The sequence below is a fragment of the Magnolia sinica genome, chromosome 6, assembly GCF_029962835.1.
Source record: "Magnolia sinica isolate HGM2019 chromosome 6, MsV1, whole genome shotgun sequence".
NCBI classification, from domain to species: Eukaryota; Viridiplantae; Streptophyta; class Magnoliopsida; order Magnoliales; family Magnoliaceae; genus Magnolia; species Magnolia sinica.
In genome coordinates this window covers 27,786,371-27,858,459 of record NC_080578.1, presented here as the reverse complement: position 1 = coordinate 27,858,459, position 72,089 = coordinate 27,786,371, and the positions used below count along the sequence as shown (strand labels likewise).

The 72,089-nt window shown below is 39.7% G+C and overlaps 1 protein-coding gene and 1 long non-coding RNA gene across 2 annotated transcripts; one reads left to right on the top strand and one right to left on the bottom strand.

Moving 5' to 3' along the window:
• The first annotated feature begins 40,551 nt into the window (after nucleotides 1-40,551).
• Nucleotides 40,552-41,379, top strand: LOC131249934 (uncharacterized). The gene is made up of 2 exons (XR_009172912.1): nucleotides 40,552-41,093; nucleotides 41,220-41,379. It is a non-coding gene; the product is annotated as an uncharacterized LOC131249934 (long non-coding RNA).
• A 3,030-nt stretch (nucleotides 41,380-44,409) lies between these two features.
• LOC131248603 (rho GTPase-activating protein 3-like) lies at nucleotides 44,410-58,962 on the bottom strand. Its single transcript, XM_058248954.1, has 5 exons — nucleotides 58,364-58,962; nucleotides 48,616-48,736; nucleotides 48,404-48,523; nucleotides 45,570-45,800; nucleotides 44,410-45,168 (listed from the first exon to the last, which is right to left on the bottom strand). The coding sequence occupies exons 1-5, from the start codon at nucleotides 58,789-58,791 to the stop codon at nucleotides 44,599-44,601; spliced, it is 1,470 nt and encodes a 489-aa protein (XP_058104937.1). The 5' UTR covers nucleotides 58,792-58,962; the 3' UTR covers nucleotides 44,410-44,598.
• Between the last annotated feature and the right edge of the window lie 13,127 nt (nucleotides 58,963-72,089).

The window sequence follows — 72,089 nt, the reverse complement described above, 5'->3', positions numbered from 1 at the left end:
GTGTCCCATACCACCATGTCCGGCTCATGAGTCTTAGCGGATCAAGGTACAACGATTAATAGGATGTCATCGGTAAGTTTGGTACCCTAGATTCAAACAATAACGTCCATACATAGTGAACATACATCGGACAATCGGGTTACTGACGAACTCGACTAGCATGAGCGCACGTTGGGTTGAACGACATAGAGTGCGCAAATACTCCGTGTGGCCAAACCACTGCCGACAACTCTAATACAACTCGGGTTCGTTAAATCACGTCCTTTGTGGCGAAAGTAGCCTCAGCCACAATCTCAAGGCCGATTACCGATTTCCTGAACTATTCCATAGTCCCAAACACATTCCACCACATCAGATGTTCATATCGACAATTTAGAATAGTAATGGAACAACAACTCAAATCATGTGGTATGTAAGCATTTGAAGAATATCAACTTAACATGGATTTTCACATAAGTAATACTTGAAATTAAACAACAAGGAATGTAACTTGCATGAAGGAAATCATACACACTAATAGGAGAGTTGAGAATCGCTTCTCAATGCCCATACTAGGTTGATATATTACACACCAGATCATTCAGACATTTCTACAAACACTTAGAATACATAGGTCAACATACATGACGTATGTTGGAATACACACATCTGGACAATTCCTTTTGCCAAGGAGTTGACACACATACATCTTGCATAAATACACGACAAATAATCATGGCAATCATATGAGCATATTTTATACGTATACGGTACTTCCTACATACACATAGAATACACAAATCTCAATATAACACATGCATATCAGGAACGCAAAATAAACATAACATTTAGCATGTAAAATCTCATCCATAACAAGAATAAATCATTTACTGGCATTAAAAGCCTTGAAAACCATAACCTATACGATTAAAGTCCGCACCTTAATCCAAAAATAGAGCACCGAACTGATTCAAACGATATGTCTTCGTCAACGACGACTAGACAACCTAAAGCAAGAATAAAAATGAGATACAACAACACATAAACTATTCTAAGCTCTAAAACATATTAGGGTTAGGTTAACTTACCCAAGGATGAACTTAGAATCGCCGGAATAACGATTCAAAAGTGAAGGTTTAAGGATGAAGAAGAACAGGAAAGAATCTAAGATGATTCACCAACTTTCTCTCTCACTTTCTCTCTCTTTCTTAGTTAGGGTTAGGAAATTCGCATGGAAAAGAAAGTTAGGGTTTTAAGGTCTATATATAGGCCTAACATTGATGAAAATAGCCCCAGGGCCAAGGTATAATTAGGTTATAACCAAAACAGGCCTCTCTCGATCCAACGGAACACTTTCGGTGGGTCTTTTTCCACGAGAGGTCGGACTTAAGCTCACTGACCATGGATCTAGGTCAGACTGAGTTTTCGTACGGATCGGATTTATAGATCAGCCGTGGTGGACCACACTTAATTCAACGGTCACCGAAACTCGATCAGGTCCACAAGCACAATGACATGCCTGGGCCACCTTCCCTGATCAGAGGGTGAAATTGGGTCAGAATCCAACGGTTAGATTGCTTAAAATCATTGCGCAAGCAACACAACTCAGATTTCATAAAATCACCTTTTAATTTTCACCATTCTCACACTCTACACTCCGGACTCAAATAACTCGACCTAGAACATCATCTGGACTTGATTTTTGAGGTGATGGTCAAGTCCAACATGGTGACCAAAACAGCCTAAGATCATCGCTATCGGACTTTCGACGCACGGTCCAGGACTGATCCAAAACTTTTAAAAATTCCCAAGAGCAACTGGATTTAGCGATGAATCCCAGATTTCAGAGTAACCTAGCGCTAATGATACTACAGGTTTTGAGTCATGCAGATCAAATTTAAAGTGATTGATGTAAATTTCACAAGCAATCAAATTTGGCACTAAGTAACCCACAAATAACTTCTAAGGCAAATAGAGGTAGTACTCGGGTCTTGGCACAAAATTTTTCGGGTCATTACACATCTGCAGCTAAAACAGAGTCTGGTTAGTGTTTTAAAACACCGTCCCAAAGTGGGAGTGAGTGATCAACTCAGTGGTACTATAAGGCAAAGGTTAACATGTTATCAATTCAATCAAGCAGTAATGATAAAGCAGTATAACAATCATGTCATGAGTACTCTTGTTAATGCAAGGATGATATGTGGTAATGATGCATGCCCTCGCCTGCACTCCCTCAGCGATACCATCTCACGATCGTACATGCTACTCCCACTATGCCTTCATCGCCAAAGCACATGCAATGTGGTGTATGATCGTGTTAGCCAAGTATTTTATTATTAGGCATATTCATACAGCAGATTCAGGAAGCTAAGGTACCTCCTTTTATATTATTTACCCAAACGATGATCCATTTAGGGTCGTCAATCCTAGCTAATCACATACGATAGGCAAGTTATAGGGTAACATCACCACTGATTTGAAAAGCAGTGGATAGGCAAGTTCAGGTCGCTATAGGAGGCTCGTCACCTCAACATAGGCCTAGTTTATACTCAAGGTCACTACAAAAAGTGTCACGCCCCAGACTCGGTAACTGGGTTCATAAGGAACGCGATAGTCGGTTCTCGCCGCAACAACTTCCATAGTACCCCATTCTCGGCTCCTGAAACAGGTTCCGATCCTAGGATCCTATAAGGAGGATTTTCATGACAGTATAATAATTACCAATACGAGCATACCCAAGATCATAGCAAGTATATCTAAGAATAACAAAGGCACAAATCACAAAATCCACTATGAATTTGAACTTTTACAAGTATCCATAAGGTCTAAAAGGACATATATAAGATGATAGAAAAAGAAAATGAAGGTCTGCAACACTGGGGTCCTCAAGCTCAAATCTACTCCATGCTCTGCCACTACGATGCCTACTTAGGATTTCCTGCACGCATCAATCGTGCATAAGCTTATATAAGCTTAGAGGTTAGTGAAGCTGTGTAATAATAGTGCACAGAAGAATAATAAGGGATACAAGAAGGAAACATGATCAAAGCCAACACCACCAGCCTTACTAGGGCTGTCATGAATACAAGAAGCTATACCAAGGCAGTACAATAATGCAGGAAGTCATACCAAGGCTATATAATGCAATGAGCACTGTAATGCAATGAGTACTGGGTGTCATGCCAAGGCTTAACATGAATACTATGTAATATGAGACTTACACAGCCGATGCAAATGCAATACGAAGTAATGTCAGTGCGCATATCCAATCCACATATCAAGTACATTTCCATCATGAGAAAATCATCGGGGTCAATTACACTACTAGATGACAACCACTCTACAGACCCCACACACTCAAACGAATGTAAGAGACCTCACTACCCGCCTGTGGACAGTCAATCACCAGTAAGGCCTGACAGTAGCGGACCCATTCACAAGCTGGTCAGACTCAGCCTAGCAATGCCTCCTTACATCAGGTGAGTAAGGCCACACCTCTATCCAACCGACTACACGATAATGGGAGTCACGGCCTAACGATATAAGGCCCTCGTGCGCTCATATATTCCACCTGGTCATGGCGTTGGAGCAGATCCTTGGTACCATGGAAGTTTTGAAATTTTCACCCATTGGCATCCTATACACCCGGTATGCTCAAGTAACATTTCTGGTGTCCAAAGATGACCATCCATGATGTATCTATGGAGGCTACAGCCCTGATGAAGTAAGGGCGATAATGTTCATATGTTATGCAATGCCAGATGCATAAATCACACAATTAACCATGCACCAATTCCAAGCATCCAACATGCTCAAGAGGAAATACTACGTCCCTCAGAGAAGGTAACACGTAATGCTCATTGGCACAATATGACCACACACACACACACAGTGTCAACCAAGCATACAATGATGTACATGGGTCATGAGGATGAATTTAATCACACTATATGGCGATATACAATGTATATTACATTCCTCCTATCCAAGAAGGAACCAAGACTACATACTTAAACAATATCCTTAAGGAATTCAACTTCTAGTGGGGGCCCATTTACCTGGGGTAGCCCACAAGGCTAAGTATACAAGCTACAGGTCTAAGTAATATAGAAATGAGCCTAGAGTCTAAGATGATTATCCAATCACTCTTAAATACAACCAGGCCTAGAGGGGTCCACAATGAGGACATTTAATCGTCATTCCCCAAAAAAATATATCAACCATGAACTATATGGATAAAAGGCTCAAGGCCTATATTTAAGATTTTAAAAAAATGAAGGTAACCACATACATATATTCCTCATAATAGGCCATAAAAAGATATAATACCACTTTTAACAACATGGGCTCCAAGAGGGAAATTAAGGCCTAAGGCTCAATTCCTAATGGCCATAGAATCCATGCATTAAGTTGGACTTGGTGGGCAGCCCGCGTACACAATATACGGCCCAAAAAAAAGTTTAAGTTTAAATAAAATGGGCTCAACTACATCAGCCCAATAACTAGCAATTTAAGTAGGCAACTAAGGGGCCCATTACTATCCTTATCCTAGCCCACAAGTTCATCAAAATGGTAGAAGTCGGCCCAATATATGGTTGGGCCAAGCTGGGACGTCCCAACCTACTCGGGCCCATGGGATGCCCCAAAAATCTGATCTAAGATGGGGTCTTCGTGAGATCACTAAAGGTGACCCAAAAGAATGCACTGATTAAGCCCAAAGATTATAAGAAAACATAAGCATGTAACACGTACACAAGTTGTCAATATGGAGGGCCCCACGGTCAAATAAAGTTTTAACCATAAAATTGTACATCTAAGGCCCTTTGATAAACTTTTGGCCCGTTTGACTTCCTAAACCTATTAAGGTCCAGAAATTAGTTAACTGTGTGGAAATAATCTTATGAAGGCCAACTATACTCACTGGGGGACCTCACCAGATGGAGATTGTGTATATATCATGAAAAGATCAAGTGGACCTGCTACTGGATTGTGCATCCAGTAGCAACCCAAGGAGAGAGTGCTTCCATGATCAGGCAATCCAAGGCTTGAATGGCCTGGACCAACACACGTTGAGGTAGGCTCCACATACATCCATATTCAGCCTCAAATAAATAGCCTAGGGTCTATGGTGGACCTTTAACCATCATAGAGAAACTAATGGGCCTACCTTAGGATCACCGAGGAGGATATCCAACCTCAACTGGGTCCCAAAAGGTAGCCCGTTACGCAAATAAAGTAAGGTCTAAGGCCCAAGCAATGTATGGCCTAATGGGCTATACACAAGCCCAATTCAAAGGCAAAATGGTGGGCCCTCAAGCAAGGTTTGGACCCAACCATCAAGGTCATAAATCCATATATTGTGGTGGGCTTCATGGGCAGCCCAGTAGTTCATCCATATGGGCAAATTTCACATTTAACACAAGTGAGTTGAGCCTCACTTTTTATCTCAAGTACAGGGTCAATTTAGTGGGCAGCCAAGGGCTCAACTACTTACATATTATAGCCCCTAACCCATCACAATAGGTAGGAGAGTATAAACCCAAGATCAATGGGCCTATCTAAAAGGATTTAGTCCACAAGGCCTAAGGAACTAGTCTTTCAATCACATGCAACATTCCATTAAAACTCACTTGGGTGGGCCTCATATGGGCCCTAATTACACTCAATAATACTATAGAAAAATGGTAAGATAATTGATTTAAATTCTCCTCAAATCTAGTGGGTCATACTGCCCCAAAACAAACATTTATAGGCAACAATTATCGGGCTCATTGCCAAATTCTAGCCCACCCATTTTCTGGGTTGGTTGGAATCTAACAACAAAATTATTTTATAGTATATGAAATTTCTGATGGCCCACATACATAATAGTGGGTCCCACCAGATTAGAGGGGGACATAAAACTCATATATCAAGTGGGCAGTGCCAATGGAGTGCAGACCCAACAGCAACCCAAGATAGGGATGCCTCATGTGTACGCAGCCCTATGGGCCCGGGTATTTAGCCCAAAAATCATCTAAATGGGCTCCAATTGAAAACACCAAAGGAAAATATGATCAAATCCCCTAAGTACCCCACATGGATGGGTGATGGGATATACAACACATCTTGCTGGGCCCACAAAGCAGGCTGGACGCCCCAGCCTAGGCGTCACTGCCCGGTAGGCCACTCCAGGCCACACCGAGGGCAGTACAAGGGCCCGATGGCTCTAAAATTTTGTAAGGTGATATTAACATAGGTGGGACACATCTCCATAAAATTTTATAGTTTTTGGATACTCAGAAGTATTTTAATTTATTTATGGAAAACAGTCTATCCAAAAATTCAAATCATCCTGTACGTCCCAACGTGGTGGGCCAGTCCGGCCCTTGCCACGGTGTACACAAGGGTCCATTGGCCCCAAAAAATTTTAAGTGGGTCTCACCATGGGTGGGACACCTCCTGTAAATTTTCATAATATTTTTTTACTCAAAAGTATTTTAATAAATTTCAGAATTACAATATGTCCAGGGTAAAATGTTGCTGAAAATATAATTGTCCTGAATTTGGGCCATCCAAATGGGTGGGTTCTGGGCCTCCAAAATTCCTGAAATTTGGACATGAGGTCCCTCATCAAGACTAAAATAAGGTGGGACCCAGAAATATGGCCCACCTTCTGAGAAAATATTTTTATAATTTTTTTATGGGACTAGGCTGCTGGACTGCACAGCAAAAATTTCTAACAGTCCACTATGTTGGCCCACCCTTTTGGATGCCCAAATGGGGTCCATTGGCCCTAAAATTTTGTAGATAGGTCCTACCATGGGTGGGACACCTTTTTGAAAAATTTTAGAATTTTTGAGGTAGTATAAGTATTTTATTTAATTCATACAAATTATGGACAACAAGGTGTGTCTGAAAAATCTACTGCTGAAATTGTTGTTGTCCTCATCTTTGGTACCTCATGGGGTGGGCTTAGGCCTACCAAACCAAGGGAAAAATAGGTGAATTGTATGCTCCCATGTATGAGCAGAAAGTGGAGTCCACTAGAGTGGACCACTTTCCCCAATACCAAACTGTAATAGGTCCATTTCTAACATGCAATCCTGCTGGACTATCCAGAAATTTCTGGACGTCCAGCCCTCTTTAGCCCATCACATAGGTCTCAATCAGGGGATAGAGGGTGTGGGCTCTATCCTACATCAAAGTGGGGTTCACACCTCAAAAAAACCGTAAAGAAATTAGGGAGAAATGCTCCACAAGCTGACCTAAAACAATACCCAAAAACTATGCAACAAATGAGTCTGAAATATGGACAACAACACATGTTGTCCATTTTCAGCCCATAGAAAAATATCTAGAGGGATTTATACCTAAATAATACAAGTGGGGTCCACCTAGATGACCATAAAAATTTCGGACCCATCACCTTGCACAGATCTCCAAGAAATTCAAGGTTTAAGGGCCATCCAACCCATGCATGTCAGGGTGGGCCGAGACGTCCATTGGGTGGGCCTAAACGTCCCCAAAAATTCTGGTGGATCTAGGATTTTCTGATCACATCAATGGGCCACCAGCATTAGTAGTAAAATAGGAAAAAAATAGAGAGAAAATTAAGGAGAGAGAGAGAGAGATCACAGCCAAAGGGAAGGGTTTCGATACTATGAACCCTCTACCAACACATCCACACCACACATCTACATAGATCATGCATGCATGTAATCTATACAAATTCAAGAAATTCTGAGGTAGGGATGCCATCCCCACCATGCATCTCAGGTTTAAATAACCCAAATAATCTAGATTCAAAGAGGAAATCCATTATGCTAGGTCCATGGAGAATGGCCCACCACGGAAACATGCATGCATGTAGTGGGCCTTTGGCCTCACTTCATGGAGCCATGTAGGAACTCCACCATTGAATGGTGGGTCCTACATACTCCCAAGTATGATAGAAAAGAGATGTAAAATGGAAATAAGAGAGAAACTTCAATAGGTAACACCCACCTTAAGATCACTCTTTCCTTCTCCAAGGACTAACTCCAAAGCTTCAAGGGAAGGCCTCTAATGGTGGTGATGAGGATTAGAAGGTGGGATTAGGAGAGAAAAGAGAGAAGAGAGAGAAGTTGCTGAAAAATGGGGAAGATGGTGGACGTCCCACCTTGCAAGAGAGGGAAATGAGAGAAATGAAAGGGGAGAGAGAGGGAGGGAGAGTTGTAAAGGGGTAATCATGATCTCTCTTGCCCTGGGTAGGAAAACTCATCATGTTAAGTAGGGTGATATAAACAAAGTTGTAGACTTATAGGTTTGGGTGGTGTCTAGAATGGATTGTGTTTGTTCCATGAAATTTGTAGTGTGTGTGGGTGGTGTGCATGGGAACTTGCATCATGAGAGTGGTCCATATGCTTTTGTACAAAAAGTGGGCCACATGATGAAACGCTCATAACTTTTGATCTATAAGTCAGATGAACGCACAAGATGCGTCGTTGGAACGGTTACGACGATACGAATGAGATGGCATAGGTCTAGGTTCGATCCAAGTCGGGTCTACGTGACAGGACTCATGGATGACTACAAACACAATCCGAGGGTCACGGATCGCCAAAATTTGTCCGGTAGGACAACGGGACTAAAATGAACGAGATGCATACTCACACACACATATGCATACATGCGAACTTGGGTCGGGTCTCATAATCCTCCCCACCAATAAAGAAATTTCATTCTCAAAATTAACAAAACCGGAATAATAAAATGTGTAAACATCATATATATATATATATATATATATATCTCAATCATTAATCACAAGAGAAAGCAATACAAGTAATATAAGTAATCAATAGCCTCTGACATTTGCTGCACAAGCTCGGGACCTAAAAGACGACGCTCTCCAACATCGGTCCAACAACTAGGAGATCTGCATGGTCTACCATAAAGTGCCTCAAAAGGAGTCATGCCGATAGTCACCTAATAGCTGTTGTTGTACGCGAACTCAGCGAGGCGCATATGATCATCCCAACTACCAGCAAAGTCAATCACATAAGCTTTAAGCATATACTCAAGAATCTAGTTGACCCTTTCGGTCTGCCCATCCGTCTATGGATGATAAGCGGTACTGAGACATAAAGTGACCCCTAGCGCCTGCTGGAAACTCCTCCAAAATTGAGACGTAAATCTGGAGTCTCGGTTTGAAATGATCGAAATTGGGATGTCATGCAGTCTCACTATCTCCTCAATGAACACCTTATAAGCTGGTCCATAGACCAAGAGGAACGTACTGGAATGAAATGAGTCTACTTCGTCAGACGATCGACAACAACCAAGATGGTATCATGACCACACTGAGTCCTCAGCAAACCTGTGATAAAGTCCATCGATATGTGCTCCCACTTCCACTCTGGAGCACTCAACGGCTATAAGGGACCAGGGGTCTCTGGTGATCGGCCTTGACATGCTGGCATGTGTCACACTCTGCCACAAAAATAGCAATCTGGTGCTTCATCCCCTACCAGAAGTACTGCCTTGTTAACAAAGCAAGCCAACAAGCTCAACATTAGCAATACAAAACTATTCAGCGGGCAAGAACATCTCACCAACTAAAACGGAACACGATAATATCATCGACCTAACAGAACGATCTTCCCAAAAATGTCAATACTAACAATCCGTTACGGCAGATTCTAATAACAATCTAAGTAAACAAAAGCCCTTGGATACAAAAAAGGGTGCGATGCACCAAAACACAAGACTTACATACGGAGACAGGGAGAATACCCATAACGACTCTCCTAATAACTAAGGGTCCTGCTGAGTCACGTAAAATCAAGCCTGAGGTGGCTAGGGAGGTGTCTGTCTCCTCTGCATCTACGGTCTCTTCTGCTACTACGGTCACTATGAAGGTCATCCTGCTAATGGGAACACTCACGCCTACAGTGTCCCGTCTGCCCACAATCAAAAACTCCGGTGAATGGTCTAGGAGAAGGGACTGCTGGCTATGCCGATGATGAAGCTAACTAGGTAGATGATGGCACTGGTTGTGCCGCTGGCAGTCGAAACCCTAAACATCTCATACATCAACGATACTGACGCTGATAGTAGCCACTGGAATGCACCTTCCTCTTTCGGCCTTCTCCCTGAAGTAAATACACCATCATCGGGGCTCGCTATGAAGTCAAATCTCACAAAAGGGGGCTTACACGCTCCTGCTCTGCCTGTCCGGGTGCCTCAGGAACGGGTAGACGGGTCTGAAGAACATCAGTGACGACCTGCATCAACTGCTAGAGATGCTCAGCTCCAATAGGAATCGTTAGATAAGCGGGCGCAGCACTAGCCTCTGACGGAGGCACAAGTGCGGCGGGAGCCTCAGGAATAGGTACGGCAGGCTCTTAAGGGGAAAAAGGAATCTCATATGGTGGAGCAAAAGTCACTCGGATCGCTGGAGCGGAATGAGAACCATGTCCATGGGCACCATGGCCACGAACATCACAATCATGGGCACCTCGATTATACGGCATGGTCTATAGAAAGAACAAAGGTGATGGACACCTATGAATTAGAATTCTTGAAGGCTCAAATAGAACGAGGGAAATGCACTCGGGACACTACTTGTCCTAAGCTCGCAGCAAATATGTGATACTATCCCAAGTTATTCTGAAATTACTTGCTATGCTCTAATACTAACTCCTGTTATGCCCCAAACTCAGTAACCGGGTTCACAAGGAACCCGATAGCTAGTTCTGGCCACAACAGCCTCCGTAGTGCAACATTCTCGGCTCCTAAAGCAGGTTCCGATCCTAGGATCCTACAAGGAGAATTTTCATGATAGTATAATCATTACCAATACGAGCATACCCAAGATCACAGTAAGTATATCTGAGAAAAATAAAGGCACACATCACAAAATTCAATATGAATTTGAACTTTTACAAGTATCCATAAGGTCTAAAAGGACATACATAAGATGATAAAAAAAGAAAAGGAAGGTCTGCAACACGGGGGTCCTCAAGCTCAACTCTATTCTACACTCTGCCACTAAGATACCTGCCTAGGATCTCCCGCACACATCAATCATGCATAAGCTTATAGAAGCTTAGAGGGTGGTGAAGGTGTGTGATGATAGTGCACAGAAGAATAATAAGGGATAAAGGAAGGAAACATGATCAAAGCCAACACCACCAGCCTTACCAGGGCTGTCATGAATGCGAGAAGCTATACCAAGGCAGTACAATAATGTAGGAAGCCATACCAAAGCTATATAATGTAATGAGTATTGGGCACCATGCCAAGGCTTAACATGAATACTATGCAATATGAGACTTACACAGTCGATGCAAATGCAATACGAAGTAATACCAGTGCTCATATCTAATCCATATATCAAGTACATTTCTATCATAAGGAAATCACCGGGGTCCATTACACTGCTGGATGATTGCCGCTCTACAGACCCCACACAGTCAAATAAGCGTAAGAGACCTCACTACCCTCCTGTGGAGAGCCAATCACCAGCAAGGCCTAACAGTAGCAAACTCATTCACGAGCTGGTCAGACTCAACCTAACAATGCCTCCTTACATCAGGCGAGTAAGGCCACAACCCTACCCAACCGACTATACGAGAATGGGAGTCGTGGCCTAACGATATAAGGCCCTCGTGCGCTCATATATTCCACCCGGTCATGGTATTGGAGAAGATCCTTAGTACCATGGAAGTTTTGAAAATTTCACCCATGGGCATCCTATACACCCGGTATCCTCAAGTAACATTTTCAGTGTCCAAACATAGCCATCCACAATGTATCTGTGGAGGCCACAGCCCTGATGAAGTAAGGGCGATAATGCTCATATGTTATGCAATGCCAGATGCATGAATCACACAATCAACCATACATCAATTACAAGCATCCAACATGCTCAAGAGGGAATGCTACGTCCCTCGAAGAAGGTAACATGCAATGCCCAATAACACAATATGACCACACACACAGTGTCAACCAAGCATACAATGATGTACATGGGTCATGAGGATGAATTTAATCACACTATATGGCGATATACAATGTATATTACATTCCTCCTATCCAAGAAGGAACCAAGACTAGGTACTTAGACAATATCCTTAAGGAATCCAACTTCTAGTGGGGGCCCATTTACCTGGGGTAGCCCACGAGGCTAAGTATACAAGCTACGGGTCTAAGTAATATAGAAATGATCCTAGCAAGAGTCTAAGATGATTATCTAATCACTCTTAAATACAACCGGGCCTAGAGGGGTCCATAATGGGAACATTTAACCGTCATTCCCCAAAAAAACATATCAACCATGAACTATATGGATAGAAAGCCCAAGGCCTACATTTAAGCTAAAAAAAAATAAAGGTAACTACATACATATATTCCTCATAATAGGCCATAAAAAGATATAATACCACTTTTAACAACATGGGCTCCAATAGGAAAATTAAGGCCCAAGGCTCAATTCGTAATGGCCATAGAATCCATGCATTAAGTTGGACTTGGTGGGCAGCTCGCGTACACAATATATGGCCCAAAATAAAATAAGTTTAAGTTTGGATGAAACGGGCTCAACTACATCAGCCCAATAACTAACAATTTAAGTGGGCAACCAAGGGGCCTAATACTATCCTTATCTCAGCCCACAAGTCCATCAAAATGGTGGAAGTCAGCCCAATATATGTTGGGCTAAGCTGGGATGTCCCAACCCACTCTAGGCTCATGGGATGCCCCAAAAATCTGATCTAAGATGGGGTCCTCATGTGATCACTAAAGGTGACCTAAAAGAATGCACTAATTAAGCCCAAAGATTATAAGAAAACATAAGCATGTAACACGTACACAAGTTCTCAATATGGTGGGGCCCATATCTAAATAAAGTTTTAACCATAAAATTGTACATCTAAGGCTCTTTGATAAACTTTTGGCCCGTTTGATCTCCTGGACCTGAAAATTAGTTAACTATGTGGAAATAATCTCATGAAGGCCAACTATACTCACTAGGGGACCCCACCAGATGAAGAGTGTGTATATATCATGAAAAGATCAAGTGGACCAGCTACTGGATTGTGAGTCTAGTAACAACCCAAGGCAGAGAGTGCTTCTATGATCAGGCGATCCAAGGCATGAATGGCTTGGACCAACATACGTTGAAGTAGGCTCCACATACATCCATATTTAGCCTCAAATAAACGGCCCAGGGTCTATGGTGAGCCTTTAACCATCCATAGAGAAACCCATGGGCCTACCTTAGGATTAAACAGGAGGACATTCAACCTCAACTCGGTCCCAAAAGGTAACCCGCTACGTAAATAAAGCAAAGTATAAGGCCCAAACAATGTATGGCCTAATGGCCTATACACAAGCCCAGTTCATAGGCAAAATAGTAGGCCCTCAAGAAAGGTTTGGGCCCAACCGTAAAGTTCATAAATTCATATATTATGGTGGGCTTAATGGGCAGCCTAGTAGTTCATCCATATGGGCAAATTTCACATTTAACATAAGTGAGTTGGGCCTCACTTTTTGTTCCAAGTATAGGGTCAATTTAGTGGGCGGCCAAGGGCCCAAGTACTTGCATATTATAGCCCCTAACCCATCACAATAGGTAGGAGAGTATAGGCCCAAGATCAATGGGCCTATCTAAAATGATTTAGTCCACAAGGCCTAGGCAACAATTATAGGGCTCATTGCCAAATTCCAGCCCACCCATTTTCTGGGTTGGTTGGAATCCAACAACAAAATTTATTTTATAGTATATGAAATTTCTGATGGCCCACATACATAACAGTGGGTCCCACCAGATTATAGGAGGACATACAACTCATATATCAAGTGGGTCGGGCAGTTGGAGTGCAAGCCCAGCAGCAGCCCAAGACAGGGATGCCTCATGTGTAGGCAGCCCTGTAGGCCCGGGTATTTAGCCCAAATCTCATCCAAATGGGCCCCAATTAGAAACCACCGAATGGTAAGATGATCAAGTCCCCTAAGGACTCTACATGGATGGATGATGGGATATACAACACATCTTGGTGGGCCCACAAAGCAGGCTGGACGCCCCAGCCTAGGCATCCCTACCCAGTGGGCCACTCCAAGCCACACCGTAGACAATACAAGGGCCCGATGGCTCTGAAATGTTTCTAAGAGATACTTCCATAGGTGGTCCATATGTTCATAAAATTTTATGATTTTTGGAAACTCATAAGTATTTTAATTTATTTATGGAAAATAGTCTGCCCAAAAATTCTAATCATCCTGGACATCCCAATGTGGTGGGCCAATCTAGCCCTTTCCATGGTGTGCAAAAGGGTCCATTGGCCCCAAAAAAAATTTAGGTGGGTCCCACCATGGGTAATCCACCTTCTTACAAATTTTCATAATTTTAAAATATTCAAAATTATTTTAATAAATTTAGGAATTACAATATGTCTAGGGTGAAATGTTGCTGGAAATATAACTGTCCTAAATTTGGGCCATCCAAATGGGTGAGTTCTGGGCCTCCAAAATTTTTGAAATTTGGCCCTAAGGTCCCTTATCAATCCTACAATAAGGTGGGACCTAGAAATATTACCCAATTTCTGAGAAAATATTTTTATAATTTTGTTTTTATGGGACTAGGTTGCTGGACTGCACAGCAGAAATTTCTGACAATCCACTATGTTGGCCCACCCTTTTGGATGGTCAAATGGGATCCATTGGCCTTGAAATTTTGCAGGTAGGTCCTAACATGGGTGGGACACCTCTTTGAAAACTTTTAGAATTTTTTAGGTAGTATAAGTATTTTATTTAATTCATACAAATTATGGACAACAAGGTGTTTCTGAAAAATCTGCTCCTGAAATTGTTGTTGTCCCCATCTTTGGTACCTCATGGGGTGGGCTTAGGCCTGCCAAACCAAGGGGAAAATAGGTGGATTTGATGCTTCCACGTATGGACAGCAAGTGGAGTCTAGTAGAGTGGCCCACTTTCTCCAAAATCAAAGTGTAATAGGTCCATTTCTAACATGCAACCCTGCTAGACTATCCAGAAAATTCTGGACATCCAGCCTTCTTTGGCCCATCTCATAGGTCTCAATCAGGAGATAGAAGGTGTGGGCTCCATCCTACATCAATTTGGGGTCCACACCTTAGAAAACCCCCAAAGAAATTAGGGAGAAAAGTTCCACAAGATGGCCCAAAACTATGCAGCAAATGGGCCTGAAATATGGATAGCAACATATGCTGTCTATTTTCAGCCTATAGAAAAATATTCAGAGGGATTTATGTCCAAATAATACAAGTGGGGTCCACCTAAATGGACAATAAAAATTTCAAACCCATCACCTTACAAAGATCTCCAAGAAATTCAAGGTTTAAGGGCCATCCAACCCATGCATGTCAGGGTGGGCCAAGACGTCCATCGGGTGGGCCTGGACGTCCCCAAAAATTCTAGTGGATCTAGGATTTTCTGATCACATCAGTGGGCCACCAACATCAGTAGCAAAAGAGGAAGAAATATAGAGAAAAATAGGGAGGGAGAGAGAGAGAGAGAGAGAGAGAGAGAGAGAGAGAGAGAGATCACGGCCAAAGGGGAGGGTTTCGATACTATGAACGCTCCACCAACACATCCACACCACACATCTACATAGATCATGCATGCATGTAATCTATACAAATCTAAGAAATTTTGAGGTGGGGATGTCATCCCCACCATGCATCTCAGGTCTAAATGACCCAAATAATCTAGATTCAAAGAGGAAATCCATTATGCTGGATCCATGGAGAATGGCCCACCATGGAAACGTGCATGCATGTAGTGGGCCTTTGGCCTCACTTCATGGAGCCATGTAGGACCTCCACCATTGATTGGTGGGTTCTACATACTCCCAAGTATGATAAAAAAGAGATGTAAAATGGAAATAAGAGAGAAGCATCAATAGGTAACACCCACCTTAAGATCACTCCTTCCTTCTTCAAGGACTAACTCCAAAGCTTCAAGGGAAGGCCTCTAATGGTAGTGATGAGGATTAGAAGGTGGGATTGGGAGAGAGAAGAGAGAGAAGTTGCCGAAAAATGGGGAAGATGGTGGACGTCCCACCTTGCAAGAGAGGGAAATGAGAGAAATGAAAGAGGAGAGAAAGGAAGAGTTGTAGAGGGGTAATCATGAGCTCTCTTGCCTTGGGTAGGAAAACTCATCATGACAAGTAGGGTGATATAAAAAAAGTTGTAAACTTATAAGTTTGGGTGGTGTCTAGAATGGGTGGTGTTTGTTCCATGAAATTTTTAGTGTATGAGAGTGGTGTGCATGGGAACTTGCGCCATGGGAGTGGTCCATATGCTTTTGCACAAAAAGTGGGCCACATGATGAAACACTCATAAATTTAATCTATAAGTAGGATGAAAGCACAATATGCGTCGTTGGAACTGCAACGACGATACGAACGAGATAGCATATGTCTAGGGTTGATCCGAGTTGGGTCTATGTGACCGGACTCAAGGATGACCGCAAACATAATCCGACGATCACGGATCGCTGAAATTTGACCAGTAAGACCATGAGACCAAAATGAACAAGATACATACTCACACACACATACACACATGCGAACTCGGGTCGAGTCTCATAGAAAGGCTGTTCACCTTAGTGTAGGCCGACAGCTTGATTACAGTGTCCCATACCACCGTATTCGGCTTACAAGTTTGGGTTGCTCACTGGTCACTACGGGGAGGCTCATCACCCAAGCATAGGCTGATAGCTCGACCACGGTGTCCCATACCACCATGCCTGGCTCATGAGTCTTAGCAGATTGGTACCATGGTTGAAACGGGCTTTACATTGGTAAGTGGTACCTTAGATTCAAGCAGTAGCGTCTATACAAGTTAAGCATATAATAGGCCAATCAGGTTATTTAACAAGTTCGATTGGTACGAGCATATACTGAATTAATCAATATGGAGTACGTAAACACTCCTTGTGACCTAGCCACTATCGACAATCAATGTACGACTCAGATTCATCGAACGTATCCAACGTGGCAAAACTAATTCGGCCACTTAAACGGGAATCGTTACCGATTGCCTAGACTAGGTAGTAGTCCCCAGACATACTCAATTTCAATAAATAAACACATGTGATAATCATAACAATATTTGACAAACAATTCAAATAAGATAATCATTTGAGCATTTTATCAAAACACAGAATATGTTATCATACATAGGCACGTTATACATGAATCATTTAATAATGATTGACAATACATGAAGAAAGCTTATTCATATGACTAAAGAAACTAAGAATCCCGTCTTAATACAATTAATAAGTACAAGCCATCAACAAAATCTCATTTGAGCATTTTTACAAACACTTAGACTACACATTTCAAGTATATGAACTGGACTTATCATGACATAAATTATAACAATTCATTTTACGACAATTGTTATATGGTATATAACATACAGGTATCTAAGATTAGAAATCATAAAAATACAAATCAAAATTTTACATTCATTCAAACATTTCAACAAACACATAGAATCCATGTTATATTCATATAATTCACACACATATATAATTTATTGAATACATCGTAACCAAGGTCATATGGTAGCAATCAAGTCAGACATAAATCATTCCTGACATTGAAAGCCTTGAAAACCATAACCTAAACATTTATAGTCTGTACCTTTCGTTGGTACGCTCGTTACGAACTCAGTTCCTACACCACGCCTTTGTTTACGGCACAACGGCTACCTAAATCATGAAATAGGTTAACTATTTCACCGATTCCTCTATTTGAATTTCTAAAAAGGGATTAGGGTTAGGATTTCTTACCCAAATCGAAGCTAGAATTGTTGGTGTAGCAACGGTGGAGTGGTGATTCAACACGAGGAGCAGTGGGAATGAATCCCAGTAACAATCTCCTGAACTCTCTCTCTCTCTTCTCCTCACTCTTTTCTCCTCTTTTCTCTCTTCTCTCTCCTAGGGTTAGGAAAATTCTTATGGAATGAGAGGGGTGGATTAAGGTCCTTATATATGCTCAAAACTGGTCCAAATGGCCCCAGGGTCAAGGTATACTTAGGTTATAGCCAAAAGGCGTCTGTTTCAAGCCAACAGAGCTCATCTGGAGGTCCATTGCTCACATACGGTCTGAAAAAAGTTCCCTGACAATGGATCTAGGTCAGGTTATGATTTCGGTCCGATCGGATTAGTCGATCAACCGTGGAGGACCTGTTTCAGTTCGACGGTCAACGTCACTCGATCAAGGCCACAAGTATACCAATGGGTGCAAGAAAATTTTCCTGATCCAAGGGTGTAGTTGGGTCAGAATTTGACCGCATGAAACCTTAAATTTGGCCTGTAAGTGAACGACCCAATTCACTTAAATTTGAGTTCATTTTCTAAAGATATTCGCATCTCTCACACACTTCGCTCTAGGCTCAAGTTGTGCGTTTCTGGATACTATTTAGACTCGATTCTCGTGATGGTTGTCAAGCACAGTAAGGCAGTCATAACCTTATAATTTCGCAGTCATTGGACTTTCGACGTGCGGTCCAGGTCCGATACGGAGTTTCAATGCGCTCCCGAGAACAACTGGGTTTTGAGACTGATCCTAGGTTTTTAGGGAATGTTAAGTTAGTGGTTCGAGCTAATTCACCAATTAATTCAGTTTAGTACTTAATTAATTCTTGTCTAATTTCTAAAAGATTCGGTCCTTAGTGATTTCTGCCTGAGGTGGTACTTGGGTCTTTGTACGGATTTTTTCGAGACGTTACAATTAGCTCCATGAATTCAAATCCAATTACTTTACTACCACCAATTCTCTTCTCATGACTCCCACTATAAATTTATTATAATTTTCAAATAAATTTATCTAAAAAATAAACTCTAATGAAAATAGTCATCCATGTAATTTTCTTTCACTGCTCCTTCATTTTATAAACCTGTAAGAGTTATCCAATATTGTTGAGCTAAAAATCTAATGAGATTATATCCACCATAATTAAAATTCCAAGAGATAAACCATATAGAACGCTTCGATAATAGACAGAAATCAAACAAGATATCAACATAACAATGTCATGAATGAAATTCATACAAATCTGTTATGAATGAACCATGATACCATAATGCCATGAATGTAATAGGGTATGTAAATGTATATTCCATCACAACCAAATTTAATTAACTAGTTTTTCATGAACTCAAATAGTTGTACACATTAGGAGTCTTTTACAAACCAAACATACTCACCTAATTGGTCCAATAAGGCATATACTTAAATTCACCTTTCAACAATCTCACACGATTGTAGATGTTAAGAACATTCTGCAAATCAATCATGCTCACCTAACTAGTCCAGTGAGATGCGTACTTAAATTCACATATATTAGGATCTAATGTGGCTCTAGACGTTAGAAACCTTTTGCAAATCAACCATGCTCATCTAACCTATTTAACGATGTGGCAAATCAACTATTTACACCGATGAATAAATTAATCATATTCATCTATCCAACTGAGAAAATTAACCATGCTCAACAATCCAATGAAGCAATAAGATTTATATAGCTCTAACATTAAAACCTTTTATAAATTAGTCATTTTTACCTAACAAGTCCAGTGAGGTGACAAATCAACTATGCACGCTGATACAAAAATCAATCATACTCACCAATCTGTCGTCCAACCAAAATTCAATTATAAATATCCATAGTTTTCAATTATAATATCCAAAGTAAATAACATGTATTACATGATGATGTAATCAATCAATTCTCAAGCAATCGTAATGCAATTAATAGTTCAAATTTAAGCACATCATGATGATGCATGTAATATCCATGAATAAACAAACTTATCAATTAATCATTACTTAACAATTATTCAAATAAGGAATTATGAACGCATCAAATTGCTATAACGTGAGATTGCAAAATAATCTAACGAGATTCCAATGTAAGAATTGCCAAAGAGAATCACACCACAAGTTCTAAATTTAAAATAGTCAAAAATAAGGTTGACTGCAAAATAAATAAATAATATAAGGAACAAACTCAAATATTAAAAATCATGTAAAGGAAACTAAAGGAATCTCATAAATCAAGAAGAAAAGAAAATGGTTATTCCTTCAAGTGAAAGGATTAAACCTAAAGTAAAAGTGAATCACATGTACATCAAAATCCAACTCATGAAAGAGACAAGAAAAAGATCACATTATATATCTTAAACACGCAATCAGGGAAAATAAAGAAGAAACTATTTTGAATTTTAAAATTAAATAAAAGTAAATGAACTTAGATATACGTGAAAGGAAGTCAATAAGGGAAGATCACTCACCTGTCTGGACACTGTCGAATAAGCCCAAGATCTAACTCGACTCAATTTGAGTTAGGGAGTCGACTCAATTATGTCAATTATATCTCTTGTTACTCTCTCTTTTTCTTCTTCTTCTTCTCAACTACATCTAGGGTTAAACTCAATCGATCTTGAATTTGGCTCGACTTAACGGAGTTTGGAAGAGTCAGCAACTCACCCATTATTCTTCTTCTTCTTCTTCTCAGCTACATCTAAGGTTAGACTCAATCAATCTTGAATTCAGCTCTACTTAATAGAGTTTAGGAGAGTCAGCAACTCACCCATTATTATTATTATTATTATTATTATTATTATTATTATTATTATTATTCTTCCTCTCTCTCTCTCTCTCAATGGGTGTGTGGCTTTCCTTCTTGTCGAGAGCGATTTTATAGCACCATTAGCACTTCAAAGTCCCAATCATAAGAGGACACCTTTGCATATAGCTATTCTTGTGTGAGAAGGTTTTCAACATTGTTTTGGTTTGATTTACTGTGCATAACCGCTTAGTTGGTTCTTAGTGAGAGAACAATGATCATTCATTGATCATGTGGGACCCATAATGATCATTTTAGATCTCGAATCAATGGTCATATATAAAGTTGTGGTGGAGTTTGTTTAACAGAGAAGATGATGCATGGGTCATTAAAGGCATATTTCCATATGATGAGTTTTTTATGCCGATCCTTTTGGACGATGTCGATTAGTCTAGGGGACTTTGTGGATACAATCAAACCAAGCTCTTTGTTGGTTTTCTTGATGAGCTCCAGTTTCGACTACCTTATGTCGTTTGCAAGCTTGTGGACATGATCAAACCAAGCTCTTTGTTGGTTTCGTGGTGAGTTCTAGTTTCAACAGGTTTCGTTTACCTCACATCATTTATAAGAAAATTAATAGAAATTGCATATTTGGCTAGTTTTCTCTAATGGACATTGATGTTAAAGTGATGTAACGGCTCCTAAAATATTAACTATGTAGATTTCTTGCATATCTGAAACTTTTGATGCTGAAGTTTCTCTCGACCACTGCTCAACACTGAAAAAATGGAATGACAATGTTGCAGTTTTCTTGGATCCTAACTGGGATTTGGAGACCCCCAAATGTTGATCGCATGGTTTGGAATTATCGAAGATAGATATCTTGAATTGTAAAAAGATTGTATTTCTAGATAAAGAGAATGCTAGTGGGAAAATGGATGTTTTTAAACCTTTCATGCACATGCAAGTTCTAATGTATTTTAGCTTCCCTCACACGTGTGATCAATCAATAGTTGGGTTGAACATTGCTCAAGTTCTTAGTGTTCAACAACCCACCAGATGTATGGCTTGGATTGTGGAAAAGTGATTTCATTCAACTATTAAGTCGGATGGCTATAAGAAGTCAAATTTACAATTAACGGTCGGACCATCTTAAAATTGCAGCTCATGTGTCCTATGAGGTTCTTTGGGGTGTCTAAGTGTAGATGTACAGTTGATCTTTCATATTAATAGTTAGATTTGGGTCTTATGGGTGGAGGTGCACAGTGTAGGGTGTGTATGTGGTTACTGAATTCTTATTGAATTTTAGGAGCTATATATTTTTTTTTGAATTCCTCTTGGAGGATCTAGAAACTCTAAAAATAGTCTCAGACATAGTACGATGTGAAAAGTGAATCAATAGATTTGTTGGGGGTCATTTGAGGGACGCAATAGTGGTCCTTGTCTGATTTTCAGGCTGGTCATCTAATTGATATAATAAAAATTCTAATGGACAGTTGATCTTATGAATTTGACACCAATATTAAAAATGTACATGTCAATTGAGTTAGATATGTATATTAAATTTTCATCATGATCAAATATGTTTTTTGAAAAATAGTGTAGGGTAAGAACATGTATATCATAGAAAACTTTAAATGATCATTAGTACATTTATAGCCATCGGAATTGGAGTTTAAGGGTGTAAATTATACATTGGTATATTAAGATCTAGATGATAGATATTGAATCGATGATAATCAAATGTAACTAGCTTAAACAGATTCTTTATTTATGTCATGATGATGTAGTAGTCCATATTGAACGTGGACGGTTACATTAGCAAATTTTCCTATAGAGAGTCTTCTTAACAGTTAAATTAGTATATGATCAAGTGAGATATAAAATATAAACTTGGGATGTATAAAAGAATGTATATGTATATGTACTCATGAATAAGTTTCTTAGATCGTGATTATAATGGTTGGTTAAGCATATACATAAAGTGACAGATAAAATGAACAGATTAGAATCTCGACTAGATGTGTATATAAATGGATTTGGTGATCTTGTAGTTAATTTATTATTATCAGATGGTCTAAAAGTGAATTGGAAGATCATATATCTTAAATTAATGAAGAATAATTATTTATAGGGTTGGTTAGATGAACTGTCGAGGATACTAAGATTTAAGAGAGTACGAAGATTATTCTTAAGTATATGTGTGTATAAAGGCATGTATATATATGCACAAATCTATATATCTTTATAAATATATATATATATATATATATATATATATATATATATATATATATATATATATATATATATATATATATATAATCTATCCATTAAAACACACATATGGAAGAGCATTCATGTAACTACTCGTGCGCGAAACTTTTTGGATTATTACAAAGGCTCTCTTTCGTCATTGAACCATAAGTTGTAACATGATCATTGAGTCAAAAAATTTTATTTTATATCTATCTTTAATCAGCCTTGATCACTTTGATTTTCAACACTTGGTATCTCATCTAAATACTATTCATCAGCTTCTTTTTTTAATGATATTATTAATTTATTGACCTTCAATATTGTTTAAAGATAAAACTTGGAATATTGTTTATGTGAGACCCGACCCGAGTTCGCATGTGTGTAAATGTGTGTGTGTGTAAGTATGCATTCCGTCCATCTTGATCCCGCGGTCCTACCGGTCGAATCTCGGTGACCCGTGACCCTTGAATAGTGTTTGCGGTCATCAGTGAGCCTAGTCATGAAAACCTGACTCGGATCGAGTTGAGACCTATACCATTGTGACCGCATTGTCGCCGCGGTTCCAACGGCGCGTCTTGTGCATCCATCCGATGTGTAGATCGTAAGTTGGGTGCATTTCATTTTCTAAGCCCTTGATCATGATCATGCGGCCCACCTAGGGGTGGTGTGCATGGATTTCTAGGTAGGTCCCATCTTTTGGAACTATTTTCAACACACACTACACTATTTCCAACATACACTATACACACACACTACCTAGGCCCTATCCCTACACCACCCATCTCTAAAACACCACCCACTAAATAAAAAGTCTACTAACCCTACAACATTGTTTCTAACTCCCTATTACCATGATTTCTCTTCTTTATCCTAGGTAAGAAACTCATGATTACTTAGCTTAAAAGAGATTTTTCTCTTTCCCTCTCATTTCTCTCTCTCTCTTCTCTTCTTCCCTAGCAACATTCCTCCAAAAAATTTCAAATTCTCTAGTCCCTTCTCCTCCTTTTTCCTCTTAATCCATCCATTAAAAACCCATCTCATCCATCTATCTTGGTTCCTTGGAGCATTTGGAGCTTGGTGATCCAAGTTTTGGTGAAGATATTTAGGTGGGTGCTTCTTTATTCCATGCAATATCCCTTCCATAGTGTAGATCTTCTTCTTCTTTCATTCGGAAAGTATAGGACCTACCAATCAATGGTGGAGATCTTACACAATTCCTTGGATGTGGCCAAATGGTCCATCTTATGTATGCATGTCCCATGCATGGGGTTTCCTCTTGATTGACCCCATCATGGAGGGTTCTCCACATTTCATAACTTGATGGGTCATCTAGACCCTTACATCATGGTTGAGATGGTATCTCATCCATTCATCTCAAGTGTAGATTATGCATGATGAAGATCCATGGTGAAATATAGATGGAAATGCAATGTATGGGTGTGATTGTGTTGGGGAAGGCTCAATAGTGACGGAGCCTTCTCCCAATGGCTGGAATGTTTTTATTTCTCTTATTCTACCTTTCCTATGATTGCTGATGATGTGTGTGGTCCACTTGGTGGGCCTGGACAGTTCAGAAAAGTTCAGCTAGGGTGGGACATCCATACCCACCTACACTATGGTTGGGTGTCCCATTTGCTGACCTTTATTGATGCATGCAAGTGTGGTAACCTTGAAATTTATTTTGGACATTTGTGGGGCCCACTAGGGAGGGCCATAGCACCTAGTTCTTGGAGTATTCCCCTTTTTATTTAGCTTATATAATTAATTTTATCCAAGTACATGTTGCTGTCCAGAATTTTCTGGACAGTTTCTGGTTGATTTTGGACCAGATTTTGGGACTGTTTGGGGAACTATTCATAACCACCAAATATAATTTTCTAAAAGGTGGGGATCTTGATGTCTCCCAAATTTCAGCCCAATCTGACATTCATAGGGGTCCCAAAGGTGTGGTCCAAGTGAGGTGGACAGTCTGGATTTTCTGCACTGTTCCAGCAGCAATCCACCCTGGACAGGTTAGAATTCCAAAATTTATTAAAATAGTTTTGGGTGTGAAAAAATTATAAAAATTTACATAAAGGTGGACCACCCATGGTAGGACCCACGTACAAAATTTTGAGGCCAATGGACACCTATACATACCATAGTGATGGCTGGACCGGCCCATTATAACATGGCGTTCAGATCAGTCCGATTTTCATGACAGATGGATTTCTTTAAATGAATTAAAATATTTACAGATGTGTAAAAAATTTTAAATTTTGTGGGAGTGTGTCCCACCTATGTTAGTGTCACTTTGTAAAATTTCAACTCCAACGGACCTCATTTGGGCGTCCAAAAGAATGGGCAAAGATAGTTGGACTGCCAGATTTTCTGTTGTACAGTCCAACAATATGCCTTAATAAAACTATAATTTAAAAATATTTCCTCTGATGGTGGGCCACCTTTTTGGGTTACCTCTCATTGTATGCATGATGAGGGACCTTGGCCCTCAATTTTCAGAGTTTTAGAGGCCCTGGACCCACTCCAATGGAGTGCCCAAATTTAAGACAGCAACATGTTATAATTATGCTTGGCCTTTAGGCTGAAATTTTGAGGAGTGAGGCCCACCACATTGTGAAGATCTTAGAGGGAATAATTTATACCTTTGGTTCCTTAAATGTTGGGCTTAATAAATGTACTTTTGAGGCCCACCTCAATTGAATTTTAATTTGGGTCCGTGAATGTAGCTAGTTGTTGAACTCTTTAGGCCCAATTAGGCTGGGACTTTTCAGATAGGCCCATTGAACTCATGGGCCATTTTTACCATAATATTGTGTTGGGTTAGTAGGCTGGATTACACAAGTAGATGGGCCCTTGGTTGCCCACCAAATCAACTTTAATACTTGGGCCGGGTTGTAGGCCCAACTTACTTGACTAAGAGCATGACATTTGCCCATGTGGTTTGAGCAATGGGTTGCCCACTAGGCCACCACAATATATAGGATTAGTGGCCTTTATGTTGGGCCCTAACCTTTCCCTTATGGGCCCATAGTGGTATATATGAGTTGGGCTATGTGTGTTTCCCTTGGACCCATGTTGTAGATAGGCCTTGGGCCGCCTTTCTGAAGCCCAACATGAGTATTTGTGATATGATTATGGCTGCCCATTTCTTATTTCTGATGTTGTGTGGGCCTTGGGCCTTGATCCATAATCAATTAGAGATGGGCTAACTCTTGGGGACCAATTGTGGTTGGATGTCCACATTGATGGCCCTAAGGTAGGCCCATGGGATTCTATAGGTGGTTAAAGGCCCACTATAGACCCTTGCTAGGCCTGTTTCATCTATTTAGGCCTATACCATTAGTCTCGTGATCCTTAGTCTAGGTCCTTAGTCTCGTGGGCTACCCCAGGTATATGGGCCCCCACTCGAGGTTGTATTCCTTATGAGGAATTGGGTAAGTACCTAGACCCTTCATTGTTAAGTAGAGAGTTCATCTTCACCTCATCGGCACCCCTATTCATCTTCATGGCCCACTCCCATACGCATCATATGCATGATTGGTTGAGGTATGATTGGCCATGGTTGTGTCGTTGTGTAGGACATGTTGCTATCTCCTCAAGAGATGGATACTTGGAATTGATGCATGTGTGATTGTGTGATTCATGCATCTGGCATTGCATATCTTGTGGATATCCGCCCTTACTTCATCAGGGCCTTGCCTCCACAGGGGTATTCGTGGATGGCCATATGTGTGGACACCGGAAATATTAGTTGAGCATACCGGGTGCATAGGATGCCCATGGGTGAAATTTTCAAAACTTCCATGGTACCAAGGATCTGCTCCAACGCCGTGACCAGGTGGAATACATGAGCACACGAGGGCCTTATACCGTTAGGCCGCGACTCCCACTGTCGTGTAGTCGGTTGGATAGGGGTGTGGCCTTACCTGCCTGGTGTGAGGAGGCATTGTTAGGCTGAGTCTGACCAGCTCGTAAATGGGTCCGCTACCTTCAGGCCTTATTGGTGATTGGTTGTCCACAGGCGGGTAGTGTGGTCTCTTACGCTTGTTTGACTGTGTGGGGTCTGTAAAGCGGCAGTCATTCAGCAGTGTAATGGACCCCGGTGATTTCCTTATGATTGAAAATGTACTTGACTTATGGTTTGGATATGAGCACTGACATTACTTGCATCGCATTAGCATTGGTTGTACAAGCCCCCCTTCATACATTGCCTTGGTATGGCACCCATTACTTATTACATCACATTCATGTGAAGCATTAGTAAGATTAGTGATATGTTCATTGATCATGCTTCTTTCCTTATACCTCCCGCTATTCTTCTGTACACCATTGTCACACACTTACACCACCCTCTAAGCTTTTATAAGCTTATGCACGATTGATGCGTGTAGGAGACTCTAGGTAGGCGCCGTAGCAGTAGAGCGTGGAGTAGAGTTGAGCAGTGAGGACTCCAATGTTACTAATTTCTCTCTCTTTTCCTTTTATTCTCATGTATGTCCTTTTGGACATTTTGGATGATTGTAAAAGTTCAAATTTTTAGTGGATTTTGTAATGTGTGCCTTTGTTATTCTCAGATGTACTTGCTGTGATCTTGGGTATGCTCACATTGGAAGTGATTATACTGTTATGAAAATCCTCCTTGTAGGATCCCAGGATCGGAACCTACCTCAGGAGCCGAGAATGGGGTACTACGGAGGCTGTTGCGGCCAAAACCGGCCATCGGGTTCCTTATGAGTCCGGTTACCGAGTCTGGGGCGTGACAGTTTAAAGATTTAAATTCAATTATCTCTCGTGATTCTAAACTTGACTATTCTATCTTTTTATATCGAATGTTCATTAAAAAAATGACATCTTGACTAATTATCAACTTTTGAGCAGTGAGATCCCACAATCTATACCATTTAATTCCATTTGCATAGTAAAAAGACACTACACCAAAATCGTCAAACTGGTACGGTTGGGATTTTGGTTCAAAAACGGCTTTAAGCCATTCCTGATTTGAAGCAGTATTGACCCATACTAGAATTGCTACTGTTATACATTATTATTTTCGCTTTTTTGTTGGTGTGTCCTAGTTAAGTTAGCTCTTCTTATTTGGTATTATTATGCTTTATTGTTTTATTTTGAAACAGATGGATGGAATGGATTCGATTAGTAACCTTTGAGTGGATCCCACATGGCCCAAGAATCACATTACTGTAACTGCACCATAGACTACCGAATTACTTTCATCATTTCCTTATGCCAAAATGCCCTAAAATCCCTCATTTCGCATCAACGCCGTCTCCGTCTCCCTCTCTCAATCTCCCTCTCCCTCTCACTCTCTCAATCTCCCTCTCTTTCTATCTCCCGATCTCAACCCTCTCTTTCAATCTCCATTTCACTTGGAAAATCAGATATCCAAAAGCCTGATTTCTCAATTTACAATGACCGTCGATCATGTCTGATCTTTCGATTTCGATGTGCGGGAGTAATTTCGTTGAAATACGGGATTTCCAATAGTAAAAGCAATCAATTTTGTGGAATCTCATTTTCCTAATTTTTTCAAGCATGGAGACTTCTAGTGCTTTGAGCTTGAAATCTTGCCCATGGATCGGTTTCGAGAGGATCAAAAAGAAACCAAACGGTTCCTTGCGATTCTCTACTGAGGAGAGGAGCCTTAAGAAGCTCAATTTGCGGGATTTGAAGTCGCGGAGTGGCGTTTCGATTCAATCCAGGCCCGTTGCCTCGAAGATTTCATTCTCATATGAGAAAGTCACTGGTATGATAAGCATCCCGTTGCGTTCGATGTATTTTCTTTGGTTTAATTCAATTCCAGAATTTTATGGCTGATTTACTCTTATTAGAACTTCAAATTTGATTGCAGTAGTTTTGAATCATCATAAATTTTAGATTTTTTCTTAGAACTAGATTTTAATTGCGGTAGTTTCCAAGATTTGCTATAGTGAGATTGTTTCCAATGCATTTTTGTTGCCTTGTCATGCTTTGTATTCAGAATTGATATTTTCAATTGGAGCTCCTCTTGAGGAAGTGTATGATGTTTAACTGGGCAATTTACTCGGTCTGACAAGCTATACAAGTTTGGTGCTTGTTTTAATGATCGAAACGGTTTATGTAGTGGGTTAGGTCTTGGATTAGGGAGATTCCAAAATTCTCTTACATCTGATGATTCTAACCATCAGATTGAAGCCTCATCAGATGTGGACCTTGGTTGTAGTTGTTCATTCACGAGCCACCTATTGGATCGGTAGGATCATTCGATGTGGGGATATCGGTGCATGACCCACCCATGATAGAGCTGCCATATATGAATGGCTTAAGACGGCTGAAATGTGAGCCCCACAGACCCCTAACAATAGGTTGAACAGAATATGGCATTTCTTTCTATTATGATGGCTTACACTTATGTAACGGTTGGAAATCGAACCTGTAGACAGCACTGGCTTAATATTCCTGTTCACTATAGAAAATTTGGGCACATGAGATAGTAGTTTGTGATTGGAACCAACAATTTGTTTGGGCCATAGATGTGCCATGGTAGACAATTTTCACTGATTGGACAGGTGGAGAAACCAATTTGTCGGTCAGTGATGTAAGTGGTTGTAGAGAGTACATTGGCAAGTCACCAGTTCAATTTGTACGAAAGCCATATGATCTTTAAGTATTTGTTAGAGAATCTCTTAGGACCTGTTTTATTTTTCATCTCACAGGTAATATCCTTGTAAATGGGTAATAATTATTTACTTATGTAATTAACGCATCGTTCCGATGTAGATGTTGACTACAGAAGTCATATGGAAATTTAGTATAGTTTGAAAGTCCTCTTTTCTGTTCATTGACATCTATTTTTGCAGTAGCTTCGTAGGAACAGGGTACCTCTTTCATTTCTGCTGATGAATTTTGGCTCTGATTTGAAATTGTACTAAATTTTCTGTAATAATTGTGCTTTTCTAATTAGTGATGCTAGATGTTTGGGAAAAAAAAAAAAGAAGAAGAAGAAACAAGTGGACTAAGACCAAACCACTAACAATTAACACAAACCACAACTAAAAAAATCTAAGGATCAATTAAAAATACATTAGTTTGTGTTTATCAAATATAAGAGAAATGTGCTCAAGTGGACTAAGACCAAACCACTAACAATTAACTTTGGTGCTTGCAGTGCAGTCTCTAATATACATGGTTAATGTTTATCTTTGCACTACAGGAAAATGCCCTTTTATAGGCTTTTCTTAGCATCTGCCCCTCTATCTGCATTATAAAACTTTTTGAATAGGAAGATTTTGTTTCATTTAAACAATAGGAATAAAAGATTCAGACACCGGGTTAGCTGCACCTAGCTAGTGAAATCTTGTTTTTGATAAACAAATGATGCAAGAGGAGCAGCCTCTTCAGGTAATCTTTAAGAGGGTTGACTGTTGTTGTGATTTTGATTATATGGTATGTTGTTTGACCTTACATGTGTTTATTTATGTTTTGAGCAAGTTGCAAGATGCACAAAAATTTATAAACCAGAATTGTGAGGGAGCAAAGTATGTAATAAATGTTAAGCAAATTGCCAAGGTATATTTTCTATGCGATGTTTTGTTATCTCAGGTTGGTATAACTTAAGAATCTTGGCACATTTTGATGGACCTAATTCTTTCTGTACCCGCAGTTTGTTGTTGGTTTGGGCGATAAAGTTTCACCAACAGATATTGAAGATGGCATGCATGTCAGGTAAGTTCAATTTTCCACTCTATAGTTTCCTTTATTTATTTCTTTGATTTTCTTTCCTTCCCTTTTTTTTTGGAAATGGCTTTCCAATGTTTTGTTCATCTTACATTTAATTAGGATGTTTCATTTATGATAAGACATGCAATTGTAATTCACTTGACTATTACTTTTTTACCCTGGCTTTGGGACCAGCCATGGTAGAGGCACACATTGACATCACTCGCAGCATAAGAGACCACTTCATTTGAAAGATAGCGAGAAACTTTCATTGAAAGGCGCTGAGGTGGTGTCAAAAAACATACACAAGCCAAACAAGGCAAGAAGCATAAATCTGTAAGACCCGACCTGAGTTCCTGTGTGTGCATGTGTGTGTAGGTATGCATTTCATTTTTTCTGGTCCCGCGGTCTTACCAGTCGAATTCCGACAACCCGCGACCCTCGGATAGTGTTTGCGATCATCCTTGAATTTGGTCATGTTAACCCAACTTGGATCGGCCCAAGACCTACGCCATCTCGTTCGTATCGTCGTTGCAGTTTCGGCGACACGTCTTATGCGTCCATCTGATATATAGATCAAAAGTTATGAACATTTCATTGTATGGCCCTTAATCATGTGGCGTACTTAGGTGTGATGCATGTGACCCCACTCTTGGCATAAGTTCCAATGCAACACTACACACACCATATAAAAATTTCAGAGTTAACACTACCCAACCCCCCACACACCACCAAAGCCTACTCTAACCTATAACTTTGTTTTCTCCTCCCATAGGCAATCATTGCCTTTTCTTATAAACAAATCATTACACACACACTCTCTCTCTCTCTCTATCTCTCTCCCTCCTCATTCTCTTCATGCTAGCAAACCCCTCTCCCAACGTCCCATAATTCCCCATTTCTCCAGCCCTCAAAGCTCCAAAATCCCTCCACTTCCACCCTTAAAATCTCATATTAACCATTAAACCCTCTTCATTAGTCCAAGATCTGGTGTGGAAGATTGAGAGCTTGGCTTGAATGTGGGTGACTATAATTTGCTGATTTCTTTTCTAACCCGTGATCCTCTTATTTCTTCATGAATGGAACATATGTGACCAACCAAATCCATGGTGGGGATCCCATTTAATCCCATGGATGTGGCCCTTGGCCCATCCTACATGCATGCATAGTTCCATGATGAGGCCATTCTCCATGAACCCCATCATGATGTATCTCATGATCTACACCATCCTAAGGTCATCTAGACCTTAAACATCATGTTGGGATGGCATCCCAACCATCCATTGTGGTTATAGGCCATGCATGTGATAGATTTATGTTGTAAGTGTAAATCAATGTAAATCTATGGGTGTGATTGTTCTTGGGAGGGCTCATTAGTGGCAGAGCCCCACCCCTATGGCCGAATTGTATTCCTTCTCTATATTTTCTTTCCTTTCTTTGTAGTGGATCTGATGTATGTGTGGCCCACCTGATGTGTCATGCAACTAGGCCCCCAAGTGGTTGGGACATCTAGGCCCAAGTGGTTGGACGTCCAGGCCCAGCCTTGTTGCCTCATGTTGATGGCATGTTTTAGACAGCCTTTGGGCTTGATTTTATGGTTGATCTTAGAAGGGGCTTGGGTCTGAGAGTTGTGTGACCCATCTAGGTGGACCCCACCTTAAGGAATCGGTGATTTAATTCCCTTTTATTTATCCTTTAGGCTGGTTTGGACAACAACATATTGTTGTCCATATTGCTGGAATTTCTGTTATGTTGCTGGAATGTTTGGCATGTAGGCCCTATTTGTGGAACCTTTCTCCCTAATTTCTTGGGCATTTCTTGGAGGAGTGGACCCCACCTTGAGGTGTGATGGATCACACCTCAAATTGTCCATGCAATGGCACCCAAAAATGAGGCCCATAGGGGGAGGGCAGTCCACCTTGCTGGACCGCCCAGCCCTATGGAATGAGGGGAAAACACAAATTCCAGCTTGATTTCTTGAGGGGTGGGCCACTTTTGTAGACCCCACCTTACTGTATTTTATGAAAAAATATCAAACATTCATCCCTCCCCTCCTAGAAAAAGTTTGGGCCCACTTTTTGGGGTATACATTATATAGACAACAACCTTTTTGTGTGGAAGAATTTTAAATTCTTACCTTGCTGCCATGAAATTCCTCCATGTTTTGCTTGGGTTTATGGCTTCCCTAATAGCTCATCTTGTGGCCCATCATGTTGGGACCCATCTTGGGGATGTGGGCCACCACTTTCACCTCAGAAGAATGAAGTATTGTTGCTAGAATGGTAGCTCATAGCTAGACGTTCCAGCGGAGCTGGCGTCCAGCCATGGGCTGACCGTCCACCCTCCTAAGGCCCACTATGATGTATGTTTTATCCACGCTGTCCTCTACATTGTGGACCACATGTGTGTGGCCCATCTTCCATGTGGGATGTCCACATGTGGGACCCACTTTGATGTGTTTAAAGGGGGACGTCCCAACCCCTTGGACCGTCCACCATGGGACATCCAGGCCCATTGGGCTGCTGCTGGACGTCTAGTCCAGCAGCATGGCCCACTTGATAAATGTGTTTTATCCACTCCTCTCATCTGGTGGGACCCTCTATGACATGTGTGGGTCACCAGGGACTAAAATGACTATATACATTAATTATTATTGAATTTCTAGCAAGCCCAGATAGTGAGTGGGCTGGAATTTCAGCATTAGGCCCAAAGTTGCTGCCCATAAATGTATGTCTTGGGGCAGCATGTCCCACCAGATTTAGGGATATTTTCATACATATCTTGCCCTATTTCTAATCAGGTTTTGGGCTTAATTAATGCATATTTAAGGCCCACTTCAATTGGGTTTTTATTGGACTAATATCTATAGTTATTTGTTGGGTTTCCTAGGCCCATGGTCCTGGAACTTTCTTGATAGGCCCCTGACCTTTGGGCCTATATTTAACACACTATTGTGATGGGCTTTATGAGCAAAAATACTCGAGTAGTTGGGCCCTTGGTTGCCCATTTAAATTAACCCCATACTTGGGCCAAGATGTGAGGCCCAACTCACTTGTTTCAAACATAAAAATTGCCTATATGGTTGGAATAACGGGCTGCCCATTAGGCCCACCATAATGAGTGGGCTCATGATCTGTATGGTTGGGCCTAAACCTCGCTTGAGGGTCCATCATGTTGCCTATGTGTTGGGCTTGGCGTATAGCCCACTAGGCCATGGATTGCTTAGGCCTTGGCGTAACACCCCGAAAATCGAGGGTCGAGCAAAAGCTCAACCCGAGTTCCAACGCATCACTTATACAACATAGATAATGATGATTAAATATTGTCCATATTAGTGCATTAAACATGAGTGGGATAATACTAAAAACAGCATATCATACTCCAGAAAGAATTAAGTTAAGCAAGCGGAAGACTGAGATAGGTATATAATGTATAGAAGTGTTTCTCAATCCCCAGAGTATGAGTGTGTTAACAGGCTGAATATATACATGTGTTGATCCAAAATTTACAAAATACAAAATGTGAAAGTCCGACTAAATCATTTAATCTATGTAATCCCATCAATCAGTACATGGTTTACATAGACCCGCCTGATAGTTGTACATAAGAGAACTCCTCCTCATCATCATAAAAGTCTAGCTCTACCTCGTAAGTTTCGCCATCATCTGCAGCTAAAACAGAGTCTGGTTGGTATTTTAAAATACCATCCTAGAGTGGGAGTGAGTAATCAACTCAATGGTACTATAAGGCAAAGGTTAACATGCTATCAATTCAGTCAAGCAGTAATGATAAAGCAGTACAACAATCATGCCCTAAGTACTTTTGTTAATGCAGGAATGATATGCTATAATGATGCATTCCTTACCTACACTCCCTTAACAACACCATCTCACGGTCGCACATGCTACTCCCACTGTGCCTTCATCGCTAAAGCACATGCAATGTGGTGCATGCACATGTTAACCGAGTTCTTGATTAGGCTTATTCATACAGCAGATTTGGGAAGCTAAGGTACCTCCTTTTTTATCATTTAACCAAATAATGATCCATCTAGGGTCATCAATCCTAGTTAATCACATACGATAGGCAAGTTATAAGGCAACATCACCCCTGATTTGAAAAGCAGTGGATAGGAAAGTTCGCGAGTTTTCACTCGAGGTCACTACGGAAGGCTCGTCACCTTAACGTAGGCCTATTTTATACTCGAGGTCACTACGAGAGGCTCGTCACCTGATCGTAGGCCGACAGCTCGAATACAATGTCCCAAACCACCGTATTCGGCTCACGAGTTTAGGTTGCTCACTGGTCACTACAGGGAGGCTTGTCACCCCAATGTAGGCCGACAGCTCGACCACAGTGTCCCATACCACCATGTCCGGCTCATGAGTCTTAGTGGATCATGGTACCAAGGTTAAACGGGCTTTACATTGGTAAGTGGTACCTTAGATTCAAGCGGTAGCGTCCATACATGGTAAACACACATTAGGTCAATTGGGTTACTTAACAAGTTCGATTGATATGAGCGCACGTTAAATTAATCAACATGGAGTGCATACACACTCCTTGTGGCCTAACCACTACCGATAATCACCGTATGACTTAGATTCATCGAACATATCCATTATGGTGAGGTTAGTTCGGTCACTCGATCGGGAACCGTTACCGATTGCCTGAACTACGTAGTAGTCCCAATCTTACTCAAATACAATAGGCATTCATATGTGATAGTCAAAACAACATTTAAAAAACAATTCAAATGCAATTCTCATTTGGGCATTTTATCAATCATATTGCACATGTTATCATACATAGGCATTTCATCCATAAATCACGTAGTAACAATGTAAGTTACATGAAGGAAACTATAACTATAAATAAGGTAATTGAGAATCCTATCTCAACACCCTTATTAAATACATATCAACAAGCAATTTCTCATTCAGATGTTTTATCAAACACTTAGACTACACATCTCAACATACGTGTAATAAATTAGTTAAAACACATATTATGGCAAATCCTTTCACAAAGGAGTTGTCATACGTACAACAAACATGAATTTTAGATTAATAGTCATGGAAAGTATAAATCATAACTTCCTATTCATTCAGGCATTTCAACAAACACATGGAATGCATTTTAGTATACAACTTAGTTAACACATACATGATATATCGAAAACGTTATAACTAAGATCATATGGCAGCAATCAAGTCAGACATAAATCATTGCTGACATTGAAAGCCTTGAAAACCATAACTTAAACATTTATAGTCCGCACCTTTCGCCAGTATGCTCGTTACGAACTCGGTTCGTACACCACGTCTTTGTCTACGGCACAACGGCTACCTAAGTATTGAAATAGGTTAGTTATTTCACCGATTTCTCTATTTGGATTCCTAAAATAGATTAGGGTTAGGATTTCTTACCTAAAAATGGAGTCATAATCGATGGTGTAGCGACGGTGGGGTGGCGATTCGGCGTGTGGAGTCGTGGGAAAGAACCCCAGTAACGATCTCCTTATCTCATTCTCTTCTCCTCACTCTTTCCTCCTCTTTTCTCACTTCTCTCTCCTAAGGTTAGAGAAATCGTATGGGATGAGAGGGGTGGTTTAAGGTCCTTATATAGGCCCATAAATGATGTCAATGGCCCCAGGGCCATGGTATAGTTATGTTATAGCCAAAGGGTGTCTGTTTTGGGCCAACGAAGCTCATTTGGAGGTCCATTGCTCGTGTATAGTCTGAAGAAAGTTCCCTGACAATGGATCTGCACCAGGTTAAGATTTTGGCCTGATCGGATTAGTGGATCGATCGTGAAGGACCCGTTGCAGTTCAACGGTCATCGGCACTCTATCAGGGCCACAAGTATACCAATGGGTGCAAGAAAATTTTTCTGATCCAAGGGTGTAGTTGGGTTAGAATCTAACGGTTTGAAACTTTAAATTTGGCCTGCAAGAGAACAGCCCAATTCACTTAAGTTTGACTTCATTTTCTGAAGATATTCGCGTTTCTCACACACTTCGCTCCAGGCTCAAGTTGTTCGTTTTTGGATACTATTTGGACTCAATTCCCACGATGGTTGTCAAGCCCAGTAAGGTGATCATAGCCTTATAGTTTCGCAGTCATCGAACTTTCGACACGCGGTCCAGGCCCGATATGGAGTTTCAATATGCTCCCGAGAGCAACTAGGTTTTGAGATTAATCATAAGTTTCTAGGTAATGTTAGGTTAGCGATTCTAATGGTTTTGGGTCTTGCAGTTCGTATAGAAAGTGGTTCGAACTAATTCTCTGATTTATTTAGTTTAATTCTTAATTAATTTTCACCTAATTTCTATAGAATTCGATCCTTAGTGATTTCTTCCTAAGGTGATACTCAGGTCTTTGTACGAATTTTTTTGAGACGTTACACTTGGGCCTTGCCTTATATGCATGTAGGTTGCGGGCTACCTTTAGGGACCCAGTTGAGGTTGGATGTCCTCCTTGGTGGCCCTAAGGTAGGCCCATAGGGTTGTTATAGGTGGTCAATGGCCCACCTTGGACCCTTATTAGGACCACTTCTTCCTTAGGCCTTTATGACCCTCTTAGACTGTGGGCTACCCTAAGTATTAGGCCCCTACAAGAGGACTTCTCTTTAGAGTACATGTCTATATATCTAGACCTTGTCCCTCCTCTGAAAGGAGAAGAATGATTCACATCATCATCACCAAGTAACGCACTTACACCATTATGACCCATATGCATCATCTGTGTCAATGGATTGCATTGTGTGCGGTCATTGGGTTGATATGATAGGGGGATGAAGTTCCTCCCCTTGTGCACATCGAGTGCTTGAAGCTAGTGCATGATCTGTATGCATGACTCATGCATTGGCATCGCATTTCATGATGATACCGCCCTTGTTTCATCAGGGCCTTGCCTCCATAGGGACATTCATAGATGGTCGTATGTGTGGACACTGAAAATATTACTTGAGCATATAAGGTACATAGGATGCCCACGGGTGAAATTTTTAAAACTTCCATGGTACCAAGGATCTGCTCCAACGTTGTAACCGAGTGAAAAGTATGAGCGCACGAGGGCCTTATACCGTTAGGCCGTAACTCCCACTGTCGTGTAGTCGGTTGAGTAGGGGTGTGGCCTTATCCGCTTAGTGTAAAAGAGCATTACTAGGCTAAGTCTGACCAGCTCGTAAATGGGTCCGCTACCGACGAGCCTTGTTGGTGATTGGCTATCCACAAGTGGGTAGTGAGGTCTCTTACGCTCGTTTGACTGCGCGGGTCTGAAGAGCGGCACTCATCCAGTAGTGTACTTGACCCCAGTGATTTCCTTATGATGGAAATGTACTTGATATGTGGATCCAGACATGAACACTGGCATCACTTTGCATTGCATTCGCATTGGCCGTATAAGCCCCTTTATGCATCGCCTTAGTAAGGCGCCCAGTACTCATTACATTGTATTCATGATAAGCCTTGGTAAGGCTAGTGATATTATTATTGACCATGTTTTTCCCCTCTTGTATCTCCTATTATTATTCTGTGCACCATTATCACACACTTTCACCACCCTCTAAGCTTCTATAAGATTATGCATAATTGATGCGTGCAGGTGATCCTAGGTTAGCATCGTAGCGGCAAAGCTTGGATTAGAGTTAAGTCGAGGACCCCAGTGTTGCAGATCTTCTTCCTTCTTCTTTTCCTATATGATGTATTTCCTTTTTGCTATGTACTTGTAAAAGTTTAAATTTATAGTGGATTTTGTAATATGTCATTTTGTTATTTTTGAAATTTACTTGTGATCTTGGGTATGCTCGTATTGGAAATGGTTAAACGGTTATGAAAATCCTCCTTATGGGATCCCAGGATCAGAACCTACCTCAGGAGCCGAGAATGGGGTACTACGGAGGCTGTTGCGGCCAAAACTAGCTATCGGATTCCTTGTGAGTCCGGTTACTGAGTCTGGGGCGTGACAAAACCACTACTTGTAATTGCAAAAGCAGAATCCTAGTGTGGAAGCATAGAACTGCACCAAAAATGAAACTGGAAATGAAAAATCAAAGTGAATGCTTCTCATAAGGTCTGCTTTATTTAGAGTAGAATTAGATAGATCAAAAACTGAATACCAAAATCAACTCATCATTACCAAAAAAAAATCCTTTACATATTAGTTTTGAAGGAAGATCTAGAATGCATTCAGCTAATGCTTTTGAAGTAGAAATTACATTATTCGAGAAGTGAGTAATGAGTATTTTAATTCTCATATAAGAATGCTTTTGCATAAGCATTTTTCCCATTCCAGGATAAGCACCTGGTGACCCAGTGCCGTAAGGGTGATATAGCATTCAAATTCATAAGTTACCAAGGATATTTGTGCACATGTGTTGTTGTTTTTAGATACATGCATACCAAGACATGTATTTAATGTTTTTATGTAAAACATCAATGATCAATAATATTTGTTGTGTCCCCAAATGATATTCAGTGATTGAACTAGTATTGTTCCAAAGTAAAACTAATAACTCTAACTAATGTATTAACATTCATCCTTTTGGTCTAGGCTTCAAGCTACATTTGATGTATTTTCCTCATAAAATGAGCTTATGGTCCAATTTTCTTATAATTGATTGTTCCTCAATACAAGTCTTTGATTATAGGACACTCTTGGTGGAAATTCAAAAACAACATTTATTGCAAATGGCAGCCCATCTATTTGGTGTGTATACTTATTTTCCTAGAGTTCTCTAATTTAGTTTTTTTTTTTTTTTGTTTCATATTTAGAATTATATTTGTTTTGTATTGTGAATCACAAAGATAATTGTTTCTGTGGTTGGTTCCAGCACAAACCAGTCCATTCATCCAGTCTGGTCCAAGTTTTGCATCTAGTCAGCTTTTAAGGTTCTTTAGGTTATGCCTTGTTCTTTGGGTTAGCTTTTCATGATGTGGCATGATGGTTTCCCACTTTCCCTCTTCTTCCAAGAATTGGAAATAGTGTATTTTAGTTTTGTTGTTCATCTATTCTGTTTTGTTGTCTTATGTGTAATATGTTTTTCATGATGTACTAGGTTTGTTGCATTTTTTAAAATGAATTGAAGGCTTTTTCTCTTTCATGGCAAGTGATAGGTCTTAGGTGGCCATGATTGTTGGCTATGAAAAAGATGGCCTTTTCTGGAATCTCAAGAATTGCATTGTGATCGATATTCCTATTAGAAATAACATATCGAAGATCTATGTTCTAGCACAATTCAATTCTGTTAGCATTCTACATCTAGTTCTATTTATTCTCACTCCTATATAACTAATCGTCTTTTATATTTTCTCATTGCAATTTATACCCAATCTGTTGGACCAAGTGCTACTCTTCTCTTTCTCCCATGCATTTATACCTTATTTGTTTGGACAACTCATGTGTCCTTTCACAGAAAAATTGTGCAACTTTATAAGGATTTTCCTTTTCTCAGGGGTTGTGGGTACATCTCATTCGAGAATCTATTATTTTTTGCCAGGACTTATCCGGTAAGCCAGACCAGATTTGTTCCTTCGTCTTTGTAATTGATTTCTCACTAGTATGTTACTTTTGTTATCATGTTATTTTATTTTAAGCTTACTTTGCTTTCAGATTTTTGCATTGTTGATTTATTACTAATTTTATGCAAACTCAAAATGAAGGCTTCTTTTCAAAGGTTATTGTTCAAACTTGAAGGGAAGCGAGCCATGTGGGAATACCCATTTACTGTTGCAGGCATCAATGTTTCATTTATGCTTATTCAGAGGAGAGTTGCATCAAGTAAGAGAGAATCACGATCTCCAACTAGCACAGGTGCAAACCTTAAAGGTGCATACCTTAAAGGCTGAAATAGATAGATACACCAAATATACTAGAAAATCCTCTATAGAGTTGAAAAAGTTTGACTGCAAAAACAAATTTACTTTGAGGTATGTTGCTATCTTTTCCTAAATTTTTATCTTGTTCAAGATCTGACAAATATGGCTTCTTTTACAAGATAGATGCTCCTCTCAGAAAGAAGAAATAAGAAAACTACAACATCAACTAGCACTTACAAACCAGAAATTGCAAGTCCTTTTATTATGCTATGTAGCTTTTTTCTAGATTATACAAATCCTTCATGACTTTAAAATTAGCTATGTTAAGTATCAACAGATTTTATTTTATTTTTCTTTCTAGAGAAGCCATTTTTCTATGAGGAATAATGAATGATCACCTACAACCAGTTGCATGTGAATGGAAAACTCTATCTACAGATACTTTGGGATTTTCATTTTCCAATTACTTTTGGTCATCCTTTAATGATTTTGGTTTCCAACGTGTTCTTTTTGTTCTTGAATTTAAAAGATTATAGAGTCTTTGATTGCAAGTAGGGATGTCATCAACCTCCCGGCCTGATCATTTTGGAGAAAATATTAGGTCATAAGATATGGATAAAGTGAGGAAGACATTTTATACAGATGTTCCTGATGAATACATGCAAGTTGTTGAAGATCTGGTTGTCCAAAGGACTGAATTTGGTAATGCATCAGAGAAAGAGCATTACCATGTGAAGGTATTATTTTAGCCTCTGTGGTTACTTTGTTACCAGTTTCCATTGAATAGAGGAAGTTGTAATGCTCGAAAGTTTTTGTTTTTATTTTTTATTTTTTTATTTAATGTAGGTGCTTGACAAACATAGAGTGACTCTTTCATGCAAATGTTCTGCAACAAAAGATGGTGGAGCTCTTCATCTTCTTAACGAACTTTCATTTAATTGTCTTTTTATTTTGAAGTCTTCCATTGCAGATTTTAATTTTTACTGTCAGGTTTGCAAGTCAGATAAATAATGTTTCAGATTACATCATGGTTGTTTTTACTATCTTTTAATTCTTAAATGAATATGGCTTTAAATATATTTGTTTCTTTTTATTTATTTATTTATTTATTTTATTTTATTTTTTACAGCAGGGCTTTTGGTTTAAAATCATTCCGAAATAAGAAAAAATACAGTTCCTAGATAAAACCGTTGACACTAGAATGGTTTAAAACCATTCCTAAAATTTCGTCTCTAAAATTTGAAACGGTACCCAAAACGGTTCCAAACTGTTCTTATTTTTTGCTTTGCCTCTTTTAGGAACGGTTTTAAACCGTTCCTGAAGAATTTAGAAATGGTTTAAAACCGTTCCTAAATGACGGTTTTAGTGTAGTGAAATATATGCTTTTTGGACCTTGCATTCATCTTACTCATTTGTTCTTTGGGAATCCACACAAGTGTCACAACCAAAAATACAAATGAATGAATAATTAATAGATTTTTTAAATCATTCCTCTTTAATTTGAGATCTTGCAATCTAGTACATTCATAGGAGAATGATTCACCAAGTAATAAACTGTCTTAACAGCTTTTGCCCAAAAACATTGCTCGAACTTAGTCAAACTTAGCATTCTCCTAGTATAATTTAGAAGTATATGATGATACGTTATGTGACTCCATTCTACTATGGAGTATTAGGGATTGAGTAGCGCCTCTCAATGCCTTGCTCGCTACAAAAATTAAAGAATAAATAACTTTAGTTTTACTCTCATTTGTTGTTAGTTCTCTGACATATAATCTTCATTCTATTTTGGTTTTTAACTAATGTTTTAATCTTGATAAAATAAGCAAAACCATCAATATTTCATTTCAACATGTAAATTCATATCTTTTTAAAGAAATCATCATTAAAATATATATATATATATACATACTTTGAACATCTGGAGGATTCGACACGAACCTTTTCAAATATCAAAATGAATTAGATTTAAGGCATCCTTACTTTTAGTACTAAAAAATGAAAAACAAGTTTTATAGAGTTTTCCTAATAAACAATTCTCACAAAAGTATAAATTAATATATTTAAATTAAGAAGAAAATTTTGATCAAGAAATACATTTAGTTCTTGTTTACTCATGTGGCCCAACTACCCATCCATACTGTAATAGAGTTTGTAACAACATTAGCAACAATATCATCGTTAACCTCAGTATCTCTGATCAACCAATATAAACTACCTATCAACTTTCTATTAACAATTATCATCACTCATTTTATAATTTTCAATGGACAATTCTCGTCAAAAAATAAAATAAAATTTATAACCATTTTTATTAAACTTTCCCAATGACAAAAGACATTTTTGCAAGTCTTTTGTGTGTCATACACCAGAAACTTACATGTGATACCATCAAACATAGTGATTCTTTTTTCTTATATAGTAATTCTAACATCTCCACTCTTCTTAGTTTTACACGTGCTATTATCACCCATATAAATCGTGTCGCCATCACATAACTGAAATATGTAAAAATAATATTAGTGTTGAGTTATATGGAATGAAGACCCAAATCAAAGATTTATTAATTGTTCAGATTCTCTTATAGAATCACTACAAGTAACATTTTTCCGTCCTTAGATAATTGTCTTTCTCAATTAGGTTTCCTTGATAACCCTTTAAATCTAATATTTGATAATATGAATCAAGCTGGAAAATTTTCTTATTTACTTTCCTGACTTTATAACTTTTTTTCAAAAATAGTCATTCCTTTAGCAATTCCTATACTTTTTGTCTTGTGCTATTTTGACATAGATTTTGTCTAATCTTTTCCATCGATACGTTTACCGGTAAATCTTCCTTAACCGTCTTAGCATCACTAAAAGATCTCTCATGTGTTTTTCTAGGAGACTCTTTGGTAAGTAACATAGATATGGTTGACTCCATATTGAAATCTGGACCATTGTTGAGATTCATAATCAAACTATCTCATTAATCCGACATTAAACAAAGCAGAATCATTGATCATTTTTTCATCATCAATCTTCACATTGACCACTATTTATCTACTGATCATCTTATTAAACCCATTTAAGTGTTCTTGCAAAGAGGACCCCTCCATTTACAAGTTGTAAAATTGTCATTGGAAAAAGAACTTGTTTGAAATTGATTTATCTTATATGGGTTTCAAAATTTATTCTGCAAAAGTTTTGCTGTAATTTCATTAAACAGGTTAAACAAAACTAAATCATCTATTGTAAGATGGATATCTACCATGGCTAATTGATTTTTCTTCTCAAATATATTATTTTTCATCTTTATGGGCTTCTTTTATTTTCTTTCTAGCACAATTGCATGGCCTTTCTTCACCAACACTATGTTCATCTTTAGTTTCCTCAACATGTAATTGGATATATTAAACCTCAGCACGTCAAACTAGTAAAACTCTATTTAGTCATTTGAAAAATAATTGTAACACAAACACCAACACCAATGTCATAAAGGAAAAAAAAATATATATATATTATCGACATTTGGCTCTGATACCAAATGTTGTGGAAACCTACACACAATCAATGCAGGCCAAAAAAAAAAAAAACAAAGGAAAAGGAAAAGGAAAGAAAGAAAGACACCAACTAAAACTCAAAAGGGAGGAGATATGGAGATTTAGTGATTCCACATATGACAAAAATCTAATAGAACTAAGCTTCATCTCTAAGGCTTGAAAAGTCTTTAGTCAATTCACTATTATAAAATACATTAATAATTAATTTTGAATTGATAACTAATTTTTAAAATCATTAGAATCAATACATATATTAAATAGCAGGCTTGAATCTTTGGACTTAGCTTGAAATCTCACTGACTCAGACTCGAGTCAGCCAAGTTTTGAGTCTTTTTTTTTTTTTTTAACTATGCATGAGCCATCTACAGTGCAACCGGCTGTACAAAGGTCAAGCTCATCCCACATTCATCTTATTGTACGAGCACTCAGCAACTCAAATGTCCTCTCTAACTACAGTTAGAGATAATGGCTAACCAGTTTTTTGAGATAATTCCTACAACAACTAGAAATCTCCAACTACAGTTAAAGATGATCACTAACATGTTTTTTGAAATAATTCCTACAACAATTAGAAATCATACAACCAAACACATACATCTCAAATCATACAACTACAATCATCTTCATCTACCAAACAAAGACCTCTCTCAACAAGCAAAGAAACACAGAAGCATGCTTGCTTCCATGTCATTCATCTCTCATGCCCAAGCTTCTCCTCCCCGTCCCCTTGAATTTACAACTCCAAGACTCCCACCCTTTTTAACTAGCTTACTCAACTGAAACACAGGGTGCCTGCAAAGCCTCCTTACCCCTTTCCTCCAACTCAGCCTATCCAACAAGCCCTCTACGTCGCTGCTACCGTACCCACCTCCACACCTGTTTTCCATGGTCCCCACAGCATGTTTCACGTGCGGGCTTCCGTCCGAAATGAGCTCTCTTTCCTCGTCAGCCTCACTCTTTGTTTGGAAGCTCCGAAAGCTCTCGGCATCACTTGCTACTCTGTCTTCGGCACCCAGTAGGAACTTGCCTAAGGCTGTCTTGTCAGGGAGACGGGCATCAGTTTTATCTGTGATGGCTCCACCATCAATTCGTGCCGTGGAGCTGGATGAATTGGGTTCAGCCTTGCTGCTTGGAGATTCTGAGCACGAAGAGAACACCCTAGACTCTGTGGATGATTCCTCTCTTTCCCGCAGCGTTTTTAGGATGAGTGTCTTGAGGAAGTTCATCACTTGCACAGCATGGATCAATGCAGTTAACGGATCTGCCATCTGCATCAAGGAAATAATTTTGAGAAGTTATTCATGAAACCTGCTGACAGGAAAGGATGAAGTCAGGGGGCACAGGGTCTTCATGGCACATGCACTGTGGAAAGTGCAAGACCTAGGCACCTAGGCCGTTCATCAGGTGGGACCTGGACCCAATGAAAACATTTCCTGGTCTGAAATTTGGGCCAGTGATTTGACATCCCATGTCAATGTGGACACCTAATTAGCAGACTGGCCTGATTTCTGGACAGGCACATGTTCTTGATGGGCCCCACCTTATGAATGACAAATGCTGAGTGCTGTTTCTATTTGTTGTTAATCATAATTCCTTCACTTGAGCATTTTCATTTGACGAATCTTTTTCCTTTTTTAAAGCATGAATGCTTCAGCTGGCATATCTGTACCTGAGTCATATTGGGTGCAAAAACCATAGCAATGTTGCGTGCATTCATCTTATTATGGTCTTCGTGCTGCACAACATCAGCCATCAGATTGATGGCCCAGTCAAGCAATGCGGCTTCTGTCGGCGGCAGATTCATCACAAGCTGAGCACAATTTTCTTCTGTGTTGCAATGCATCACCTGTTCAGGCGTAAGGGAGTCAAGGACCCCAGTTGGAAGTTCTCTAAACCACGCCTGCGACATCATCATGAAAATCTTAGCAATCTAAATATGATCTGGGCCACTGGAAAGAAAATGAAAAGAAAACTTAGGATGATAATGAGGCTAGGGGGGGGCGTGAATATTGCTCCCAATTTTCTGTTTATGTGCTTGTATCCTATTTTTCCACATCTTTAACTGCCTAGGCTGTTTTATTATTATTATTTTTTTATTATTTTTTTATTATTTATTTACTGGCTGTCTCTATTTTACCCCCAATAAATTCAGCCTAATTAACGGTGGAGAAGCTGGATAAGATCGTGCGTCCAATCTGCAAAATTCTTAGTTCTAGTTAATGGTTCTCCAAAAGTTTTTTTTTCCGTACACCTAGAGGGCTCAGACAAAGGGATCCTCTATCCCCCTACTTTATCGTGGTAGTAGCAGAGGCTTTGAGAAGAATGCTTGATAAAGGTCAGGAAGTCAATCTATTTAGGGGCTTTGAGGTGGGGAGGGTAGGACAGCGGATCTCCCACTTGCAGTTTGCAGATGACACAACAATTTTTAGTGAAGCTGAGGAGGTCATGGTGGACAGCATATGAAAGATCATTAAATGTTCTGAAGTGGTTTCAGAGCTGAAAGTCAATTCCCCGAAGAACGAAATTTTGGGGATCAGGATCGCCAGGGAGGAGGTGGGGCATTTAGTGGATATTTTTACGTGGTAATGGCTCTTTCCCTAGCAATCGGATAAGTTAGGCACGATTTTTTATGGCAAGGGTCATCTGACTCTCAGAAATTTCATGTCTTAAAGTGGGATGAGGTGTGTAGGCTGATTCGAGAAGGGGGTGCGGGGATTGGCAGATTGGAGGAGATCAGTAAGGCACCTTTGAGTACATAGTTATGAAGGTTTGGGTCGGAGGAAGAGTCTTTAGAGAAGGATAGTCACTTCTAAATATACAGTTGTGCGAGGGGGTTCGTGGGTTAAGGGCACCTTTCTTTATAGAGCCTCTGATATTTGAAAGGCCATTGAGGAGTGAAGGAGAGCTTTAAGGGGTGTGTTTTGCAATAGCAAATAGGGAAAGGGTGCTTTTTTGGGATGGAGTTTGGCTAGGCGACAAGTCTCTTCGTGCCTAATTCCCTAGATTGTTGCAGATAACTTCAGATGCCAAATCATATGTGGCCGGATATTTCTCGGTTTTGGGCGAGAATATGGTGTGGTCTCCTACCTAAGGAAGAAATTTCTCCGAAGAGTTGGAGGAATTCTCAATGGTGGTGGAAAAGTTTCACAGAGTCTGCTTGGTGTCGCGGATGAAAGATTACATGGTGTGGAGTCCAGAGAAGTCAGGCATGTTTTGTGTCCAATTTTTTATATAGATTTCTCACCTTCAAGGGTGCAGTTGGGGGTATGTGTCCTTCCAGCTTCGTCTAGAGTTATGATGCTCCTCCAAAGATAGTGGCTTTTGCATGGTTGGCGAGCAGGAATCGGGCGCTCACTGTTGATAATCATTAGAAGAGGGCAATGTCCATCCCCAATATGTGTTCCTTGTGTTTCAGCAATGCAGAATCAGTAAACCACTTGTTTATTCATTGTCCATTTGCTAGATACATTTGGGTGGGCTTTTTAGGGGTGTTCAAGATCATCTAGGTGATGTCGCGCACGATTGAGGACCACTTCCTTGCATGGCACGGAGGTGGTACCCGAAGAGATGGAAAGAATCTTTAAAAGCTATCTTTATTGGCTTTTCTATGGTCTATTTGGGGCGAGGGAAACAACTTCCAACTTAGAGATAAGAGTGCTCCAGTTTCTTTATATATATATATATATATATATATATATATATATATAGATGGGGAGGGGGGAGGGCAGCGCTGCGGTTTGTTCTTTGTTAAAGAGTGGGCCTAATGGCCCTCTGTAAAACAGCATATTTCGAGGCATCTATGGTAAAGCAAGGATATGATCCTGATAGTGATGAAGGGATAAAATACATAGATTCAGGAGTCACTGGCCCACACTAGTTAGTGAGATGTTGATGCTGTGATGAGAAGCCATGGAAAAGAGCTACTAACTAAAAACACTAAACACGAGGTATGTTGAAATTAAAGCCCAACCTCTTGAATGGAGGAGAAATTTTAGATTGTATAAGCCAATCTTTTAGCAGCAGCTAGGAATGAATTAAAAATACAACACCACCCTCTTCATGAAATAATTCAAGTTACATTGAGACAACATCCAGTATGAGCATTTCAGATGTTTTGGAATGTTATAAAACCAGGCTATCAAAGGCCAGCAGACGTGGAAAGTTACCATTTAAGGATTTATCTATATGACACAGATTGTTATAGGACTATGTAGGTTTACAAGATCTTAATATAATGCAGTTTGCAGATAATAACGGAAATTTCACCACTGTAGTGAATCGAACCAAGATGACAGACAATGATGGTATGCATTTCATGCCAGTGATTGAATTGTAATCATCTCAATCGAGAAACCATGCATTATAATTGAAAGAGTCAAATAATAGTTTCTCAGAAAGAAAAAGAAGGAACGAAAGAAGATATTTGGAGGAATCAATTGTAAAGATAGACAAGGTTGGAACCTAGATCAGTAAGTGTGCCGACTAGAGTTTTCAATTTCGTACCTTTATTAAACCAGCCAGACAATGCAAATCAATTCCATGTGGTATGATTCCCCTGTTAAGCTGGTTCCTGAGATACTCCTCTTGGCCATTCTCTGCATTAATTCTAAAGATACCTTCTGCCTTCAAGCACAATCAAGATGAAAACATCATCATGAATGTCTACAGAAAACAACACCAAGAGCAATTTGAAATTTAGCACAAACGAAACATACTAGAAGGCCCCCTTGTGAGTACAAGCGCCTCTGCATCAAGAGAAGAATTGTTGGCACGCTGTTCCCTCTGTGATCATAAGAACATTGCATAGACTTGGCAGAAACTCCAAATACACTTACACTGTAGAAACAAGAAAACCAATGAGGTGAAGCTCATCATGTAGGAAGACAATGGCCAGAGGAGATAGAATCACAGACAAAAACATAAATTATAGTCCAACTACCCATGAAAAATTCAATATACAGTTTCTAGAACTAAAATGACCCACTTAAAATATCATAGATAATACATGGAAACAAAAAGAATATCCAGAATCCTTGTACATCTCACTGTGGTCACCAAGGAATATTGTGGAAGAAAGTAATTTAACTATCAAACTGAATCATAAAAAACAGGTGGATTTTCAATTGCGCAGTCAGACAAAAATAAAACAACAGGTAGCTAAGGCAGCACTTCCATACAAAATACAATGATACAAAAGTTATATAATTTGATAGGATCACTGGAAAAATGGAAGGAGCCCTTGTGACCACAATCAGTTTGAGATTGAAACTACCGCCATATCCATACTGTTTTAAGAATGGATTGAAATCTACCCATGAGATTGGAAATGAGACGAGCACATGTTGGCACTCATCCCAGGTATTTCAACCCTGATACCAGAATAAAACAGCCTGCCAGATGGTACCACATCCAATGTAGCACAGCGAAGGATTAGACATCATACTACAAAATGTTGCATGATTACAATCCCTCATAATGAAATCCATCATAAGTGGTTCTAGACAGGCATGCTCCCCAGAAGGGCTACACCTGATAAACCAACATAGGTGAGCTTAGTGTTTCAAATAGCGCCCGTAGCGTACGCTACGCAGTGTAGCGTGGCCGTAGTGCTACGTAGTATCCCAAATAGCGTAAATCCCCGGTAGCATACGCTACAAGGGTCGTAGCGTACGCTACAGCTACGTAGCGTATGCTACAGCTACGTAGCGGATAGCATCCGTAGCATAAGCTATAATGTATTTTTTTACTATTTTATTTTTATTATTATTTTTTCACGTTTTCTTTGTTTCTAATGTTGAGGAATGTGACACTTATATTATACTTGATAGTTTTAACTAATGGGATTTTTATTTCTTTTCATAGTTGTGACTTGTGGTTTCAATTAGACTATTAATTAAAGTGGTTTGTTTAGAAAGTTGTTGATGTGATAATTATTTGATTTGGCTTATATATGTGGATTGGCTTTTGATAAATGATAACTAATAAATTTTTTGAACATGCTTATAATTGAAAAAATGAATCATCTTTTGGGCATTTTTATATATTTTTTTTTTCATTTTTTTTCACTATTTATTATATTTGTCCTATTTTTAAATTAAAAAATAGAAGTATCGTGTAGCTTACGCTACACGCTACGTATTTACACTACACGCTATAGAGGGCAGAGCGCTACGCATCACGCTGCCGCTATTTAAAACACTGGTTGAGCTAAAAAGAACAATAATCTACCTGAGGGGGCCAAATGCATACTGAAGTACTTCAAATGATGGAAGCAAGCAATGAATTCCTGATCTATCCAAACCCAAGGCTGCATGTGTCGGATCTAGTCTTAAACTGATTCTGATGGAGTGTGGGGTCCATCAAACTACCAGAGTCACAAGATTGTAATTTCAATCTCCAGATATTAACACATTGTTTCATTACATGTGTAGACACAAACATACAGCAGCATGTGTCCAGTGTATAAAAGACATGTTTCCCAGTTGGATCCAAATCGTGCGGGATTCACAGTCCCTGTGACTGCATACCCCATTCAATCAGGATATTTGGAGATATCTGAAGGAGTGTCGGGTCCTTTTACTGATCGTATGTAGTGAGCCAGCTATTACATTGGGTATCAATACTTGCAGGTACCAGCCATGTGCATGTATACTGGCAGTTTTACAGCAATGCGCATGAATTTAAGCAGAAATAAAACTCTATATGGATTCTTTATACAAACCACAAGGGCTAAAAACAGCCTTAGAGCACCGTACACCCCCAACAAATTTATATGATTGACAATAGGAATTCATACGCATGGTCTGTAATGAGAATTAAAGAGACAGGGTGCTTTTACTACTTCAAAGAGATTTTTCTTTTTAAGTGGAAGTAGCCACTAGATGATATTCTGATTTCTTTATTTGATAATATGTAACCAATAGGAATCTTAATTAGACACATTGTATGTACTTGGCAATTGTATGTTCTTACGCTATAAAAAGCCATATATATGACATTATATGAATGATATTTTTTCGAATAGAAGTTTATTCATGGGTTTGAACGCATGTGTTGCCTCTCTTGAGCATGTGTTGCTCTTCCCATTGCATTAGTTGCAAGGGTTTATTCGCATGTGTTGTTTTATCTATCAACTGGGTTTCAACCATCCATCTTTGGATCTAGAATGGTGGAATTTGGCTTTGAAAAAGTGGTGCGTATTTTTAAGATCCATACAATTAATTCTATTTTTAGATTCAGTTGTATCATTCCAATAACATGGCATGCCACAACACAATTATTTAGGGCCCATTTGGATACCACTAGTTAAGTTACTTTTTAACTTGTTTTAAGTAATTAAGTTACTTTTTTGACTTAAGTTAGTTTGGTAAGTATCATTGTAAAAGTATCTTATGTGCTAAAAATTACTTATCTTAATAAGTTGTTGTTTTTTAGCTTTTTAACTAATAACTTTTCTACTTCTCTCTCCCACGGTCCATGTTAAGGAGGCTCTCTCTCATGGTTCATATCAAAGGACACCCCACACGGTGGACTGTCCACATTGAAGGTGCGGCTCACAGTGGACAGTCCACATAAAAGGTGGCCCCCACATGATGGATGACCCCATATTAATGTGGGCCCACATATGGATGGTCCACATCAAAGGTCGGCCCAAAATGATAAAAAGCCCACATCCAAAGTGGGCTAGTATGATGGATGACCCACTTCAAAGGTGGGGCTTACATGATGGACAATCCACATCAAAGGTGGGCTCCACATGATGGGTAGTGTACATTGAAGCTGGGCCGCACATGATAGATGGCCCATACTGAGGTGGCCCCACATGATGGATAATCCACATCAAAGGTCAGTCCCTAATGATGAATGACCCACATCCAAGGCAAGCCCTGCATGATGGGCAACCCACATGATGGACAATCCATATCAAAGGTGGGCTCCACATGATGGGCAATTAATAATGGTGGCCCCACATGATGGATGATCCACACGATATAGGCCCCACATGATGGATGGTCCACATCAAAGGTGGGCTTCACATGATGGGTGGTGGATATTGAAGGTGGGCCCCACATGATGGACAATAACATTGATGGTGGGCCCCACTTGATGGATGACCAACATCAAAGGTGGGCCCTACATAATGAATGGTGCACATTAAAGGTCAGGCCATGATGATGAATGGCCCACATCCAAGGTGGGCCCCGTATGATGGATGACCCACATCAAAGGTGGGGCCCCACACAATGAATGGCCCACATCAAAGGTTGGCCCCACATGATGAATGGTGGATGTGAGGGGAACCAAACCGACTTGAGGGATAATTACTTATGATGTTGGAAATCAAACATGTTTTTCTATTTTTTAGTTGATAAGTATGTTGGTGTTACCAAACATATTTATCGGCCGAATAAATAGAAACCACAATAAGCTACTTATGGCACAAGTAGCTTATCCAAAGTAACTTATGATCCAAACACCCCTTAGTGTCATAAAAATCTGAGGCCCACTTTCTAGATGGGAGAATGGATGTCACAATGACGGATGAGTACTTGAGGTTAGTAAACTAGAGGTTCTTCAGTGCCATCTACTTAAGTAGGCAAATCTCTACCACATATAATGCCTATAGCTTTGGACATTTTTTCCCTCCCAATTAGTCTTCATAGCGCTGGTTAAAAGAGGATAATTTCTTCATAAAAATGTAGCTGGTTCGCAAGGAATAGTTAAGATTTTACTGCACAATGGACAGCTTGACTCAACCCGCTTCCTTCACTTCTTTCAACATGGGTAGCCCGCACACACCTCTTCATTTCTGTGTGTAACTCGGACAAAGAGGAGAACGTGCGATGCTCCGTGGGGTCCACCATGTTGTATATGTAAAATCTACATCCATCCATCAGGTGAGAACCATTATTTTGAACCGTACAAAAGATAAGCCCAATTAAAAACTCAACATAGGCCACAACAATGGGAACAACATAAAATTGCTCTCAGAACCACTACGTTCATAGGGTGTGGCCCACCTGAGCTTTTAATCCGACTGATTTTTGTATCTTCTTTTCATCGTGCTGAGTTAGGCATGATTAAGGTTGGATGAAAAATGCACCACATGGTGATCCACAAACAAACCTACAGTTGGCATCCCATTTCCACTGTTCCATGTGGTGTGCCTCATCTGAGTTGTGGATCTAGCTGAATTTTTACTTCAAGATCTAACATTGAGTATGGAACCTGATGCATAGAGTGAATTTTATATTTAAAAGATGATTGGCCCTACAAAATTCAGTGTTTTACACTGCGTAAAACAGATGTTGTGGAGAACTCAACCAAAGTATTCAATAATAGTAACAGTGGCTGTAAAGGCCACAATTGAAACAATTACATTACAGGCTGTAATGGTCAATTTTTTTTTAAAGAAAAAAAAAAATCAGAAAAAAATGTGGGAAAAATATCAAAATTTGAGAGGATCCAAATATGTATTCCTTTTTTTTTTCAACGTGTTTATGATGGTGTAATGGGTCCTTGCTATTGCTCCGGTGGTAGACTCTTAGGAGTTTCAACACCTGGTCAAGGGTTCGAGTACCCATAGGTGATGAAATCCCACTACCACGCGAGTGTGTGGCAGTGTGCATGCGTGTGTTTAAAAAATAATAAAATAATTAAAAAAAAAAGGGACCATTCTTTGGAAGAATGTTGTTTTGGGTTGCATGATGATTTTATTAACCTAACAGGCCTATATTGATTGCAAAGCTTCTATATTTAACCCCCAAATTGCCTGAAATTCATGCAATCTATGAAACTCATCGCATTAATGCATATCAGTAAGCATTTGACATCTTCCCCTGTTGAACTACAAATAGATGCTACGGGAAGTAGATGAATAAAATAAATCAAAGCAATATAGAACTCCACACCTGTAATTTAGATTGAAAACAACAACACCAACATAGACAATGTTAATTCAGATTTGTTGCTGGGTCGAGGTGCATAATAGATTGCTCTCTTTGAGATAGTCCGCAGCCCTTGGTGCAATGAACCGATGCATAAGGCTTCCAAAGTGTTTTCCCAATATACAGTCGCCTAGTATAAGGATCTTCACAATGTGCATTCGCTATGAAAATCCCAACACCAAACCTCTGAAAAAACACAATGCCTTCTTTATGCCCAAAAAGGAGAAAGAAACGATTCGATCAAGAGAAAGACAAATTTGAGGTAGGGGAGATGAGTTTGGTTGTTCCCTAAAAAAACCTTAGGGAGAAAATCCCTTTTAATAAAAGCTTTAACAAAACATCTGTTACAAAAACCACCACCAACAATCGTTGAGATGGGCCCAAAAGAAGAGGCATGTCTCATACGTTACAGATGACCATAACAAGTGGGCCATATCCAACGGTTGTGATAAAATCAATTAAAATGGATTAATAAAAAATTTGGGCAAAATTGAGCCCATCAAGACTTACGAAAGGGATGCGCTCAAGCCTACCGGGGCTAGATTCCTCACGTGCGAGTATCGTGCACATATGCTCGATTAACTGATTTTTTGGCCAATTCTCCCCACAAGCCACCTTGTGCGTGTATACACGAGTTAGAGCATAATATGGGACTTTTTCAAATGACTATTTCAACAAAAGCATTACAACTCCTTCACAAACCTTCTTCCCATACACTGCAAAGGACAAAAGGTTTACGCTACCCAAAAAATTAAAAATTAAAAATTAAACAAAACAATTGTATTTTTTGAAATACATCAACACCCCCAAGTAATTTGAAGAAATTTTGAAATTAAATTCACATGAATATTTGTCTACCACATACATGAGCAGTCGGGATTACTCATGCGTCTTGGAGCGAAACATGTTAATCAAATGTTGCAGCTTCAGGAATTTTTTATGCTATATTCAACTTACAGGCGACCCTAGTGTTAGTTTTGAAGCTGTTCTATCCGGTGGCGACCCTAGTTTTAGTTTTGAAGCTGTTCTATCCGGTGTCCTAGCTCTCTTCTCCGAATGATTAGATGTGGTTTGGAATTGCTGGCTAACTATTGCCTCAATCCATCATTAATATATGCTAGGAAGAAGTTCAACAGGTTTCAGATGACCTTTTTAGATCTCAGTTGCTTTAGATCCAAGGTACTGCAATAGTTGTTTTTTCTACTAGAAGTCTATAGTAAAGCTTCAGTGTTGCAACAACTATTCCTTTTAGGATATGATTGCAGGTGTTGCTTACAATGCCTATTTCTACTGTGCTTCTGCACCTCATGCAGGCTGCTATAGACTTTGTGGTATATGGTTTCTTTTCTGCTTTTGTTGTAAGTTGCTGTCATTCTGTTTCATGATTGCTTGCTTCTACAGTTGTTAGCTTGGGGATGATACTGTGATGGATTTTAAGCTGAGGCTAAAGCAAAGCAGTAGGGACTAGGTGGAAGCTGGGAGTTGTGGTTTTGTTGTAGGGTTGGCTGTGCTGTTGTTTTTATGTCATTATGTTGCTTTGGTTTTGGATTGCATTTGGGGGTTCCCTACCATCAAAGTCCTCATCAATCATTGGATCTTCCCAGGGAGGTAAGGGCCATTTTGGTGGAGGTTTTGCAGGGATTGGCCATACTGGGAGGTGTTAGCTTCTGTTTCTCCCCCAAGTTCCTATTAATTTAATAAAGCTAGATTGTTGTGCGGGGCTGTTTTGTTTTGTGTTTTTCACACCTTCCAAGTATTGATGTAAAAATCTTTTTTTCCTTATCAGTAAAGTTACAAGTGGTGTGCTCCCACCTTCTGGTACAAAAGAAATTTTGAATGAATAGTGTCACAAACTTATGGGACGACTAGAATGCTTCCAAATCAGCCCAAAATTCATGCAATGTATGAAATTCGTCCTACTAATATATATCCCTAAGCATTTGACATCATTCTCCTCTAGTAATTTGAAGAAAAAAATTGAAATTAAATTTGGAGGAATAGTGTCGTTGATTAGGGGACCACTCAAATGTCCCCAAACTGGCCCAAAATTCATGCGATCTATGGAACCCATCCCATTAATGCATATCCCTAAGCATTTGACATCATTCATCTTAAGTTTTTTTCTTTTTTTCTTTTTTTTTTTTTAATGAAATTAAATTTGGATAAATAATGTCGTCAACTTGAGAGATCACTCGAATACCCCCAAATCAGCTTTAAAATGCTTGCAATCTATATCACTCATCCCTCTAAAGCATTTCATTAAGAATTTGACATCACTACCCCCAAGTAATTTGAAGAAAAATGAAATTAAATTCAGATGAATAGTATCGCTAATTTGGGAGAACATTCGAATACCCCCAAATCCACCTAAAAATCCATGCAATATATGGTACCCATCCCACTAACACATATCATTAAGCATTTGACACCATTCCCCTTAAGTAATTTGAAGGAAAAATGAAATTAAATTCGGATGAATAGTGTTGCCGATTTGGGGGACCACTTGAATGCCTCGAAATCGGCATAAAATTCATGCAATCTATGAAAATCATCCCACTAATACATATCCCTAAGCATTTGACATCATTTCCCTTAAGTAATTTGAAGAAAAAAAAAATGAAAATTATATTTGGCACTATTCATTAAAAAAATAGCCGAAACTAAAATATTACCAAAAAAAAAAAAAAAACAGATGAGAAACTTTGATTTAGTGTATGCATGTGTAGATCTAAACTCTATACATATATTTCAATAATCCACACAAAAAATGAATTTTGTTGAAAAATATGTTTTTAGAAAAAAGAGCAAAAATACAAAAATAAATAAATAAATAAAAATGTTAGAAAAAAGGCCAAATCAACTACAATTCTAGCAAAATCTAGTCGATACGGTGATGTAATGTCGAGAATGAACAAAAATAAATCAATAAATTTTTACCCAATTTTGTGATTTTTTCCAAATTTGACCTCCAAAACTTCGATTTTTCCAAAACGGCTAGATCTTGTGTTTTAATCCCAAAAGATTGTGCAAGGCTTGTCAAAATTAGTTTAGAAACACTCCCAAGAACCAAAATCACTAAAAATGGAGGAGAAAAGTTTTTTTTTTTTCAATTAAGCTTATATAACTGGAATTGTTATGGTTATTTTTTCTTCTCATTTTCTTTTTGAAACGGCATTTCACCCCCGTATGCATAACAGTGCTGACCATTATCGTGACGGCTGTTACGTAACCGTTATTGAATATCATGGACTTTGGTCCCTCTGCCTCTCTCTCAATTTTTATCTCTCCACTCTGACTCACCCCCTTTTCTCTTTCTAACCCCTTGCCTCACAGGCGGCAAACGTGCCATACCCCTAGTATCCATAAAGGTCATGGACGGTACAAGGAAAAATGTGAGGAAAGCTGATATAATCTCAAACTAGTCTAGTTGACAAGTGTAATAAAGAGTTCTGCCTCAAGGAATACCTTGCACATGGAAGGTGGGGTAGTGGACCCAGACCATCCATCTAGTTGTTACAACTGAGGCTGGCACAGAGTTAGAAAACAGAACATCCAGACAATACCAGCCATCCAACAGGCTGCCTTAAATGGACAATTAAAGATGAAAAATGGTTGACAGTAAAGAGTTCAACAGGGCAAGTGATGGCTATGAATGTCCAAGGGTGCATTCTTTCATCAGTAGGTTATCCATATACATGGCCCCCTAGATTGATGATCTGGATCTTATATCTCAACCCGCCATCAATGGCCCACAGGGATCTTAAAATTTTGTCCCTGCACTAATCATGTAAGTGACGGGTTTGCATCCTACACCCTCGATGACCATGAATATGCAGATCCCACCTAAGTGCGCAATGAATAAAATAATTTCATAAAGCTATTCCTATGGATGAGCATATCTTAAATTATCTTTCTATGGCAGCCATCAGCAAAATCATCATAGCTTTCTCCCAATTTGATACAATCTCACATACAAATGTACCGTAAGTCAAACAATTGCTTCATACTTTCTTCAATTCATTTCAAGATTTTCTTCAATTCGCCCCTATTGAAGAAAATCTTGAGATTCATCTATTTACATGCACTTGTGTAAGTAATACGGTATCGAATCAGGATAATTACTCTAAAAAGTTTCCCTAGCATTCATATGGAGGAACAGGGCTCCAAATCACAGCTACATTACTTCCAAATCATACCCGAAAAGAACAAAACTGCAATTTGAGGAACAATTCCTCATTACGAACACTAAAAAAACAGAAATCATTACAGCAATCTGGTCATTTCCTCCTGATTCACAATTCAATTCACGTGTGCCTCCAAAAACAACCTTATGTAGCTTAATGCCATTCAAGAACTGTTAAGACAAATCAGATAGATTCCCTCTCTCCACACAAGATGGCCATTTTTTTCCACAAGCAACTCAATTCTCCGGCAACAGAGAAATATAAACAGAGAACCGAATTCGAAAAAGAAAAAAACACAATTCCGAGAGAAAAGAAAAGAAAGAAATGCTGACCTGGCGCTAGGTACCCTCCTCGGGACCTCGGGCTCAAACTCGACCGGCAAGCCAAGGAAGCCATTGAATCGATCAAACGTGACATGTGCAATGTGCCTGACATCGGTCGGCCACCCGATGTCCATCGAGCACATGTCTTCCCTGTCAACGCTGCAAGTCACCAGCGATTTCCGCAGCGCAGCGACGAAGATCGCCAGAATCGAGAACTGCTGTTCCTGCTGCTCTCTGGTTTCCTCAGGAGAAGAAAGGAAAGAAGAAGAAGTAGGGTTTACGAAATACTCATCATTCTCTTCTTCTTCTTCTTCTTCTTCATCATTTTCTTCTTCTTCTTCTTCTTCTTCTTCATCATCATCATTACTTGGAGGAAAAGATGCGGTTCCAGTAACCCGCGGACCATCGAAAGAATTGGACCGGAAGATAAGCGTCATGATTCAGAGGCGAAGGAGGATAGATGCGGGTGTATGGGAATACGGTGATCTCTCTCTCAATGGGATGTGGAGGAAGAAAAAGGAGAGGTTGCTTAGGAGGGTGGGGAGATGAATGATGGAGGGGAAGAGGGTGGTTTTGTCGACATGGAGGGGGTTGATGTTGACATTCTCGGGGCTCTGTTTCACAAGCATATGCGCCGGAGCATTGCATACGGTGGGTGAGACGATACCGTCTCGTGACTGTGGTAGACCACTCCACGCCCACTGCCACGTGGAATCTTCAGTTCCTTTCGGTCCGGAGATATGTTATTGGAGGAGGTCTCAAATTCCAACGGGTTGTACTACATGTAAATGTCCACCAGCGAATAACTTTCAATGTGTCAGCTTTGAACGAAATCCAAGCCGTCCAATGTGTTTTATTTATAAATATAATTACGTTTTCAAAACGAACCACTTAAAGGTGGACAATATTTACATTTTTATTCTATCAATGGGTATAATTGTTTCTACCGTTTGGCATACCTTGTTGAGATTATGCAAATTACCTTCGAATTAATGATATTATTTCTCACCTCAACCTATTGGAAGGGTTGGATATTTCTCTTAGTTGATAGAATTGAAATTATAGACTGGGTAGACAGTAAATGTTCGGTTCAACCGGTTGGACTTGAGATCTTCTCATGTAATTATACAGTGCTCGGGCTTTTGGTTTGCGTGGGTGGGGCACATGGTTCTTTGATCCAAGACGTTGGTATGTTCGGAACCTCTATGGATATCCTCTTGAATGAAAATTATCCCAGTTGGAAGGTTCTAGATGAAGAATTTTGGATGACTGGGAACGTTTCTTTATTTGTCTTTATTACTAAACTTCATTGTTGAGAGACTTTTAAAAGTTAGAATTTTGGTATTGCTCCTAAACCTATTGCGCCCGTGATATCAACGGTTTAGATCAATTAAAAAAGGGCTCACTTGTACGATACGGTGACTTAAGGTACTATAGATCTTTTGGCCCCAACATTGTATAGTAATTATACAGTGCATGGGCGAGAGTTCTACAGTACCGTTCGGATCATCAGCTTGTACCAGTGGACTCATTTATGAATGATCCAAACCGTTGATGTTGTGGGACCTCACCGTGGAGTGCTCTGCGGTAAAACTATCCCAGATGGAAGACATTAAATGTTTCAATTGTCAACTGACACAGAAACGGTGAAGAAATAAAATACATCCCATAAACGTCCAAACATTCCAAAGATACTTCCATGGTGTTTCACATACCATGGTTAATGTATGATCTTCGGCCCGAGCATTGGTTGTGGTAAGTGGGGCGCGTGGTACATCATCTGGACCGTTGGTTTAGGGCTTATCTTCGATTGATCATTCCCCAGGAACTCTACTTGAGGAAACACGGCTGTCCTTTGGGAACCTCCACGATTGGTTATAAATAAACGGTTGAAAGGAAATGATCTTATATTGGTGGACAGCAGCTTCAAATATGGAAAATTGCTGGGACGTCGTCGATAAATTGTAGGCTCGTACAAACCATAAAAAGCAAAACCCGAGTATATTGTTCAAATCCTAGGTCGAGGATTGGGCGGTCCTCGTCTTTTGTTTGAAGGCGGAAATGGCGGGTAAATAACTGACGAAGAACAGCGAGGAGATTCATGTAATACGATCCTCGACCCAAGAATGGGCATGCATGCTATCCTCTGGTTTTTAGTTTGTAAAGGTGGGCCCATAATTCTTTGATCCAGACCGTTGAATTGATGGGTACCATCTAATATTGGGCTTTTTTAAGTTGGAAAAGAACCGTTGGATGGTACATCGAAAGTTGAACCCATGATGGCCCCACCTGGAGAAACAGGACCTCGAGTACACTTATGAGTATTCTCGGGTACAAGGGTCCTGAAGAGTAGATTACCATGCATGAAAGGTGGGCCATGCATGAAAGGTGGGCCACACCAGCACCAACGTGGCTAACCGCTCCTCAACCATAGAAAAGGGGAGCTGCTTATCTTTTACGTTGCTTCGGAATAGAGATTTTGGATTATTCGAATGAACTTTTGGGTTGCTTATCCAACAGCACATGCAGTGTCCCTGTTTCTAATTTCCGAAAATATCCATGCCTCGCGTCGGACGACTTGCTTGCTTAGCACAAGGTATCTTGCATGTATTGTATTAAAAGATCCGTGACAGTTCCTGACCGTTCACGTGTAGGGACCACATTCGGTCTTTGTCCTGGGCCCAAAGAAACCTTTGATTCTCGGTGTAAATAAATAAATAAATAAATAAATAATCTGTCTATACTGCTTGGGTATTTGGCAAGCTTATTACCGTTTTGGATACTGGGAAAGAGTTACTGAGAGCCTCTTATCCACTGGTGCTGATGGTTGATCTATCCAAGCCATTGATCTGAAGCCCACATTATAAATAGACCATTCCATCGGAATCCCCAAAAAATTGATCAACTCTAACATTCCATTTATAGCATGCAAACACATTATCAAAACAAATGGATGAAGAAGCTTCATAGGACAAATATTCGATGGCTAGGATCTTCCAATTTGGGATTTTTTTCTAATAGTCCATCCATAATGAGAGCCTGCAAATCAATGGATTGGATAGACCAATGAATGGCCGCAAATCTACAATTTGAGTTTAGCACACAGAACTTACGTGTGAAATGAAGGTGGTTGGTTTACACGTGGACCGTGAAGGTTGTTGGTTCTATCAGCCAATATAATATTATTATGACGGCTATTTCATGCGTCTATCGCCTTTAATAATTAAAAACATTCGGGTACCTACGGCTTCGTACAGGTATTAGATATGCAGCGCATGATATCCACGCGGTCCATCACATGGACCACCCCTTGTTGTGACTTGACCCTGAAAATAAGATATTTCAAAACACAGGTAGGCCACCTAGAAAAAATATATAACTAAAATCTCTAAATTCATATGCTATGGCCCACATGTATTTTAGACTAATGTGAATCTTTGGTAATTCTTACATCCTGAGGAGATCCATCATATGAATGGATTGGATGGAATATAAACACCACGGTGGGCCCCACGCATAACGAACGATGAAAGTTCCATCTCAATTGTTTCCCCGTCAGAACAGAATCTTTTAGGAAGATGATTTTTGTGTTGAATTTAGACGGACCTCGTGGAAATTGGGAGCGGATTAGGTGGGGCGCTTGCCGTGGGGCCCACCTTGATGTATTTATTTTCTATCCATGGGGTCCATACGTTTTGCCAGATCTTTTTATGGCATGAGATGGAAAAAAGAAGAACAACCAAATCTCAGGTGTACCATACTCTAGGAAACCGTAGTGATTAACGCTCTACCATTAAAAGCTTTCTAGGGCCCACCCTAATGTTTATTTTCCATCCAAACTGTTGATAAGGTCACATAAACCTAGATGAAGGGGAATAAAACAAATATCTGCTTAATCCAAAACCTATGTGGCTCATTAATAATCAATCACCACCGTTTCCTATTGAATGGTCCACATGAGAATTCTATCTGCTTCATGCCCTAAAATGATATGACGAAATGGATGGACGGCGTGGATATAGAATACGCACATCAAGATGGGGCCTACTGTAAGAGTTGCACCGTGATGGACGAGGCAGGGGCCGGACCTAATCGGCTCCTATGGAAATTAGATCCACGTGGCTCTCGCATTGCTGACGTAACCCTGGTGGGTACATAGTGCAAGTTACCTTTACTATTACAAAAGAAAATCTGTCCAGCGACACCTTCCATGCACACGTACATGCCATGTGACATGACACTAATTCTACAGAAACTAATGTACATATATAGAGGTGGGTGGATCATACGTCACCGTCCAACCAGTCAATAACATGCAATCTTTCATGTGCATGCATCGTCCAACCCGTCCCGTAAGTTGTCTGCGTCATGAGCAATTACCTTACCAAAAAAAGCTCTTTTCACTCACCAGCTGATTCACACCATAGAAAGCAATGTCTAGCATAAATAAGAAAATACAAGTGCAGTCCATTCTCACGGTGGGCCAACGTATTGGAAGAGTTGGATGTTGTAGGCACATCATAGGTTGGAAGTTAATTGTAATTAGGTGGAACGGTTGGACCGTAATTTACGGGCAGGATGGGAATTGGTAAGTAGGAAAGTAAAACAAGTAGAGGATGAGGTGGGCCATCATTCATAAGTCCAATCTCCCGATCGTTGGATGAGCTGGTAGATACAGGGGAGTGTGTGGGTGGGTGATCCACAGTTCAATCGCTGGTAATGTTACCTTTAAAAAAGATAAGGTGGGCCATGAAGCTACTGAGTGCACGTGATCACGTGCATCATCCCCATGCGATCTGTTGAGGAGTTTGCCTACCACGGCAGACATGGTGATATTTTGTATGGCCCATGCACGCTACGCCGTGGTTGCACGCTTGCTTGTCTACCATTATTTTTAAGAGGGTTGTGAATCAACAACCGTACATGCGGTGTGAGGCACGATGATTTAGACCACCCAACCAACCGTACATGTCGTGTGAGGCATGATGGTTTAGACCACACCCAAATCTAAGTACTTTCTGTGGATTAAGCATGTTAAAAAGGAGTGATTCTATAATGATCATGGTAGCCGTATCAATGTGACAGTTTCCAACATTCAGGGCCGATCCATCACAGTAGACCAAAAAATCACGTGAATAAGGGGATTTTAAATGGGTGTTTGGATGATAAGCTACTTTAGCTAAATTACTTGTACCATGAGTAGCTTAACTGGTTCTACTCATGCAATGGATGGGTATGTTCGACTAACAACTTACTTATGAGCTAAAAAGTATAAAAGCATGTTTAGTTTCCATGGTCCCCCTTACATCTGTTGTCCATCATGCATGCCCCATTTTGGACACGGCATATTCATCATTAAGAGCTGACTTTTAATGTACAATGTTAATTATATGTAGGGTCCACCTTTGATATTGGTAATCTACCGTGTGAAGCCCACCGTCAATATTGTCTAAAATGTCGGGCCAACCTTTAATATCCACCCCCATCATGTGGAGCCCACCTTTCATGTGGGCCGCACCTCCGATGTGGGTTGTCCATCATGTGGGGATGGCCTTAGACATGTGCCCCTCATCATTAGGGCCTACCTTTGATGTGGACCATCCATCATATGAGGCCCACCTTAATGTGTATCATCCATCATATAGGGCCCACCATTATTAATTGTCCATCATGTGCAGCCCACCTTTGATGTGGACTATCCATCATGTGGGCCCTACCTTCAATGAGAGTTGCCTATCATGCAGCGCTTGCCTTGCATGTGGGTCATTCATCATTAGGGCTTGACCTTTTATGTGGATTGTCAATCATCTGGGGCCACCTCGATATGGGTCATCCATCGTGTGGAGCCCAACTTCAATATCCACTACCCATCATGTGGAGTCAACCTTTGAGATGAATCATCCATCTTATAAGCCCACCTTTGAAGTGGGTCGTCTGTCATACTAAACTGCTTTTGGATATGGGTTATTTATTATTATGAGCTGACCTTTGATGTGGACCAACCATTATTTGGGCCCACATTAATCATTAATATGGGCCCACATTAATCATTAATATTGGCCATCCATCATGTGAGGCCAACCCTTGATATGGATCATCCATCGTTTGAGCCCCACCTTTGAAGTGGACAATCCTTCTTGTGGGGCCTTCTTTGAGATGAACTGCGAAAGAGCCTCTTTTTAACACGAACCATGAGAGAGAAATAAAAAACTAAGTTAAAAAGTTATATAGTCTTAAAAAACAAACAAACAAAAATAAATAAATAAAGAAACCTTATTTAGATAACTAGCTTCCCGTGCATAGATTATTTTTATAGTAATGCACGATGATGCTTAGAGCTAAACACAAACCAAGCTAGCTTGATTTGGCCTGATTCAGCTTAGCTTGGTTAAGCTCAAACAACCCATTCAAAACAGGTTGAGCCAAAAATCCTAACTCGTTTCAAAATTGGGCTGAGCTCGTACTGTATGTCAGCCCAGTTTGGTTTGACTCAAACCTTGGCTTAGTCAAGTATAGATGTAGTATAAATAGAAAAAAAATTTAAAAAAAACTCTAACTTCTAAACTTTGGGTTTTATTATTCATTTATTCTCTACTTCACTTCTTTTATCTACAACTATAAAATCAAACTAATCAAACGAGCTAAACTCAAATCGACCAAAAAAAATAGAACTCGAATCAACTCAAATCTAGCTCGAAATCGGCTAGAACTCGAACCCGGCTTAAGTTCGGCTCAATTCAATTATGAAACCAAGTTGAGTTGACCAGGTCCGCTTGATCATCAAGTCGAGCCGAACTTGAGTCCGACCCCTTGGCTGAACAAGCCAAGCTTAGGTAGGGCAGAGTTTGGACTAGTTCGGCTTGTATACAATTCTAGTGATGCTTACAAAACTAACTTAAGTTAAAAAAGTAACTCAAAGGTTGTTTGGCAAATCTACTAATAAGAACTTATTTTCTTATTCTAAAAACTAAACTTTTATTTTAAGAATAAACTGTTTAGTAAAGCTATAATTTTACCACTTATTTTTTTAAAGACTAGCTAAAAGGCTCTTTAAAAAAAAAGTGATGAAGAAGTTACTTATTTTATAAGAGCTTATTGACACATTTATTCGTAAACTTTTCAAGTAATTCCTATCTTGTCATCTTTTTCTCTTTACAATCTCTCCGAGGGAGGCTCGCATAATGAACAACCCACATTGAAGGGGGGCCCTAGATGATGAATGGTCTACATCAAGGTGGGCCCACATAATGCATGATCACATCAAAAGTGGGCCCCACATGATGAATAATCCACATCAAAGTGTGGCCCCACATGATGAGCAATACACATCAATGGTTGGACCCACATTATGGATGGTGGACATTGAATGTGAGACCACATGATAGAAGGTTGGCATCAAAGGTGGGCCCACATGGTGAACAACTCATATTGAAGGTTGGGCCCCACATGATGAACGATCCATAACAAAGGTGCATCTCACATGATGAACGGTCCAAAGCCAAGGTGGGACCCACTTGATGGATGATGGACATCAAAGGTGTGTCTCACATGATCGATGGTCCATAACAAAGGTGGGACTCACATGATGGATGGTGGACATGAGGGGTGGGTCTCACATAATGCATGACCCACATTAAATAATGTGGCCTCGCATGATGGACTATCCAAATCAAGTGGGCCCCACATGATGGACGGTCTACAAAAATGGTGGGATATACATGATGGATGGTGGACATCAAAGGTGATTAGCCCATATCAAAATGTGGGCCTTGCATGATGGACTATCCACATCGAGTAGGTCCCACATGATGGATGATCCACAACAAAGGTGGGACTCACATGATGGATGGTGGATATCATACCCGCATGATGAATGACTCACATTGAAGGCAGAGCCTCACATGATGAATGGTCCACATCAAGGTGGGTCCACATAATGCATGATTCACATCAAAGGCCCACATCAAATTGTGGCCCAGCGTGATGGACTATCCGCAATAGTGGGCCCCACTTGATGGGTGGTCCACATCAAAGGTGGGACCCACAGGATGGATGGTTGATGTCAAAGGTGGACCCACATGATGAATGTTCCATATTGAAGGTGGGGCCCACACAATGATTGGTCCACATCAAGGTACGCCCACATGATGCACGCAGCGATCTTCAAATGATGGATGTTCCACATCAAAGTGTGGCCCCTCGAGATGGACGATCCACATCAAGTGAGCCCCACTTAATGGACATCCAAGGTCTTGCATGATGGATGATCCATATCCAAAGTAACCTAACATGATGGATGATCCACATAAAAGGTGTGCCCCACATGATGGATGGTAGATATCAAAAGTGGGCTCCGCATGATGGACAATTCACTTCAAAGGTAGGGCCCACAATATGGACACATCAAATGTGGACTCCATGTAATGGGTAATGGGTAATAGACATTAATGGGCCCCACACAAAGGACAATTAGCATTGATGGTGGGCCTCACTTTATGGATGACCTACATTAAGGTGGGCCCCACATAATGGATGGTCTAGATTGCTGTAAAATTATGATATATTTTCTTTTCAATATCAAATATTAAATGTTAGAAACTGATAAAATTAACTCTTTGTAAATGCAGTAAATGCAAGAGTCAACTAATGTGAAGGGTCTAGTAAAACTTTTTATGCACATTGCTTGACTGGAATAGTAAGAGAAAAGAATATGTAATCACATTGCTTCTTAGGGTTGTGATCTTTATTGTACACATAGCCTAATACAATAAGCCAGCTACACTTATGTATAAGCTCAAGAAGATTTGCGTGCATGGCCAGTCAGTCATCCGAATCTTTCATGCAGGCATGTAGGCAAAAGACCGCATAAGGCTATCGCATTTCCTAGTCTATAAAAGCATAACAGAAAAAATAGATTGGGGCGTCGTGCCAACACATTCAACACAATTCTTTTTATCTCAATGTCGCTTATCTTTCGTCTCTCATGGGCATTTATTTCAATTAGCTTAGTTTCAAATCTCTCTGATTCTATCCACCACCATGCTATAACAAGTCAATTGGTATAGTTTAGATTAAAAATTCATGAGCCTATCGTCCGATCCCTCAAATCTCTAAGCCCTTAGCTATTCCCGATCATGACTTGTCGACCAAATCCTACGACCACCTGAATTTCTTACAACCATGTAGGTTTAGAAAACTGTCAACGCCACAACCACATTGCTAGTTTTTTTGTGCACATGTACTTACCCTACACATGCCCGCACACTCACACCACAATGGGTGCTCGAACCTATACCTTATGTTGAAACTTTTATGAGTCTACCACTAAGCCATAGGGTTGCAGGCCATGTTGTCAGCTTAAACCACCATTAGTAATTTATTTTGCTTTCATTATTTATCTGTTGATTGTACTTAATGTATATTTAGATTAATAAAATTAACATGTGGCCTTCTATTCTTTGTTCTGCAAAAGTTTTTGCTTTCAAGAAAAAAAGAATCCATCTGTATGATTAATCATTCTCTTCATAAATTGTTTAATCACATTGTAAATTGGTAGCTAAATAGACAACTAATCTTCATAAATCCAGTCTTAATCAATATATCTTGATGCCTTAGGTCACATGGTGTTCGGTTTGATTTGAGTCGATTACAACTCTAGCGTACCCGGCACTTTAGAGCTCACAAATGCATAAATGAAATAGCATCATCCATTACATGTGTGACCGCGTATCCGAATTGAATAGCAACAAGTGGACTAGCCTATTTTTTAATACAAGGGCGTCCACATGATGAGACCTCCTGATGGATGGCACAGATCTCAAACACGTGTGAAAGGTTGGGACATGGGATGATTTGTACACGGCTCTCTTATACAGAGGTGTGCTTATGAAACCTAAGCATAGATAAGGAGGCACTCAAACATTGTAACACGTCGTAACGTTAACTCAAATTAAACGGCCGAAATTGTGGAACCCACTGTCGCTGAGCCACAATACTAAAAACGGATTGGTTCAGCAACCTTAGCACCTGGTTTGTGGATAGATGTTTGTTGAAGCGGGAACATCGGATATTTTTATATTTTTATTTTTCAACTGTCCAACAAATGTACACGAATCCTATATGCAGATAATCATATATGCAATTATATATATATATATATATATGAAAATGTTCTATGCTGTCGAGCTCATGAGAACTTCCCATGAGGTTGAGTTGTGTGGGCCTCATTGTAATGTGTGTCGAACATCAACACCGTGCATTTGATGGGTCCCCTTTAAATTATGGGATATCCCAAAAATCAGCCGCATAGGGAAATCAGGTGGGCCATACCATCTAAAATCATGTGAAGACATGCCTAAAACATATAAAAGCACTTGATGGGGCCCACCTGAAATTTGGATGCATCTGAAACTTGATTTGACCCCTCATACAAGTGGGACACACATAATGGATGGGCTGGATTTATGAACCACATCTCTTATGTGTGTGTGTGTGTGTGTGTGTGTGTGTGTGTGTGTGTGTGTGTGTGTGTTCTATGCGGTCTAGCTCATGGGAACTCCCAATGAGGTCGAGCTCTATGGCCCCCACCATGATGTATGTCAAACATCTACCCCATCGATCAAATGCAGCATTCCATGGTGGGCCTAAGGCTTAAAAATCAAGTCAATCCATGACTTGTATGGGCCACACTGCATACAAAAGTTGAGAGGGGTTACCCTCCATTAAAACATTCATAATCATTTTTTGGGCCCACCGAGATGTGGTTCACAAATCCAACCCATCCATTATGTGTGTCCCACTTGGATGAGGGGTCAGACCAAGTTTTAGATGCATCCAAATTTCAAGTGGGCCCCACAAAGTGCTTATATGTTTTAGGCATGTCTTCACATGATTTTAGATGGTATAGCCCACCGGAGTTTTGTATACAACTGATTTTTGGGATATCCCATAATTTAAAGGGGACCCATCAAATGCACGATATTGATGTTCGACATACATCATGGTGGGGCCCACAAAGCTCAACCTCATGAGGAGTTCCCATGAGCTCGACGTTATAGAACCTTTTCCACACACACACACATATAGGGAAAAGGTACTATGCTCTCAACCTCACGATAAGCTCCCGTGAGGTCGAGCTGTGTGGGCCCCCGTGATGCGTGTCAACCATCAATACCGTGCATTTGATGGGTTCCCTCTAAATTATGGGATATCCCAAAAATCAGGCGTATACGGAACTCAGGTGGGCCATACCATCTAAAATCATGTGAAGACACTGTTAAAACATATAAAAGCATTTGGTGGGGCCCACCTGAGTTTTGAATGCTGCTGAAACTTGGTCTGAACCCTCATCCAAGTGGGACACACATAATGGATGGGCTGGATTTGCAAACCACATCTCGATGGGCCCAAAAAATGATTATGAATGTTTTAATGGTGCACGACCCCTCCCCACTTCTGTATGTGGTGTGGGCCACACAAGTCACGGATTGACTTGATTTTTGAGACCTAGGCCCACGATGGAATGGCGCATCTGACTGATGGGGTAGATGTTCGAAATGCATCACGTTATGGCCCACACAGCTCGACCTCATGGGACGGTCTTGTCACCTCGAGTGCATAGTACCTTTTCCCATATATATATATATATATATGGCACAATGTTTTATAGCCGGATGATATTTTGAAATTTTCGTGACAATATCATCGTGTATTTATCAGGGAAGGCTATATTTGTGAGACATGTGAGGCTTCCATTTGGAAATTATGAAATGAATATGGCATTCCGTGCATGTCTCTAATATTGATCTTACTTTAATAAACTTATTTAAGAGGAATCTCATGATCTGCTTTAAAATAAAATTAAAAATAATAAAAAAATAAAATAAAATTAGAACGTATCAAGCCCACCCAGTTTTTTTTTTTTTTGTTAGCTTGTTAGTACACCACTGTCAGTTCACACTTCACTGTCAGCCACCCCCACTAGGGAATCGATGCCAAGAGCTCAGTGTTGAGATGAGGTATCTTTCACTCAGTCTACCAAGTTGGCCTACAAGTTACGGTCAAACCTTTCATGTTGCACGCCATCCCATCTGTCTAATAAATATCCTGATCATTCGGATCGCGTTGTGTAAAAAGCAGCCACAATATCCACTGGTTGAATGGATAATTATTATATTTTTCTACCTATCAATGATCAGCATTGTTTTCTATGATATAGCCCAACTGATGAGTGCATGCATGATGTGTGAAGCCAGCTTATTAGAAAGGTTGGATGTTACATGCGTTTATACTTTCTCCTGTCATGACTAAATCAGACGGTCTAAAAGATGTCACATGGTATTTACATGCTAAACATAGTGTAGATGAACTTTAAAAAAGAATAAGTTACAATCATGCACATATGAGAGATATTAAATACTTATAGTCTCATTAAAGCAATTCTTTATAAAGTATTAAATACTAGAGACTAACAAAAGTAATTGCCTACTAAGATAATAGTCCATCAACATTAAGACTCCAGTAAAATCCCCTACGCATGAATACGAACATGGTCTTTCTTATACACATATCTGAATGTGATAGGTTACACTATACATAGAGGATCAAGCAGAGTTGCACGAGAACTCTTATGCTGTCAAATATTATGCACAACCACTATCTTTTCAAGACTATAAAAATAACATATGAGTAAGAGCTCCTCTTGGCACAATAATAAATCAAAACAAGCATCATGTTAATACAATCACACACAAACTTTTCAGTTATATGCGGCTGTATATCTTATCTCTCATCCCTTGACGACATGTAATCTAATTATTTTAATTATAGTTTTCTCCACTTTTTGTCCAACACCATGCTATCCCAAGTCTAAAGTCAGTTTTTAAGAGAGTTTATTACCATAGTTTCCATTGATGTCCAGCATGCTGTTATAATAAGCCAACTAGTTTAATATAAATATACATGACCTTGTCATTGGATTCACAAATTGCTGAGTTCTTACTTGGTAATTGCTAACTATACACTAATCTACGACCCAACTGGCTTTTCACACGACCATTCAAGTCCGGAGTACAGTTAAGACCAAAACCGTTTGGCTAGCACAAACCACCATTGGTAATCTCTTTTACTTATTTTTCTCTTGCCGATTATATTGTATTCGTACTTAGATTTATAAAATTGGCATCAAACCTCTTAAAATATATTTTTTAACTAATTTTGGTTAGTCATATGGCCAAAATTATTACCGTTGTAAGAAAAGTCATTATTTTTAAGGAAAAAAATAATAATAATCCATCATAAGGATTAACTCTCTCCTTCGTAAAAACACCTGACCACTTTAACAAATGGCGGCTAAATAGTTTGGCTAATCTTTGTAGATCTGATCTTTATATGACTAATTCAGTACTTATGGTTATAAGGCATTCAATTTGATTCAAGTGATATATGACTCTAGTGGCACTTAATATTTTCGCAAACAGGTCATTTATTACACGTGTGGCTATGTGGCTGCGTTGAGGTCAAACAACAGCACCTACTTGTGGTGCAATAGGTTAGAATTTATCTACTGGGTAGACTGTAACTTGTGGTCCAATTGGTTGGATTTGAGATATTCTCTTTCTTGTTATTAAGATCATTCACACGAAATGCTCCAACGTGCAAATGTTGCAGGATCCAAGCCGTTCACCCAGTGGATACAGCCATGAAATGCCCTGGCACAGAAGATCAACCAGGCCTA

Bases quoted from the DNA above. Each gene is read 5' to 3' on its own strand.
- LOC131248603 (XM_058248954.1), bottom strand. From the start codon at position 58,791: ATGACGCTTATCTTCCGGTCCAATTCTTTCGATGGTCCGCGGGTTACT. The intron at 48,737-58,363 runs GTCAGCATTTCT...TTGTTTCTACAG, and splicing joins AGGAGGGTACCTAGCGCCAG to TGTAAGTGTATTTGGAGTTT. The intron at 45,801-48,403 runs GTACGAAATTGA...ATGATGTCGCAG, and splicing joins GTCTGGCTGGTTTAATAAAG to GCGTGGTTTAGAGAACTTCC.